This window comes from Nymphaea colorata, chromosome 3, assembly GCF_008831285.2.
Source record: "Nymphaea colorata isolate Beijing-Zhang1983 chromosome 3, ASM883128v2, whole genome shotgun sequence".
Lineage (NCBI taxonomy): Eukaryota > Viridiplantae > Streptophyta > Magnoliopsida > Nymphaeales > Nymphaeaceae > Nymphaea > Nymphaea colorata.
Window position 1 is genome coordinate 22,610,399 of NC_045140.1, and position 70,228 is coordinate 22,680,626.

At 40.1% G+C, this 70,228-nt stretch overlaps 6 protein-coding genes and 1 pseudogene across 13 annotated transcripts; 4 read left to right on the forward strand and 3 right to left on the reverse strand.

Moving 5' to 3' along the window:
* The first annotated feature begins 4,145 nt into the window (after positions 1–4,145).
* LOC116250270 (protein DWD HYPERSENSITIVE TO UV-B 1) lies at positions 4,146–13,580 on the forward strand. Of its 2 annotated transcripts, XM_031623876.2 has the most exons (9): positions 4,146–4,551; positions 5,817–5,883; positions 7,108–7,364; positions 9,006–10,560; positions 10,771–11,217; positions 11,459–11,653; positions 12,388–12,444; positions 13,166–13,228; positions 13,307–13,580. In XM_031623876.2, exons 1-9 carry the CDS (start codon positions 4,517–4,519, stop codon positions 13,388–13,390), a joined length of 2,760 nt encoding a protein of 919 aa, XP_031479736.1. In that variant the 5' UTR covers positions 4,146–4,516; the 3' UTR covers positions 13,391–13,580. The 2 variants fall into 2 exon arrangements, with proteins under 2 accessions (XP_031479736.1, XP_031479738.1); XM_031623878.2 differs by lacking the exons at positions 4,146–4,551; positions 5,817–5,883 and having other exon boundaries at positions 7,225–7,364; positions 9,019–10,560.
* A 2,491-nt stretch (positions 13,581–16,071) lies between these two features.
* LOC116250271 (peamaclein-like) lies at positions 16,072–16,919 on the forward strand. The gene is made up of 2 exons (XM_031623879.2): positions 16,072–16,287; positions 16,442–16,919. Exons 1-2 carry the CDS (start codon positions 16,206–16,208, stop codon positions 16,624–16,626), a joined length of 267 nt encoding a protein of 88 aa, XP_031479739.1. The 5' UTR covers positions 16,072–16,205; the 3' UTR covers positions 16,627–16,919.
* A 1,202-nt stretch (positions 16,920–18,121) lies between these two features.
* On the forward strand, positions 18,122–21,901 carry LOC116251526 (thioredoxin domain-containing protein 9 homolog). Of its 3 annotated transcripts, none has more exons than XM_031625850.2 (6): positions 18,122–18,366; positions 19,025–19,086; positions 19,221–19,293; positions 19,393–19,668; positions 21,137–21,295; positions 21,478–21,901. In XM_031625850.2, the coding sequence occupies exons 3-6, from the start codon at positions 19,261–19,263 to the stop codon at positions 21,658–21,660; spliced, it is 651 nt and encodes a 216-aa protein (XP_031481710.1). In that variant the 5' UTR covers positions 18,122–18,366; positions 19,025–19,086; positions 19,221–19,260; the 3' UTR covers positions 21,661–21,901. The 3 variants fall into 3 exon arrangements, with proteins under 3 accessions (XP_031481710.1, XP_031481711.1, XP_031481708.1); XM_031625851.2 differs by having other exon boundaries at positions 19,030–19,086; XM_031625848.2 differs by lacking the exon at positions 18,122–18,366 and adding an exon at positions 18,375–18,669.
* Positions 21,902–24,633: 2,732 nt separating this feature from the next.
* LOC116249756 (putative pumilio homolog 8, chloroplastic) lies at positions 24,634–31,011 on the reverse strand. The gene is made up of 5 exons (XM_031623006.2): positions 29,847–31,011; positions 29,574–29,748; positions 25,789–25,952; positions 25,440–25,698; positions 24,634–25,197 (listed from the first exon to the last, which is right to left on the reverse strand). The coding sequence occupies exons 1-5, from the start codon at positions 30,851–30,853 to the stop codon at positions 25,045–25,047; spliced, it is 1,758 nt and encodes a 585-aa protein (XP_031478866.1). The 5' UTR covers positions 30,854–31,011; the 3' UTR covers positions 24,634–25,044.
* A 1,934-nt stretch (positions 31,012–32,945) lies between these two features.
* Positions 32,946–38,112, reverse strand: LOC116250851 (FRIGIDA-like protein 3). Of its 5 annotated transcripts, none has more exons than XM_031624802.2 (6): positions 37,961–38,078; positions 37,268–37,315; positions 36,453–36,526; positions 34,548–35,650; positions 34,130–34,302; positions 32,946–33,908 (listed from the first exon to the last, which is right to left on the reverse strand). In XM_031624802.2, the coding sequence occupies exons 4-6, from the start codon at positions 35,617–35,619 to the stop codon at positions 33,393–33,395; spliced, it is 1,761 nt and encodes a 586-aa protein (XP_031480662.1). In that variant the 5' UTR covers positions 35,620–35,650; positions 36,453–36,526; positions 37,268–37,315; positions 37,961–38,078; the 3' UTR covers positions 32,946–33,392. The 5 variants fall into 5 exon arrangements, with proteins under 5 accessions (XP_031480662.1, XP_031480665.1, XP_031480661.1 ...); XM_031624805.2 differs by having other exon boundaries at positions 34,548–35,658; XM_031624801.2 differs by lacking the exon at positions 37,268–37,315 and having other exon boundaries at positions 37,961–38,112.
* Positions 38,113–39,544: 1,432 nt separating this feature from the next.
* LOC116250865 (metal transporter Nramp2-like) lies at positions 39,545–44,450 on the reverse strand. Its single transcript, XM_031624837.2, has 4 exons — positions 43,739–44,450; positions 43,195–43,331; positions 42,410–43,062; positions 39,545–40,238 (listed from the first exon to the last, which is right to left on the reverse strand). The coding sequence occupies exons 1-4, from the start codon at positions 44,272–44,274 to the stop codon at positions 39,981–39,983; spliced, it is 1,584 nt and encodes a 527-aa protein (XP_031480697.1). The 5' UTR covers positions 44,275–44,450; the 3' UTR covers positions 39,545–39,980.
* A 13,181-nt stretch (positions 44,451–57,631) lies between these two features.
* LOC116249766 (probable indole-3-acetic acid-amido synthetase GH3.1) lies at positions 57,632–60,088 on the forward strand (annotated as a pseudogene).
* The last annotated feature ends 10,140 nt before the right edge of the window (positions 60,089–70,228 follow it).

A 70,228-nucleotide genomic window follows, 5' to 3' on the forward strand; every position in this document is an offset into this window, starting at 1 on the left:
GAAGTATATTTACTATTTCTCATTGTGAAAAGGTTGGATCTAAGATCATTGGTGCGGATTACCGTCTGGTTGAAAAGTTGAAGGTGAGCATACTTTTCAACGGAAATGGAGAATCTACAGCTCATTTTGACGTATACTTTTTCAAGAGCAACTTGGGTTTGGTTAGCTCAACGGCGATATCAGCTTTGGATTAAGTCCAGATCCAAGATTTTCAGGTGCTTTTATCAACTTCAACCAAATGAATTGTGGATCCGGTACATATCCGATCCAAAGCCGTGAAAGTTGGGATCTTTCGAATTACCGGAAGCCCACCACGGATAACTTTTGAAGCACCTTCTTCGGTCCTTAAAGTGATCACTCGCTATATCTATTCACAGGAGAATCTCTCTCTCTTTCTGCATGTGAGAGCGGGCTTGTTGACACATGAGGTTTCTCTTGAAGCATTTAAAAATGCATTCCATTTGCACGAAGCATTCATCTTGATTTGGGCTTAGAAATCGAAGTTTGAGTAAAGTGAAGCACACAAGTTAGCTGTATTTGTAGTTGAGGCTCTGATTAGCTCGAGTTGAACCTTACGTTGGTTTGATGTTTCTTGTAAGGTTTTGAATTTTGTTGGCCATCGTCATGAGTTTGTAAGGGCAAAAGCATGCCAATGTCTGTATTTTTTAGTAACATAAGGCAGTTGGTTTCATCATCTAACCTTATCTCAGGTTTACAATGGTCGTTTATTTTCTTTCAATGTATATTAAGAAGCCATGGTCTTTTGGAACAACCGGGTTTATCGCCAAGAGCTTGTTCGACTGTGGAAATGTTGGCGTTTTGGTTTACAATATTGTTCTTCAAGATGGTAGGATTCGCCCAACAAGAGAATCGAAGCCTCTACCCTTCCCTTTACCTCCTTAGGGTACCAAACGATGTCATTGAATTGTGCTTTATATATTTGCATATCGGTGCTCCTTCTTTTGTTGCATAGAAAGTTGATGCTCCTCGGAGCTTCGCCTGTGTACTCTCTCAAGCCAAGCGAAGGACATGAGAAATGCTTCTGTTTGGTTTTGGAAGAACATTTTCTTTGTGTCTCATGTGTTCAACGTTTTAACTACCGTGGAACACATGGAACAAAAAATTTCGTTTCAAAAAAGGGGCGTTCGATCTGTTCCAGCAATTATAAAATGCCATCCTAGAACTTGCTGATTAGCATTTCCAAAACTGAAGTCACAAAATTAACACGAGCCTGGTGTCACCAAGCGCACTCGAAGGCAGGTCTTGAAGCATCTGATTTTATCAGTTGCGTTCATGCGACCATGCACCTGGTATCTATTACACATAACATTAAGATGTTCGAGGTTATAGATCAAACATGAAAGGAAAGATTTTAAATTGGAAAAGAAAAGCATACTCTGGTAAAAATTTTTGTAATCTTGAAATATTTGCTTGTTATTGTCAATCGTCGGGCTTCTGAACGAAAGATATTGAAACAAGCTGAAGCTTGTTCAGAAATCATTCATTATTTGTTTATAAGTGTATTCTGATCGAGCTGATTTGTCAGCTAATGCCTAATCTAACATTGCGTATTTGACCACGATTAACAGACATTTTCATGAGGCAATCGAGAGATGCGAACCAGGAGCAGCCTAAACAAAGAACAAGAAGAAGAGAAAGAAACTTTGATATCACAGATCTCATCCGTCAAAGCTATTATGATCACAACTCAGATCCATTTTGGGACGACAACATAACTGCAATTTCCGTCCAGATCGGGTCTAAATCCAGGTTATGGATCCAAAACAACATTTCCGATCTAACAAAGACCCGACCCGCAAATGTCTCACATGATTATACTCCCATTCGAGTTCAATTTCCATAAAAAAGAAAAAAAAAAAAAGTGATCTGTGTTTGACCATGGATCTGAATGAGAATTACACGACATCTAAGTAAGTCAAATTCGAACAAATCTGAATCCGAACCGTCTACGTTTCAAAGACGGCCATAATAAAATAAGGATGTAATATCGGGAAGCCGTGCATACTGTGACGACCGCTTCGGCGTCTCAGCTGTTCCAACCCTTTGAACAAGCCGTTCAATTTCATCACACACAAATGAGACATATTTTAAAAGATTTCATTGAGGTGAACTTAAAATGTATCCGCTTCAGTTTTATAGCCTCATACATTGCTGTAGGATGTGCTTGATGATATATAAATGGAGAAATTAAATCCCCTTTCCCACCAATATAGCAAAAGTTCTTAATTTGATTTAACGATTCAAACGCTTTGTCTTCTTCTCAGAAAAACCCAAAAAGAAAGATCACCATATCTGCTACTCAAAGAGGAACTGGACAAACCAGAATGCGGTTGTCCTATTTATCCAGACATTTTACGTTTAAAGATGTTAGAGATGTATACTTTACTACCCATGCTTTTTTTAATATCTATGTATTTGGATTTAGATTCATATTCGAATTCAGTGGAGAAAAATATATACTGTATCTGAATATAAAATCCAAAAACATAATTTAGATTCTCATCCAAATCCAAATCCATTTTTTAGACCCAATCCAGACCATATTATAGACACTGAGTTCAAGACGTTTATTTAAAATTACACTGCGAACTGAATCCGACCAATATTTACTAAAATCCAAATCGGAATCTGATCGGATATCATTTCTTATATCGGAATCACATCTGAGTTCTTAATCAGATATCGTTTTTCTTCCATGTCTATTTTTTCTTATGTGGTTCGGTCGAGTATAGGAACTAAATTAGATTTATTGACATCCCAAATTATGTTGTTGGCAGCTTACTTTTTATTTGAGTTATCATCAAGAAAAAAGAAAACTCTCGTATTACTTTTAAGAAATCAGCTAATAAAAAGATTTAAAAGCACCTTCGATTAGCATAAGCTGGCACATTTTGCTTGCTAATTTGCAATTGCTAAAATAACAAAAAAAAAAAAAACGATCTGTCACAACTGCAATAAGCAATTGATGGATTCTACAGGTCATCCACGGCAGCCCTCACCCTGGACGACTTGACCGGAACAAAAAAGTTCGGACCCTCCATGCCTGACTTTTTTCACTCATGGGTAGTGAATTACTTATCAAACACGCCCCAAAATGAGTTTATCTGTTCCAAGTCCCAAATGATTTTGAAAATGAAAGCTTGTAGCCCTTTCGAGTATAAAGCCATCAATTTTGACAACTTCATAAAAAAGGAAAACATGTTTTGCCGATACATGGAGATAATTTTCGTGTCCCTTGTAAATATAAGATCCACATACTCAAAAAACTTGAGAATTCTTCTATGCTTACATTTTCTAAACATGGAGATTCACAATCATGTGGTTCGTCAAAAAAAGAAAAAAAGAAAAAAAAAAGGAAGACCACATGAGATCATATTTTCGTAAGAGATATGTATTCTCCCAAAACCAAAACTACAATTCCTCTATCAGATGGCACACAAACACGCTGTTGCCCAACCATGAGGACTTTTATCTACCACCACGAATTTCAGTGAGATTTTAGAATCAATCGTTTCAGATACCGAAACAGGCCAAGGACCTGGGACACCTTATTGCAAAAGATATCATGCCTCCAGAGATTCTTTGCTGAGAAAAAGCGAAGAAAGAAAAGATAATTCATTTTGTTGTTGATGTTGATTGGGACAGCGGTGGTTCAAACTCCAACAATGTGCTGGAAAGCATGTGCCAATTATTATGATTGTTCTTTGCTCTCCTTCATGTTCTTAGATAATAATGTCGTCTCGGAAAATGTCGTTTCTCCTCAAGATTTTTCTTGCAGGAGCGTCGTCAATATCAGTCGATCGGTGTCATCAAGGTTTATTTGTTTATTTTTAGAATTTATTTTAAATCTATTTATAAATTATAAAAATAAAAATAACCTCATACGACTATATTTTTGACATTGACATAGAAAAAAGAATGTGTCTACATAATTTTTAAAGTTTTTGACCATAGAAATCACATTCACATGGTTTGTGGTTTTCTTTCTTCTCTAAAGAAGTTATCATGAACAAGCATTAATTGTAGTTGCTTCGCCTTTTCAAATCTAAAGTCTGACTGTAGTTTTGACCACTAAAACCACATAAAACAAAAACTATTTGCAATGTAGTTCAGAAGTCGGAGGCCACGAAGTGGCAGGCCGTCAGGTTATATGTTCGTCCTGGTATGTTCAGAACCGCCCCTTGGGGGTCACCGTATTGTGACAACTTGGTTCCGTGTTTTTATGGTGGGTTGGTAGCTTCGTTGGGGTGCGACTGTTGATTGGCTTGGAGAATTTTATCCGGGTGTGAACTCCCGGTAATTTCCGTACCACCCTGGTGTTGAAATGTGGCCTTATCCATGAGACAAGCCCAGAAATCACGTTCCAGGAACTCTTCTTTTCACCGACCATCTAATCTTATATAGAGGAGTCCTGATACCTTTTTCTGCTTCGACCTTGTAGTCTTCAATTGTTGGTATCTTGTAAGAAGGTGCTAAGGGCAAGAAGAGACAGAGAATGATGGCTATTGACATTTGTTGTCTGGAGTCGAGGTATGGCGTTTCCTTTCTTTGCCTACTCGTGGGATCTTGTTAGTGGTAAGAGTGTTCTTTAGGTGCCTGATTACTGGTTACTGATTTGGTCGTGACGCGAGATGTTATTCGATTTATCCGCTTGCATTAATGTTTCCCATTGGCTTTCTTGGGTGGCGGAAATTTGGGTTTGTCGGAACTCCGGTTCTATTGTTGACAAACTAACTTGGAGCAGTACCATTATACCGAATTTGTTCATGGATTCCTTGTTTTCGATTGATGGGTATTGTGGAAGTTGGTGTTAGTACGCTTGTTGCACGGAGCGGTTGACTCTCTCTTTGTTTTCGATTGATGGGAGTCTTGGAAGGTGGTGTTAGTACGCTTGTTGCACTGATCGGTTGCCTTTCTCTTCAATCTATGTAATACTGATGATATGTGCAGCTTTTGGTCTCTCCCTTCACGCAATTACATGATAACTTTAAGGTGACATCGATCATATATCCGGAAGAAAGGAAGAAATAAAGTGCATATCAGTAGGTGAATCGTACCGGTGGTACACTAGGCATGTGTACGGTGAACTATAATGTGTCTCTTTCTTCAGATGGGTTTCTTTCTTTGTGTGTTCCTCACGAGCGAGCTATTTGCTTTTTAAGGACATGGTAGACTTTGTATTTCGTCTTACTGTTTCTAGTTCATTCCCAATGATAATCCAAATTATGCACTAAATGGATGTTAAAAATACGTTCCAAGTATGTTTTAGAACGAAGGGGAGCATATTATGCTGCTAAAACAGCGGAAGTTCCCAGAAAGGTTGTGGTTAGCTGTTCTTGTCTCCTGTTTGAAGTAAAGCATGAGCGGCATATGCTAGCTTTTTGCATTACATTCAGCATTGATGACATCAATTATTCCGTCAAAAATAATATATACAGGGCATGAACCACATGCAGACCAAAATTTTAGTTAGTTTCACGTTGCATACTAGAAGCACTGTTTTGCACGACAGGCAGAGAGTCCACGTTGAATTTTAATTTTTCTTGAATAGGAGTATTTTGGTGATTGCGGTAGTTTTCCTTTTCCCTTCAAGAGGAAGGGTAATCAACATTGTTGACCCTTTCCAGATGGGAAAAAAAATGATAGAATGTTCTGTATCATAAAGAGTGCTCATCTAGAGGTGATATTTGTATTTTTGTCACTAAGTACTTAGTCTTATATTGCCATTTATATTGCTTACAAACTTGTGGCCTTTCTGAATTTTTCTTAAGACTTGATCTCCACTGGATTACCAGGTATCTTGCTTTATGCTGGAAAGAAGATACGCAACCCAATTCTTCCATTTTATTGGGATTTCATAAGGTTGGCCTTTTTTTATGGAAAGTTGGTTGACCATTTCTAAGCTGCATAATCATTAGCATTGTTCATATCTCTTTTGGAGCTAATATATGTCAACACATATGGTATTTGTGTTCTTGCATATTTTTTGTAGCGGTTGGATGTGATGATGATGCTGCATCTCTGAGAACTATATTATGACTCTTCTGTATTCTGAAACAATGAGATATTCGAAAGGAATTATGTAGTTAGTTTTACCAATTTGGTGGCACATCTACCTGTTACTTATGTTTTACATGTTTGATAGTCCATCTACATGTTATCCATACTTGAACCCCAACTAAGCTACCATAAAGGGGCAGAGCTAGAAATTTTTCGCCAAGGGGCACTTATTCAAAAAAAATCCTAGGCATAATAAAATGATTAAGGGGCACAAGGCAAATAATTAAGGGGCACACAATATATAAATAAATGAATTATTGGAAGCCACTGATATGAAAATAACTAAAATTTGTGGGACTGTGTGGGCAAATGCCCAGACATGCCCACTATGTGGCTCTGCCCCTGGCTACCATGTAGATGAAATTCAAGGCTCACACAAGTTGAGGGTGGCTTTCGTTATCATTGCTCAGGACACCCAAGTGGAATATCATTTTTCAGAAACTTTTTTTTTTTTCTTGTAACTCAGCTTTTTGAAGGCAAAATGATGGATGATGCATCCTCTTAAGAGCACTTTTTCTTCTTTAAGTATCTTCCCACTTTCTTATAGATCCACTAATGAACTTACCTGACTAATTTCGTTTTGCAATCAGTAATAGCATTATGTAGAGCCATCCATTCTGTAGCTTCGTAATACTAATTCAATTGTGCTTAGACGATAGAAATGGTTTATACTCTAGAGCTTCACCGCTTGGCTCACCAGTAACACAGCTAACTGTTAAGATGTTTCTATTGATTTAGTGGTTTTATGCACTTTTGACAAATATTTGGTCAAACTGAAACTATTGCATTTCCATTTGTTCTTTTCCTCCAATGATTGCCATTAGCATGCAAGCAAGAGTAAGATATTTCTGTTGCATTTAGTAGTATGACTGTTAGCAAATTTCTGTTCTCATGAAATATGTTTGTTTTTCTTTCTTTTTGCTTTTTCTACTTTCTCTTTCCTTTCCTGGATTATTTATCTTATCTTTGTGAATTACAGAGCAAGAGGTTGGAATTTTTGTTTAAATTATTTACCGTGTTTTTCAGGCCAAAGTCCTGAAATCTCTGAAGCAGGTATGCTGCTTCGAGGTATTTTTGGATCAGATAAAGGAATCTGATATTTCCTCTCTTATTGAAGTGTTTTCAATTATCAGTTTATCTGAGATCGAGGCAGTCGATTTCTTGCACAAGGCGCCTTATGCACTTTCCAATAAAAAGTTTGTTCTATCTCTTATTCGTTTGGTCGGCCAAAAGGCTCGGATAGTTGATCTGCGAGATGTTTCCTGTGGCAAAGACTTTAGGAGGTAGGTAGACATAATTGCTTCATTATACACTTGACATGTATATTACATTTGTTCCTTGTTCAGTGGCTCATTTAGAGGTAGTCAAAATGTTAACAGTTTGTCCCTTCCATGTCAAAATTTTCTTCTCTTCTTTAAAATGTTACATGGAAGGTAAGAATTAAACCATAAAACCTATGATTTGTACATTGGAGCTTCATGTATTCACGCATACACATCCTCGTGCGACACATGAATACTGGCAATTAATCTATTGAATTATATATTGAAGGTTATTTGTTTTCTAGTAGATAGCTTTCAGATATATTTGAAATTTTAGTAGAATTTTGATGTTGTAAAGTAGCATAGCTGGTCAGGTAGGCGGTCGTGTAGAAGGCGCGTCGTCAGTTTAATCCCCGTGGGTGTTACTCCTCTGGACAATAAACTGTCGGATCATGACATATTAGTTAACAGGTGTACCATACCTCACCCAGGTCCTGATGCAGCCCAAGACCCTAGAGGTAAGGGGAGTGGGGACGCCTTCAGACCTCTTTTCTAGGTGATGGGTTGTTAACCTCCTATTCACCTGGAAAGTTATCACTAGCTCTATGCTTCTAAATGAGACTAGTTCTGTTGGTTTCTGAAATTATGTTCCTTCCATCATTATTATCCTGATTGCTAGCATGCAGATAAATTTTCCTTCTTGCATCCCTGGTCTCCATTCAACTTGTTGGGCTGTAATATGACATGTTCATACTTTGTAGTGATGCTGATCTTTAGATCCTCATTTCAGTGGTCTCAGTAATGCCAATAATGGTGGAAATAAGCAAAACCCTTTTTTAAGTAGAACTGAAATAGCTGAGGTGTCATTGACATCGAAAGCAAAGAAAAAGGGATTACAAATTTCCCAATGCAGCTAGTGGCAGATCTTCTGTCAGAAAGAGATAGCCTAAACTTACAATCGCACAATGTAATTCATATACGAACTCCTAGATCACCTGTTGCTGCAAGTTTATGCACATAATGGAAGAATCTGGATTGGATAAAAAGGACTTATGTTTCACTTGCCACAGAAAAATAAATTTTCATATGCTAAATTTCATTTGTTGAAAGCAGTGTCTATGGCCCAACGTAAGTATGTGCCACATAGTACCCATTGATGTATGTGTAAACATACTCATTGGTCTCCATTTTGCTGCACTTAAAAGTGTATGTATGCTTTTGCATCTAAGAAGGTAAAAAAAAAAAAAAAATTGACGATTTGACTTGAAATCAAATGCTTTTCCCTTTATCAGTTTCTTGCTTATTGATCATGAAGGTAAACCTGCTATTAAGTGAAAACGTGTGAGAGCTTGAATTTCTTGAACTACAATATATTTTCTTTCTCTAAAGTCCTTCTTGTGTGTTTAGGCACTTCATTTGTTTAGATAAATTACCCTGGAGAATGGGCAAATATCAGTTAGTGAACCAGCACCTCTTTATCTTCCTGGAGTGATCCTAGATAAATTTATCATGTGCTACTGATGCTGCAAAATTATCATGGAATTCACTACACTCAACTTATCATCCTGTGGGTTACTTATGCTTCATAAAGCTATACTGAGTTTTAAAGCTTATTTCAATTTATTTATCATTCCTGTTTCTTTGCTCAATGTGCTCTAACAGGGATCTCTTCCAGGGAGGTTTGTCATGCCAAGTTTTGCATTTAGGTTCCTGGCGCACAAGAAAGCTGAATATCACTGGAAAATTTATGCAGCTTCATACGCTAAACTTAGATTTCAGTATTTCTCTTACCGGCTTCACCAAGGAGTGTTTTAATTGTATGCCAAATTTGGCACGGCTTTCTCTGTGCGAGACCAGAATTACTAATCTCTGGACAACAAGTGCTGCCTTGTCGAAGCTCCCAAGTTTAAAAGAGCTCCGCTTCCAGAATTGCTTATGTTGCAGTGATACAAGACAATGCCCTACCTCAACTGGTGGAAAAGCGATTTCATTTGCCTTCAATGGATACAATTCTGATATGCTACAGTCTCACTTATCCATTTGTTCTCCATCTAAGGGAAGAAATGATTTCATATATCAAAGGATAGACTCTCCCACAAGAGATGATATGTTTTATGATGCGTTTTCTGATGATGATTCATATGTAGGTCATCATCTCATTGAGAGTACGAGTGATGAATCATCAGATGAAAGTGAAGTGAATTTTCCAATGCATTGTGAGGGACCTGTAGAGTGGGAAGCTAGGCTAGCGAATGCACTTGCTGAATTGACAGGATTTGGCCAAAAACATGGTCCCATAATGAAAACGAGTCTCAGTAGCTTTTCAGATAAATCTGCCTTTCGATCTATGGCAGGTGAAAACCATTCTTTGTGGAATGGTGAATTCATATCAGAAAGTGTGGATGTTATTAGTGGAATGGACGAGAAAGGAGCCATGCACAGAATCCATGAAAATGATACTTTCGAGGAAATTAATGTTTTAGATGGTAACAGCAGGGAGCACTTAAATGGTTGCTATTGCATAACAAGGGTGCCAAACTCTGGGTCCAATAATTGCAGTACCATAGAAGTTGATGATCAACAACTGGAGGAAGGGCCCAATTTTGAGACCAACATATCAACTCATGAAGTTGCAAACAAGAAGTATAAATCACACCATCCTTCGCCTATTTGTTTTGAGAAACACTACAGGGAATATATTATTACTTCAATACCTAATCTAAAAGTTCTGGATAACTTGTGCATCACAGATTCAGAAAGGGAAAAGGCTAAGCAAGTATTTTCTCGACATTTTGAATATTTGCCCTATAACAGAAGATGCAAGGAAAATGTTATCAATATATTGCAGAGGCGAGAAAGTGGAGGAAGTGCTGGGGGGAAGCGATCACTCAAACTGAACCAACCTGATCCTGCAATTGGCCGGAATACTGTTTCCTTCACGAGGTCTTTATCTGCTGCAAAAGTTGGTTCTGCAGTATGGCCATCCTCACGTTCAATGTCCAAGTTCAAATGTACTGACTCTGAGGAAATCAAGACATTTCGTCCACGTCAGTTTGAGTACCATCCATCCGATCCGAGCCTTATGGTTTTTGGGACCTTGGATGGGGAACTAGTAATTATCAACCTTGAAAGTAGTAAAGTTGTTGCTTATGTACCATCGGTCGGAGCATTAAATAGTGTTCTGGGACTCTGTTGGCTCAGAAAATACCCATCAAAGGTAGGAAAGATTTGGTAGCTTCCATATTTGCCACATTCTGTTCAATTGAGATGATTGTATCATATGCCGACTGGCCTATGTTTAAAGCATTTTAACATTAGGGAGAAAGTTTTATATATTGTTGCAGCAAGTTTGAGTTTGTCTTTTGCCCTAATGCCCTCTTTGTAACTTTGTTTCCCATATGCATCTAATTTCCTTCTCTTTTTCCAGCTCATTGCTGGTTCTGACAATGGTGTTCTGCAATTATATGATGTCAATCGGATGGGTTCAACAATTTCAGATAGAGCTCACCAGACTGATCCTGCTACATATACTTTTGAAGAATTTGAACAGTTGACATCTGTACATGTTAATTCCACAGATGAATATTTTCTCACGAGTGGAAATACGAAACACGTGGCACTTTATGACATTGTTAGTGGAAAACGGCTGCAGACATATGAAGACTTGCATGAAGGACACATAAACGTTGTTAAGTTTGCCCATTACTCTCCTTTCATTTTTGCTACCTCATCTTTTGACCATGAAATAAAGATGTGGGATTTGAGACAAAGGCCCTTGCATTCTTGTTATACAACTTCCAGCACTAGAGGAAATGTCATGGTTTGCTTTTCTCCTGATGACCGTTATTTACTATCATCAGCCGTCGACAATGAGGTAATTTTCAGATTCACTGGAGCACATGTTTTGAATCAATTCCAGAAATCTGGATACAAGGAATTTTGGCAGGGGGAAATCACGTGAAAAGTTAGTTGTAAAAATATATTTAAGTGTTAGAGATTACTAAAAAGAGAGATTTTGAAAGCAAGTGTATTTTGAAGATATCACAATAGTTTCGGAATAGGTAATACTTGTTACTGCCATGCAAATGATAAGCAGAACTTTATTTGTGAGACAGGTTAGGCAACATCTGGCTGTTGATGGAAGGCTACATTTGAAACTTGACATTGCTACTTTGGGGAGCGTACATAATTATACAAGGTCATATTATATGAGTGGTGGTGACTATATTATTAGTGGGAGTTGTGAAGAAAGTGTAGTCCGTGTATGCTGTGCTCAGACAGGCAGGAGACTGCGGGATATTCCCTTGGAGGTCAGTTCATGTTGTCACTTTCTACCACTACTGAACTGATAATGTTCTCTCAAAATGTATTCTCGTGTAAAATTTGTGCAGTATCATAATCATGGCCCCGGCCTGTCATGTGTACCTGAAGTCAATTATGGATGTGATGGTATCTCATAAACCGCTTGAAAATTGACCCCTGGTCCTGGAAGCTTGATGTTGTCTCTTCCTGTAGATTTAGCCACTCCACAAGAAGGTCGTGTTTGGTCCAACAGACACACTAATGTGCACGTGTGTGCCGGTACATGTGTGTATGTGTGTGTGTGTGTGTGTCAGAGATAGAGAGAGAAAGAGATTAATTTTCCCCTAAGAAAAGCTATAGAGAAGGGAAGATAATGCTCTGATCTTCCTGTACCAATCTAATCACTTTCCTACCAGGATTTGGGTCTTGCTAGTAGTTCATTCAAAATCTGGAGAACAAGTTCCTTTTTCTGTTTATTTAAAGTGTGTAAAAAAAGGGAAAGTGCAATACTTGTGGGTTTTTCCTTTGCCAGCCTAATCACCTTCAAGCCCAGATAAGGGCTCGCAACAGTATGATTTTGCCTGCTTCAAGACTTTCCTGTCAAGGCTGTAAGACCTTGTTCTTATTCACGAAAAATTATTTCACCTAGTGAAAGAACAATGTACAAGTGCAATTTAGGAAAGATATCAATGATCAATCATGTAACTAAATTTACTCATCTTGCTTTCATGTTCTGTTACAGGCGGCTGGCTCCAGAAACTCCCGTTTTGTTCAATCTCTTCGTGGTGATCCATTTCGGGTAAGTTTTTATCTTACCGCCAAGTGATGATCTCCAGAACTTCTTCAACTCGTGTGCCTTTGCATTTCAAATTTCATGGCTGTGTTTGTTGAGTCTGAGAGATAAACGATGTCTAGTTTCCTTCTCAATTTTCAGGTGAAGAAAACTGTATTGCAGTAACGGAAAGGCCGTCCAAGGCTCGTACTGCTTCTGAAAAAAAAAGGCAGAAAATCTTGTGAATATTTTTCTTTTCAAAATTATGCCAATTAGAGGTTTTCCCAACATCTTCCATTCCCATTTCACAAAACATTGATCAGCTTTATTCGCCGTGCAATTCCAGAGATTAAGAAACGTGAAATTCCTCTAGTCCACAGTTTATTTGGGCAGTTAAGCAAAACGAGGTTGAACATTAGTAGTTCCTTCTCCTTATGTATGCCCAAAGAATGGACAAAGGGGTTCTTTGAAATCCCTGATTTAACATGTTCCTCCATGAGAGATTTCTAATTGAGCAGTATTGTTTTTCTTGGCACATGTTATTTTGATGAAATGGCTGGACCACTGGTTACTCTTCACATGCAAAGTATCACCAGTGAGTCAGTGACATGGTTTAGATATTTTGAGCAGAGAATGAATTCTGTGATTCCTGGAAGTGTACTAGTTTTAGGATCCTAGGTAATTGCTTGCATTTCTTATTTAATTTCATTCTCAAGCTTTATTTGGTACTGTATTTTGGCCAATCCAGGCTTTCCATATGAGCATTCTTGCAGCATATGTGCGGCCAAGCACTAGTTCTGAAATAATACAGGTACTTCTCTGGAATTTTGCTACTTTCAACTTCTATTCATATTTTCATCTTAAGTTTTGGTTAATGCCTTTTTTGTAGATAAACTTACTTACGTCAGAGGCCAGTAGTGAGGAAAAGGGTCGTGATCAGCTTCTTTCTCATTCCAGAGGGTTGGGTGGTTGATCTCTTTCTGGCTGAGCTTGTGAATTTTTGTCTATGTGAAATCTTCATTGACGAACGTTAGTTACGTTTTGCCTGTATATTCCTATCCCCAGTTCCTATTTCTTTGTAAAAAGTGACTCTTTTCTTGTGTATTATCATGTCCTCTGTTGTTTGTCTTTGTTTCAAAAATGAGTAATGGTGCTTTTGCAAACCATGCTGTGGCTGCCTTTTCTTTCTGGAACGGATTTGGTATCTTGTCGTTTGGTTAAAAGTTATACGTGATGTTTTTCCAAAAATAAAATCATGAAGTTCTTGATACAGTGATAGCTATTGGTGTAGTATGCCTTTGAGTTTCCTTGATAAGTAATAAAAGATTATGTTAGACCACATTGATTTTTTAGACTCTTTTTTTTTTATTTAGACAGACTATGTTAGTTCACATTCATCAAATTGTATGGATGGTTATGGTTTTGAGAGGGACACACACACACATTTGAAAATGCATCGAATCAGTCCCTTTAATGGTCTTTTTGATAAAAACAATCACATAGATGTGATTGGCACCTTTCACAATAGACAAATAGGCACAAATATCATGTTATTCGAACATATGAGATGGACTTTAGAAAGTAAAAGATTCAGGTATTTTAATTTTAAGGTCTCCTAAAATTTTCTTTGCACATATGGAAAATGTGAATGTTCTTGTAGGTTCACAATGTTTTGGATACGAATGACATTCATAAGATAAATTACAAAAAAAAAAAGTGAAAATTGTTAAAATTGAAGGAACTGGTGAAAACACAAAATGAAATCAGTAAACACTATATACATATATAGTTTTTTAACGGTGTCATTTATGCTAACCCGCTTTAAGCCATTTCTCTAGTTTGCTTTCGTAGAACTTTTAATACTGCAACACATTCTCAACATCGATGTTGTCGAAAATTAAGAAGAATTTCCTTGAGTTTCAATTTAATGTAATCGATCTGCTAAAAGATGGCGATATATGGGAAAGGATTCCCAGTACTTGACCTTGTAGAAATTAGGTTCAAAGTCGCTGTTGAAGACCTTTCTCATCGTCCTTACCTCTACCATATGGGGACAAGAAACTTTGATTTATATTACGAAGAAGGCAGCTGCTCTGTGCCCTTTATTGTCGGGGCCAAGCTGCATTAGATTCTTCTTTGGTCGGTCAATTTTTGTTTTGAATCTTAAATGTGTCAACTCTGTGTGCTGTAAAAGAAGAAGAAGTCATTGATGCACATCCTAATCAAGCCTTGTATCTTGTGGGGTTCTCTTCTGACAATAATATAATATATTTTACGGCAAATAAGATGATAACCCAAAAGGAACTGTCAGAAACCTTCATCCAACACAGTGATTTGTCAAAACCAAAAATATTCATATCCAATGGCCACTTGAAACAGGACTCTGAACTTACTCTCTGCATATTTTGAAATTTTGTTGGTGCTTTACACACACTGATTTGGCGAGCAATTTCCAGAACTGATTAGCGTTTGGGCAAACGGGATCAAAATCCGTTGGGCATGTCGACATTCCGCGTGCGTGAATCAAAAGTAAGTAAGGATGCGCGTATGTATATCGCTTTCGCACTTTTCCGTCAAAAGAAGGTCGGTTCCAGCCCTCTCCACGAACCCAACCCAGTCCTCAGACTGAGCTGCACCCCTCAAGTCGTTGTGGATCTTGGAGCCTGTCGGTGCACCTGGGCACGAGCCCACGATAGCCTGGTATATTGAATAGACTGGACCTCGATCATTAGCGGTGAGTCAGGTTCTGGGTCAGTCGGTACAGTAGGGTCGACCCGTACTGGACCGGTCAGGTGGTCGCAGGGGCGAAAGGAAAGGGGGGGCCGCCTAGGCCAATGTAAAAATTAATTTTTTTTTTCTTTCATGTATTTTTTGAATTGTAGTTCAGTTTGACCCTACCCAAATTCAACCCCGGAGCCCCCATTTGGCCGGCTCCTCTTCTTTGACGTGACATTGACACCTCAAAAAAAAATTATCAAAAAGATGCTCTACTTTAATGTAATCTAATCTGAAAAATACTCAAAGACAACCGAGAGTTCCATTTCTTAACGCACATAAAACAAGCTAATAAGTTCGAGACATGGCCCCAGTTTAAGATCAATGGCAATTACCGATCTTCTTGAAATAATTATTGGTAAAAATCGCTTTTCTAGGCTTCAGGTGGGTGATGAACCAAGTGGGTGTTTATCATTCAACTCTTAAATTGCTTTAAACTCGCATTTTGTTGGGCTTTCTTTTCTTACATGTAATGCATGATCTCGTATCATCAAAATTGAGAAAGGAAAAAGGCGACTTAAACATATTAATAAGAGAAGCCACATTTGGTAATTGATACTCATACAAAAAAAACTGTTATGGGCATTTGATACAGTCAAATTTTCGATCTACCAGTGAAAATCTTTTAGAATATTAGAGCTGCTTTAAAAGCATATTGCTGCAAGTCAGTTGAAGCCGCTTGAAAATTAAAGCAATCTCTCCCTCTTTTCATTCCTCTTAGTTGCTGCTCTCTCTTACTCTCCAGGATGTCTCTCTCCCACCAACCAGACATTTAATAATGAAGGGCTTGGCGCGCTGCCAGAATGACGGTGGCCAGCTCATTGCCAATTGAGCTTGAACCTCCCTCTCTCTCTCTTTCTCCCTCCTTATAAATAGGTTACGTGCGTCTGCTCTGTTCTGCACCCACCACACTGCCGAAGGTTCAGTGTCATAAGAACGGATCTCCGTCATCTCCTTTTATTCTCCACGGTTCACCTCCTTGTCAGTTGTCACCCTTCAGGAGAAGAACAATCATGAAGCCTTCAACTCTGGCCGCCTTCCTACTGGTTCTGCTATGCCTGTCTTACTTCCCTCAAGGATCAATGGCTGCTCCTGGTAAGTGCTTTCTGATTCGGTTTTTAACTTGTTTGTTGCTACATTCATATGAATTCTTTCTTCATGGCGTTGGTGGGATCGAGCTTTTGGTTTTCCTGGCTTCTTTCCGTTGCTGAACTTTTCTTCTTGTCTGCTGGTGGGTGTTGGGGTTCAGGAATGTGCGGGCTGAAGTGCGGGATGAGGTGCGCGAAGGCGGCGGTGAAGGATCGCTGCCTAAAGTACTGCGGCATCTGCTGTGCGGAGTGTAAGTGCGTGCCCTCCGGCACCTACGGCCACAAGGACGAGTGCCCTTGCTACAGGGACAAGAAGAGCGGCAAAGGGACGCCCAAGTGCCCTTGAACGGATGCACAGTCAGAGGCAGAGAGATCAGAGAGAGACGATGTTTAGGTGGTGTTTGATGGTGTCTTTAGACCATATATGAATAAAAACATGGCTGTCGTCTTTTGGTAGCTTGAGTGTGATCTTAAGCAGTTCGTGGCTTTTGGTTCCTGCATGTTCTCTCATTTTCTTTAGAACTTTTCTGTTGCTTTGTTCTTTTCCATTCTACCATCTGTCAGGTTCCTTTGTATAAAGTATTTAGATCAGTGGTGTGAAACAGAGCTCTCTGGCTTTGCTACTGAATTTTTTATTTACACTGAAACCGGATCTCTCTCTCTCTCTGTCGCTGTGCATGTCTCTGTTCTTGAAGACGGTCGGTCGATTTACTGAATGATAGGAAGACGAGTGTCTGTGGCCTGTGGCCTCCGAATCTTCGGTCTCAGGATTTCACGTGAAGCGGAGCTTTTTCCTTTTAATTTCTGAATTTTGCAGCTCAGGCCTGGAATTCTGTTAACAAAGAAACTCGGTTATTGACGCCCGGAATTCGATTTTTGGAACTTGAAATCGTGAAAAAATGCGAACATTTAATATTACCACCACACTTCCTGCGTGATTTTATGAAAGCCTCGCTTTTTGCCGTGGCACTAGCGGCGGGAAAACGCGCCAGATCGTGAGCGGCCCACTTCAGAGGTAAGTGTTGAGATCTAGAAGCTAGTGAGATCTTTGAGTTGATCGAGATCTAACTTTTTAATTTTATGTGGACGTATGGAGAATCCTCCGAAATTCAGGGTTCTTTCCTCTTATCTCTGGGATTCACCTCCTCTTTGTCTCTGGGATGAGGGATTTGAGTAAGAAGTAGGACATTCTATTCTTAATTGGAATGTAGTATATCTACTGTAAAATTCACAGTTCAGGATAAATAATATCTATGAGAATTGAATAGTTCGGGTAAATAATATCTATGAGAAATGAATTGACAGTTCAGATGAATAGCAGAATGGAAATGGACGATCAAACTGTAAAATTTACTGTTCATGTAAAATTTACTGTTCAATACACAACATCTATGAGAATTGAATTAAATTGACGAGGACTTGGTCTCTCTTCCCAGCTGGACCAGTACAACTGAAAACAATAAATAAGGGTAAATCTTATACAGAATGAGCAGGAAAACGGTGAATCATGTCCGAGCTATGAAAGGAGAAGAAAATGGTTTGCCGGACATGCGATAGAATCCGACGGAGTTGGTACATGAATTTTAACAAGTGCCGGCGATCTGGAGAAAAAAACCGCTCGATAAGATGGGAGTTAAAAAAAAAAAAAGTCGTTTATGAAAACTCTACTTATATAGATTTTTATTTAACTCAAGCAGCTAAATGCAAAATATTTCAAAAAATATGTATAATTGTAATTTGTCTCTTTAAAGAATGAGAATTAGTTTTATACACAATACATTCGTATTTATTCATTGTGTGCGCGTGTGTCCATGTATATATAATTAAAACAACACATTTACGATCGAACTTCAGGATTTCGGGCTTCATTGTGGAAGGAAGGAGCACGCTTCTTTGAATTGTTTTCTCGACCAATTAGTTGAAAAAGTTGCAGTGGCGCGCCATTTTTGTGTCTAAAATACCAAATCCCTCTTTTTCTTGTTTTGAACTGAAAAACTTTTCTGTTTTCTCCCATTCTCTTGCTCTCCGCCTGTTCTCTCCATCTCTGATTTCCCGGCGACTATCTTCGGCCGACCCTTTCTTTCGGGTAAGCATCTCTCTCTCGTCGGTCATCCACCGCCAGGCCGTCGCACTGGTTTTCCTTTTTTACCTCTCTCTCTCGTCGGCCAGCCACCCCCAGACCGACGCAGACAGGGACCGCGCCTACTTCATTTTCTTCGTCTCTCCCTCTCTTGCTCTCCTTCGTGGGCTCTGTGTCTATGGCGTCATACAGCGGGGGGTCGTCATGAGCGGCGGAGACGTCATTGCCCGGGCTCAATTCGTCGCCGGCAAGACCTTCATGTTCGCCCTCGCCGTCTGCCATATGGTTGAGATTGGCACCCGACATTATGTGCAGCCCTGTTTATATACTTCCCTTTTTCTTCTTTACATTTTTTGCTTTGTTCTTCTCCTTCGATATCGTGGCTTGATTGGCACGGGAAGAGTTGCTCTGTATTTCCTTCCGTTTGCTCTTCTTGTATAATTGGGCTTTCTCAGATCAGGCAAGTTGTTGGTGCTACCAACACAGAACCTGTTTGTTTGTTTTCTTTTGGTCTACAAAACATGCTGACAAACAGATTTTGGGATCCCTACAACCGACGGTTTCTAGTTTTGCCTATTTCTGCAATATGGTCAGCAATTCCACTGTCACGATCTCCATTGATTAAATTTTAGTCTGAACTTTTCTTTGTTATTGTTCTCCCAAGGAAAGCCGGATATCACCAGTCACTACAAGCTGCAACCGTTGCAATTTGTTATTTCATCAAAGGTTAGACGGTAATTTGTAATTCTGTCTGTTATTTGACAAAGAATTGAGCACCGTTTTATAAAATGCTCAAATTCAAATGTCGAGATGTCCCTCTTCGCTTTCCGCATCTCACGTACTTCGACTTCTGGACGCAGAGAGGAGGGGCGGACAGGAGAGGGGAATTACGAATCCAAAATGTCATCCATGGACGAAGCAGCAATTCAACAGGTGAAATCTTGTTCCCCCTCCCAAGAAGAAATGGGGATATGGATTCTTTCTTCTTCTTTCTCTTCTTTTAGAAGATTTAGGGATTTTGTGGGTTTGCAGATCATGGAGAAGCAGATCCTGACGGTGGCGAAGGCGGTTGAGGACAAGTTGGACGACGAGATCACTGCGCTTGACCGGCTAGACCTCGACGATCTGGAGGCGCTGAGGGAAAGGAGGTTGCTGCAGCTCAAGAAGATGGCCGAGAAGAGGAGCCGGTGGCTCTCGCTAGGCCACGGAGAGTACCAGGAGCTGCAGTCCGAGAAGGATTTCTTCCCGGCCGTCAAGGCCAGTGATCGCGTCGTCTGCCATTTCTATCGAGAGAACTGGCCTTGCAAGGTTCCAGACAGATTGGTCCTTTGATCTTCTTAATTTTTGCTTTATATGCTCTAGATTGTGGTTCATCCCTGTCTTCTGGGTTCTGAAACCCTAGCTAACAGCACTCGTTAAACGTGAAATTCTGTGGAAATAATGGATTCTTTGGGTAATGTTCCTTCCCGTAAGAAATTAAACAATGTATATCCAGATTCTCCGGAGCATTTGGATTGGGAAGGAGAAAGGTCGTCTGGTAGGCTTTCCATAATTTGTATGGAATTGGAAGAAGTCCAATTCTATGATATCATGGAAATTATTTCGGCCAGTGCAAGGTAGGAACAAACTGGAAGCGCGAATTGTTGCTGGTGAACAAGCGCTACATGTCCCTTAATGATATGTTCAAATTTTACAAGAAAACTAGGACAAGACAGCCAATGAGGAGGCTATTGCAGTCCATCTCAGGGGCACGGACCAACATTCTAGAACAGAGATTGAGGGAGAAATGAAATGAAAAGAAGTTCAAGCATGCTGCCTGAAAAACAGAGTCCATATTCATAGCTGTGAGATTATGTTCTCAGTCTGCGCTTCAGTATTTTCAGCATGGTTGTGTTAGAATGTTGTTCGGGATTAGGTTGTTTTTTCTATATGAAACCCATTTTTTTCGAAGGATTTGGTGCATATGGCCTGACTTTTGTTGCTTTTCTAACCCTCCTTACTTCAAAAAGCAAAAGAGAAAATAAAGGAACCTGCTCGTTCAATGCCAGCATAAAATTTAGGACGTGTTTTTACTGACTATATCATGTGAAATTGTCTGTTGGCCTTGATGGAGAAAAATTATTCAAGAAAACATTGGAAGGCAGGTAATCTCTACGTCTTCATGCATTCTAATTCCCGGGGAACTGATTTTATAATAGAATTCTTAGTCCAGAGGCCAATTTATTTTTCAGGAAGTTCTTTCAAAACTGTGTTCAAGATTTTGGTTGTAAGGTTAAACCTAACCTCTTTGTTCAGATGATCTTCCCGTGTTGATAGATATGGATAGAGTGCCAACACATACTCCCTTCTTGGTAAACGACCTCAATTACTGTGTAATGCATGACCTGGAAGGAAAAAATATTTAGTTTCAAAGCTCTGGTGTAGTTATCTGATTGGTGCCTTTAGCATAATTGAAGCCAATTGAACATGACAAATGGATCGTTTCATCATCAAGTGATATTAATTTTGGCTTGGTTTCTCTATTGTTGCATGCACATCTCAACTGGGTTTTACTCTATTTCTCTGAGCCTATGTGGTTGTTCTTGGTTTTTGGGTTGGTTTGGATATTGTTGCGTCATTTTGAATTCCAGGATTGTGGTTTTCACAAACTGTCTTTCCCTTCCAAGATATTATATGAAAAATTCAATCACAAACAGTGTTAAGAAAGTGTATTGAAGACAGCTTCAAGATTCATATTACATATTCTAATGCTTTATTTACTTTGAAATCTTTGTAGGTGGTGGACAAACATCTGAGTATTCTAGCAAAGCAGCACATAGAAACTCGCTTTTTAAAGATTCATGCGGAGAAGAGCCCCTTCCTGGCTGAAAGGCTCAAAATAGTTGTTTTGCCAACGTTGGCCCTAATAAAAAATGCCAAAGTTGAAGATTATGTGGTATGAGGATGTTTTCTTCTGTCATTATCACAATCCTCTTATTACTTTTGGTGGCTTTCATTTGTTATGTCATCGGAGAATGGGAGGATTCATCCTCAATGTATATTGGTTCGTCCTCTCAATGCATTTGATGTTGGCAGGTTCTTATTACGTTTGGGCTCATTGTAGCTTTTCATGTTCAGGTTGGCTTTGATGAGCTTGGTGGAACTGATGATTTCAGCACGGAAGAGCTGGAGGAGAGGCTGGCAAAATCGCAAGTAATCTCATTTGAAGGTGAATCGTCTGCAAGCCGTTCTACTGCCAAGGCTGCAAACAAAAGAAGCGTTCGACAAGCCGACAAACAGGGTTCTTCAGACTCCGAATAATTGACTCGCAACCTCTGCTCTTTTCCCTTCCTTTTTGGTGAATATTATAAAATACCAGGTTTTCTGCATCTGTCCTCTGATCCTGTGAGGAAAGATGGTCGAATCGTGAACTTTGCTGCTTCTATCATTTTTGTAAAATGGCAAGAATTTGAGCAGGCTCTGTCTGAAGTAAACTATCCCATTAGTCCGGTGCTATTTTTGTTGGTAAATCTTTTCTTTGGAGTGAAGAAAAATTTGATCCTGCCTTGTGTGTAGGGTTTTGGGTTTAGGGAAATGTTTATATTTTCTTTGATGGAAACGGTATATCCTGTCAATTAGAGTGTGGTATATTTCATTAATTAGAGTGTTGCATACCTCACCGTTTACATTTCAGGAAGCAGCCCCTGAGGTTTCCCTGCAGAACCATACTGACAATAAGACTTTCACTAGCTTGTCAGCTTGATCAGTTATGCTACTAGCTCGCTAGTCCAACCAGTTCTGCTACTCCCTTTAAAACCGAACATGTGAGGGAAAACGACGCTTAACAACTTCGAGCTGGATCGATTCAAGTAGGCACCTCATGTAACTGGACCCAGCATATTATGGAAAATAGGTTGGTCTTTGTGAACAACTGCCACCAATCCAGATGTTCACACCTACCACCACCGCTACTTTGCCCATCGTCTTTGAAAAATGTAGCCAAGTCCAGTTTCCTTTATCCGAAGACGGAGATGCGAACATGTCAGTGGTGAAGGATTAATATGTGTAGACATGCAAATCAAATGCACGAAGTGGAGCACTATTGGGGCTCCACCCTCCACTATCGGAATTCACTCCTGCTCCAGATCAGTTGTCGAAGGGAAACTTCGGACACTGTGTTTCACAAATTTACTTGATTCAGGAAAATGCAACTTTCAGAGTCCTTGGTTTGGGTCACTTTATTTTACCGATTTACTTGATTAAGGAAATATGTTGGTTTCAGGCGATTCTCAGATCCATGTGCGAACCCTAATCAGATTCAACTGCTTATCTAAATGGTTTCTGGACAAAGCGTGCTGAATCCGTCCGCTAATCCGGGTAAGTATTCATGTATGCTGACTCGTTGACGTCATGGACAGAGGTGCTCGTCTGGAGGGGATATCGCGCGTTTCATTTTTCATGCCACAATTGGACGTGGATCGAAAGTCTCGACAGCCGGTTGGTTTAGCAGGACAATTAATTATCTCGGACCTGATCGGATCTCAAGATCTTCAGATTTTGAAATGCATGGTGGACTTCAGATCAAACCCACCACTCTTGATATTAAATCAAACCATTCGACAATACAAATGGACTTCAGATCAGACCCACCTCCTAGGCTCCTCCGATCTTAGATCACACCTCTTGACTACATAAATTTAACATTTTGGTTTCGCCTAAGACCTTTAGTTTGATAAAGTATAAACCATTAATTCCAATGTGCACTTTTTGAGCTACATTAATCCCATGCATTTAAAAACCCTGGCTTTCAAGACACAACCAATCGCCGATCGTCTTTGATGGACATGTTGGTTCATAATTTTTTTAAGGGTCCATAGTAATAGTTCTAACCGTCTCTCTTTGTGGTTTGCGCTCCCGCTAAAGCTTTTCACTTGAAGAGAAGAAGAGAAAATTATCAGCGAGAAGGGAACACAGAGAGAAGAGGTCTCAATACCCATCCATGATTCAAATATAGCTCAAATATAAGTTCCCATTAGTCTTCAGACTTCGATTTGAAGTTATTCAATATGTACACAGGCATCCGTATCCGATTACATAAAACGCTAAAACAGTTTCTCTTTGAGTTTGAGCCAGATTTCGACATGGTAATAACCATGCCTGATCAGAATGTGATCCATTGGCATTTCTACTGACAAATTGGTAAATAATCTTCCAACAACACCCGGAGTCTGACGACAGACAGTTCAATTACGTGGGACTTTAAAGATCTCCAAAAAGTTGACATTGAACCTGGATGATCTTGCAACCCACCTTTCAACACGGATGTCCATCGTGCATGTCATCTTTTGCAGTTTAGGAAGCACAGTCTGGGGTTTGAACTAGAGTTGCGCTGCTTATGCACCACCAGCCCATTCCAGTTGTGGTACGCCCTTTGAGGCAACCAGTAATGTCCTTCCCTCTTCCCCAATACCTTCATTTTTTAAGTTGACATAGTGTAGTAGGAAACTTTGACGAAAGGCTATATATCATTAGACTATGCTAATAGAAGGTCGGACGCCCAGCTCCCAACCAGCTGGTCTCGGAAGAGCCTATCCTTTCAGCTATAATTTCAATAATTTCAAGTACACACCCCACAAGGCTACAAGCTTCACATTCCTATTCTTTTATTATAGGCCTTAATCTTGTAAAGGATTGCCCCTCAAAAGAATCCTCAACATGACACCATTTAAAATCACAACATGTTGGGAAGATACGAAAATCTATGCGTGTCAACGTTCTCATAGTGTTACCATTGTCGCATAAGAACTACAGTTGAGACAGAGCTTGAAACTTCCATCCTCTGAATTGATATTCTAACTGAAATTATTGACATACTGAATATAAGAGGTCATCGGTTGGTAAGTTAAAGTGTATCTGAGGTATAAAAGTCAGGCCTGAAAATGGAAGATTGGGAGATAAAGGAAAGGCATGAACTTTAATTCCCTGCTAGGCAGTAGGATAAAATACTCCTGCGCACTCACTAGAAGTTTCAAAAGTTTCAAAAGGAAAGACAAGGAGACTACGTAAGACTTGCCAGTAAAATTGAAAGACTATCTTTAGACAATTAAAAAAATAATAAACGTGTGGCGTAGATAACGATCAAAACGTGGTCCCTTGTGCAAAAGTTTCCGTATCACGTACGCACAGCTCCAGCCAAAAGGGTCTGCAGTGGTTCCCAAGTTCAAACCTTCGCAGAGTAAATGGAGAAAACAGAAAAAAGTAGACAACAACCAACAAGCAGTTCTTCTTCACGTAAGAAACTATCAACAAACCAATCTTAATTGCACTATTAAAACATTACTGTATAACAAAAATAAAAGAACAACATGTGCTACAAATTAAATGGAACCTCACAAAGGAGAAAACGGAAAAACTACCTATGTACCAACACTGACCATAGCTTAAAATCAGAGCGGGTTGTATGCAACACCACTCCAACTCTAAGTTCGTGGTAGATGCCCCTTCCTTTCCTGTAACTCTACATCTATGGACGTCCAAAATCTTCATAAAGGCTGCCACTATACATCAAAACTGTTTATATGTTCCAAGTATAAAAAAATAGCGACCTGCAGCAGCAAAAGCATTATTTTGCGCAGTTTTTGCAGATTAAACATGGATCCTAGAACAAAGACTCAACGTGCTTGGTTAGTTAAACTTAATACTGGATCATCTCCACCGATTGGAATCCGATCTTGGTACCACAGTATCATGAAGAGCCATTGAATTTGCACGGCTTAAAACCTTTTTCCCATATGGGCAGCGTAGAAAAGAAGCGTTTGCTTGTACCGACTTGACCAGATCACTCTGAATAGCATATCCCTGGATCGAAGGAAACAGAAAAAATATTTAGTTTCCACGAATTTGTACCATTTTAATCTGATAGGAAAGAAAGAGTGATATTGTTAGTTCGCGAAATTAAGGGCCCTGGAGCTGCCAACTTTGGGTCTTTGACTGTTCCGGTAAAAACCGGAGAAACTACTAGAACAACATGAACCTCCAGAAACTACTACGCAAAATGTGAACACAAAAATATTCAGGTTTCAGATGGTGGAGGACCATACCTCTGATACACTCAGTGCGGACTGGGCAACGTAGTTGCCATACTCGCCTTTTAGAAGCATCACAAAATCTGGAGAGTCGAGGAGCTCTCTGATAATTTGGGTTAGTTCCTTTTCTGCACTTACTCTCAGGCATTCTTCCACCACGTTACTGCTGTATTTTTGCAAGGACAGGGACAAGAAATGACCTTTAAGCTTGTCCAAAACCTTGGGTCGTATCCATGGTATTCCTAGGCCAAATATATGCTGCACGATGTAGTTGCTGCAACAGAAAACAAAGTAGACATGAAGCAAAAAACAGGAAAAAGCTCTAAAAATAATGCAATAAAAACAAAATTACAGGAATACTAACCCAAAAGGATCCTGGGAAAGATGCAGTGAATTTTCGATAATTTCATTAATCAATAGACGTTTCAGCCTTCCCTTAGAATGTTGCAAACATTTTTGCATCATAATACATCCACTAGGATGAGTTGCAATTTGGACGCAATGACGTGCAGCAGCATTAATGATAAACTGCCAAGAAACAGTCAATAGAAAGGAATAAATTTTTTGAACAAGCTTCATGAGTACTTGTCCAGTTATATACAACGAACAACACATTTCAAGCGCAAATACAAAGAAAGTAAAATGCACAAAAGAAAATTTAACTATGGCAGAAAATAATTTGAAGTTACAAAGTAACTTGAAATTTGGCAATGATGAGTTATACATTGAGACACGTTATTTTCATGAATCTCAGGAAGTCCTCTAGGTTACGTTTCTCATATTGAAGGCATCTGTCAGGTGCAACTGATATATCACACCTCAAATATAATATTTAGTGCCCATAAAGCACAGATTGACATTCAGGTCGCAGCAAAAACTGGGACGTTTGCACAGCTTATTCCATCATAGAGAAATTTTGACATGCAATTAGCAGCCTAAAGAAGTCATTCAACATTGCACAACTCGAAATCATAAGAGTGTGCATTCCCTTAAAGCCACTATTTCCTTTATGAGTTCGTTCAATTTAGATGCAATCTATTTTACCAAAGGTCGAATGTGATTACTGTCCCCGTCCCCACTATTCACAAATTCACACCAAATGGAGGCTTTTGTACAAATATACTTTTCACTAACATTAGTTTGTTCCATTGTTATTCTTGCATGGGAGCTTATTCATTCTTTTCAACCTAAGATATTCTCGTACCATAAAATTAATATCGGCTCAACACTTCAACTAAACAAGTCCGGTCATGTTCCCAAGAAATTAGCAAATTCAGGTTGTAGTCCATTGACCCTATTCATCAGTTATAATAGCTATTACATAATATAAATGCTGAATGACGTTACAACTGGAGATGGCTTCGGTGAGGCAGCAGTCAAGAAGTCTACATTTGAGTGTTCTATCTTTTAACTCCACGTAGACTCATATTGGTTAATCAGCTCATGATCCTACCTGGTCATGTTCCAAGGTCCTAGGTACAGGTAATATAAAGGCTCAAATTTTAACTGGCAATGTCTTCGTTGAGACGATAATCAAGAAGTCTACATTTTCAGTTATTCCACTTCATCTATCTACGTTTTTCCTTTTTATTTCATTAATTTCCATGTATTGCATCATAACCTACAGTTATTCTGAACTTGTCGACTGATTGGGCACTTCTCCTTAGGTCATCTATGCTACTGGAACCTCTGGCCACTACACTTGGGTGGGCAAACTTTGTAGTTTCATGTCACTCCAGCTACTGTTGTAATATCAAAAAGTTGGCAGCTTATAAAAAGAAGGCTTAACAAGCATTTAGAAAGTCAAGCATTGAGCTTTAGAACACTAAAGCGAGTGAAATGAGAAATTTACTCAAATAAAAACAAAATCTATCGACCAACTCAACATGATGGTATGAATCATGGGAAAGTCAGCCACTTGCACTAGAGTAAAGAAAGGCTACTAAGTTATTTCATTATGTTTGCATGCACGTTATTCATCTAAGAAAGACCCTGGCATAATTCAACTGCTAATATTTTGGAAGTCATTGGAAGCAGATAAAGGAGATATTGGAAACATACTCATTGGTCCCATGCGGAACTAGTTGACAAAAAAATTTTGCATAACCTCAGCATCTAAAAAGCAAGTGAAAACAGGGTAGCCTGGACTCTGGACAAAACAAGAAATGCAAAAATACCAAACAAAAAGCCCCCTAATACAACAATGCCTACGATATCCAAGTATTGCATTAGCAAAAGTTCCAGTGCCATCAAATCACAGATCCTATCCCTTATTCTAGAAAGCATAAAAAACTACAAACCGCCAATTATGTCAAGCATCATCTTTTCAATCTTCTAAAAGATATTGGATATCCTTGTTATTATAAAAGGAAGTTCAAAGGAATGTGAACCTATTCTGGATTGGTTTTTGCACTTAATAAAGCATACAATATGCACTTGCAAAAATTTGCTATTTATTACCAGATCCATGTGCTACAGCAATAGCAAGAGAGTTGCTAACTGTTCAGACTTCAGTCTGCTCTAGAAGTAGTTTTCAGTAAGTACTTGGAAGTTGAACTCAAAATTTCAAGACCTTTCACGTTAATTTGTTCAATTCATTGCACAATCTTCTAATTATCAGATCTTGGGGATGACAACTATTATGAGAAATTTGAACAAGATATATCTTTGCATTTTAGGTCATCCGGCAAACAATCGCCCTAAATGAGAAGATCAGATGTATTAGATTGCCTACTCAGTCACTAATGGTTAGTTATTTGAGGCCTTTTTCTACACTACCTTCTGATATACTCATGCTGTGCTTTATGAATAGATAAACATAAATCACAGTCATACTATCAAACTATTCTTAAGTGCATTAGACAAATTCCCCATAAATTCCTATTCCTGAAGTTATTGATACCAATTTCAGTGGACAGCAAGACCCAGAATATGCTGCCAACAGCAACCTGAAACCCCCAGCTTTTTGTTAACATATCCCTTAGGACCGTTGCAAAACATTATTTCTTCAACTCATAGATTAATGTCTGACATTAAAATCATGTGATGCTTGTCATATTTTCCAAAGTTATAAGTTGAACCGGTCATAAACTTTCATACGCCAGACAGGCATCCGTATAGCTAAATCGTTTTCAGCATTTTGCTGGAGAAGGCTCAGCACTGAGTAATGACGTATCCTGCATCTAGAGGACGAATTAGACAAAAACACCACCAAAGATTCCCGGCCATGTCAGATGGCTACCAGAAGTAAAAAATCCATCGTACATATAATATTCTCAGAACAAATGTTTCTACAAGAATTCTTGCATTGGCGAGAAACTCCATGTGATCCCCATAAATTTGCCTAACCATAGAGCAACTGTGCTTGAATTCAAGAGACAAATAACATCAAACAAATATTCCTTCAACAGCCAAATTAGCGTTCTACGATATTAACTCAGCATAAAAACTCAGATGAAAGAATATGCAGTGTTCAACGCCACAAAGCAACAGTACAGCTACTGGGCCAGGCCGTCCATGTACGCATGATATAAGCAAAAACTTTAATGACAACAAAATAAACTGACGATATACCGATAAATAATCTCTTATGGTAATTAAGCAAGATGTCAACTCAAGCAGCGAATAATTTTCAGATAAATTGAAAAAGACTTCAAATAATAAGTGACTTGAGAATGAGCGCGTAAAACTTCAGTCATGACAGTGTTTTCCTCCATTTTAATTAACAGAAAGTTCCATAGAACTGCCCTTCCATATCAGAAGAGTCGTCTTCGTCAATCGTATCGACTCGGCATCGTGGATACTGCCCAACTTTACTCAGCTATATGCAAATTCACCAAAATATAGAATAGAATAATGTGTGCCCAGGGAGACAGGGCGGTTCATACCATAATGCAGATTATTTTCGTACTTGCTTTCATTGGCAAAAACATCGAAGAATGTTGACACCGCGGTTAGACCGACGGTGCTGGCTTTAGGCGCCTTATGAGAATTACTCTCAAAAGTTAGGTACCTAATTGTCAACCCTCGAAAGTTGGGTGGTGATTAGACGTTCTCCCAAAAACCAAGGGGCTTTATGTAATTTACTAAAGAAAAAACAAACAAAAGAAAAAGCTATGGGGTATGCTAAAAGAGGAGGAAAGCGATTACCTCAATGTCTCCAGTTTCTTCTCCATCGCTGAATAATGTCAGCCAAAGATTCAGAACATGATTACCGTTCGAATCTGTCATCAACTTCACCAGCCCGGGTTGTAAGGCTGAGCGAATCAGAGATTTCTCCTCCTTTGACTTGATAGTTTCCAACAGTTTCTGCACGACCCGTGTCCTATAAAACCATGAAAAACGATTGAACTGAAGAGTCTTCCAAGTACCAAATACAAATACTAGTTTGGCGTAATCTGTCAGCAAGAAGAAACTACTTACCCATTAATGTGAATAGACATTTCAATAAACAGATGGTTTGTCCGAGTGACAGTGAAAATTATTTCTATCCTCTGCCTTCCATCGCAGGCTTCCAAGAGAGCCTGAACGAGATAATTCCCGTAACCATCACACATCAACTCGAACACATGATCTTTAATCTCCATAAAGATCATCTGTAATTCCTCTGGCGAACCATATTTGCATTTGCTCTGCAAGAACCGGCCACCACGCTGCTCCTTCGCAAGTACCACCATCTTGCCCTTGACCTCCTCGAGCGACGTATACTTGCAGTCTTGCTGCTCCTGAATAAACGTAGACAACTCTTTCCCCGCTTGCTCCCCTCGCTCGTCCTTCACCCTGCTCCAGTTCGGCAGCACATCCAGCCCGTAGTGGACTGGACTTTTCTGTTTACCTCGTGCCCTGGAAGCGCGCTCCCTGTTCGCCCCCCGCCTTAACCCAAGCGTCTCGGAGACGGGGTCCGAGATGCTCAACTTTTCCAAGTTTAGATCGCAAAGGCTGCACGAACATGAAGGAAAGCTGGGTACAGGCCCTCCACAGTACATATTCGCGTTGAAAGGTTCGCCACGGTTCATCATACGAAGAAGGACGTGCTGCCTAACGAGCTCCAGCACCATCTGCTGCCGCAGAGAAAGAGCCGGTTCGGCTACCAAGTTCGCATGCACCGCCGAGCCAGGCAGGTTGAACCCCGTTCCGCAGTTGGCAGAACGGTTCCCGGATGCGCAGCAAGGGGGAGGTAACCCAGCCAAGTTATAAAAAGAACCCGCGTCATTGTTGTTGTACAACGGCTTCCGATCGCCGGAGGCTCGGACTCCGGCCACTTGACGCGAAGGGTCCTTGATTTGGGTGTCGTAGACCGAGGAGGCACCGAGGGGGAGGCAGCCGGCGGAGGGGTAGGGCGGCAGAAACGTCCAGTCCGTCAGGTCGGGTTTGGGAGTGCCTTCACCGTACAAAAAAAGGTCGTCTAAGAACGAAGCGTCGTCCGCCATAGCCACGCGTTTTCTTCTCCTGCAAGAAACAAACAAAGGAAGGGAAGGAAGAGGGATTGCTAGGGTTTCAGAGAGAGAAAGAGGGCGGGAGTGGGGGAGGTAGGGAGCGCGTCGTATACTCTCACAAAGGAAAGGATGGAAAGCTGCATGGAGAGGAAGACTGCAGTATTTATGGAGAGAGGAGGAGAGAGAAAAGGGAGAGAGGGAAAAGAATTTGTATTGATCTGAGATTTGGGAAAAAAACGGTTTGGATTGAATTCCAACATGGGTTTTGGTGGACGCCAACCTAATTGGATTTTCCTTAGTTACATTTGGTTTATCTAAACTTTGAGGATATCTACAAAGTTTTATTTACAATCTCATTTAAGAAACAATTCCTCAAAAAATCGCCCTCAACTCAAATGTGCTTACCATAGTCAAACTTGGATCAAATACTATGAAATGACTTAATTTTCCATAAAATGTGTATCTTTTTAAATATGTAAAGTTTAATCGTGCCCCTGATTCTTTTTTCAGCGTGGAAAGTTTTCAAAAATGAGAAGCTTATATATGCGTTTGAAACAATTACACCATATGAATTAAATCCAAGCTAACCGCTTTGTTAGAACCTATGCCACAATCTAATTTCATAAATAAACTATGGAAATGAAATCTTCACCTAAGCATTTGCATTTACATGTGAAAACTTGTCATACCCAAGACCAAATTATGCGACGTGAATTTATTTATGTAGATGTTCACAACTTATTTTCAATGGTGCCTTCACAGTTACAAGCAAAATTCGAAAACACACATATGTTTAATGCACTTACAGAGACAACTTTTAGGGGCCATTAAGATCTTTCATATTTTCTAAACATAGATTCGGTAAACAAAACTAAGGGGAGGCCTGCTTTTGAAAGCTTATTTCTCAACCAAGGCTTAAAATATAAATTCTAAAAGCATAGACACGTTTTTGCAAAACGTCAATACTTGGGTGGGTGGGTATTTGTGCATTTTTCATTTTCTTTCCAAAACGAACTCGAGGTCCCAGTATAAGATCCACACTTGGTTTCTTAAATTTCAAAACAAACTCGAGTTCATGGTAGCGTAGGTTTAGGCATTCGGATGTACCATTATTCCCTTATCTCGAATCTTGAGCTTGATCTCAAATCCAGTTGCAAACCGTATACTGGATCTGAATTCGATAAACATTTGGGTCACTTTTTTTTTATAATCAGATTAGGGACAATATTTTCCCCTCGAGTATTTCCCCTTGGGAAAGAACATTTGATAATTGAAAAGTTTAAAAGCTTTTAAATTTGCAGGATCCTATATATGACAGCCTCAACCCTTCGGACCATAGATAGCAGATCCAGTTTATAACCAGTAACGAAAAAATATATTCGAATGATAATCGACTCGGATTTATAGGAGCCATCGTTAGAATTCCGGACTGGCTTAATGAATTAGAACAATTATATGGTAACTAATTATGAGATAACTATAAACATCGACGACCTGTGCGGGTTCATCTCTTTGACAGTCTGTTCAGCAATTGCATTCAAGTTCATCCACATATGGACAATTCTACAGAAAAAGAAAAGGCACTCGACTTCTGGATAGATTTAAAGTTTCTATCCAACCAGTTATTTTTGTCTAATTCAAGTGGCTAAACTTAAACGCGGGAATTTTGTTCTTGTTCCTTCAAAAGCAAAGCATGCTGTTTGTAAAGTGCTTTTTCAGTAACATTTATAGCAAGTTTCCTTTTTCTTTCACACGGAGACTCTTTAAGTCAAACGCTGCTTTAATTCCATGACGTTTGAGTAGTCATGGTAGTTTCATTGTGGTTGTTACCATGTTCAACTTAAGAGCGGAGCTACTTATAAAATTCATTTTCAAGACTTTTGAAGTTTGAAATTACAGTTAAGATTCGAACTCGCTAGAGTAAGATTAGTTTCGTGCTCGGTTCGATTTTGCCCACCAAATTCAGATTAGTTTTCAGGTTTTTATTGCCGTTATGTCTCACTCTCGCTTTTATTGTTGTAATTTGCTTTCTCTACAAGCACAAACCAAAGCGTGAAAAGAGATGCATAAGCACTCCGGAAAAAAATACAGTCACCAAAATCCTTCTGCTGATTTAATCCAAGGACTAAACCCCGTGCCCTTAACCGAGTTCAAATTTGAACAACGATGGCACTGGACAGACCGACAGAGTTCAAGGAACGTGCCATTACCATCGCGGAACATAAAACAAGAGGAAAATTTTTTCCTTTCTCTCTTTCGTGGAGGGGAAGGGAGAGATACAAGGTTAAAAAATTAAAATACTTATCACAGGAAAAACAAAGCTCTTTATCTCCACTCAAACCTATAACATCAGCATCATGATCAGGATTAAGATGACGAGGTAGCTAGTTACTAGACAACACAGTGACGAGAAATAAAATCAGAGCCAGCTTTTACAACAGACCAAAGCCATAGAGCAGCAGCCAGCTCTGAAGCGATCAGTTCCACAATTACAAAGCGTTCTTCCTCATCATGTAGACATCCTCCATTCTCCTCAAAGATATGTAGGGGGAACGTGGGAAGACTGCAATCCACTACCCATATAAACTCCACCATAACCGGTTGTAGTTGCACTGTAAGGAGCAGCAGGAGATGCCACCAAACTTTCCGGATAAAGATAAGGCCTTCCATGGCTTCTTTGCTGGTCGTAACGACCTTGGTTTATGGCATTGTAACCAGCCTGTACCTGGTAGTTGTACCCAGTCGCCGATGGATATATGTACCTATTATCTGGCCCATGATTGTTGTATGCACCTCTTTCCGCCACATCTGCCACTCTAGTAGAGCCAGTCATGCCCATCCAATGTCCATGGCTGCCAGGATTGGCACGAGACCGTTTCGGTTGGGGTTTCGCGGTTTCACCCATCCTTTTCTTGTCTGCCTTTGCTTTGTCCAACTGTGCCACCCGTTTTTGAAGGGGGTCAAGCGGGTACTCTGTCTCCAGTTTGTGTTCTTCAATACACTTCATTATGGCTCTCAGAGCAGCCAACTCTTTTGCATTGCCATAATTCTGCATCAGGGAAAAAAGAAAATTAAAGCACTTGCAAGAAAATGTGTAAAATAATTACTATATTAAATTTACTAAATTATTGCACCTGACCAAAACTACTTGCCATCATTATCCCAGATCACAAAGCAATGAGATAAAAGATAATAAGAACTACAAAAAAAGGGCAACCATGGGAAATGAATTGAACAAATCGAATTTATATTCCAATTCAGTGAATTCACCTGAGCAGCACCAGGACCAGCATTTCCACCCTTCCCTTGTGAAGCTCTCCTCACATCCTTCAAATATGTCTTTAGAAGAGGTACAGGTGGGAAGCTCTCAGTAAGCTTGAAGGCGTATATAAAGTTGACAGCATCAATTTGCCTCCCACTGTTTGTAAGTGATTCAATGACACCTGCATAGACCAATCAGGCGTCAACATCCAGCAAAAGAGTTGGTAAACAGAAACTCTTTATTGGATATGATTCTGGATATGTTCAAGCGCAATAAGCTACTGAGGATCTCATCTGATCCATTCTGTGGTGGGAGGTTGACAAAATGCTGCAAATATTTAAAAAAAAAAAAGATGTCCTATAAAAAACAAGGTGTACAGAGGGATCTGTGTTGAGAGCCCTCAAGTCATTTTGACAGAATACCAACCTGGCATTTTGTGTGCAAGTCCAAGAGCATGGCAGAGCTCAGGTGTTTGCTTGCGACGGGAGACTGCAAGTACAAGCTTGCATAGTTCATCTTCATCAAAATCTGACGAAATGTTAAAAGTAGCCAGTAGCTGCAGGAATGCCTGAACTTCCAATGAATTGCCATTGGCAGCATCAGCATCCACATCAGCCAATGTAGGCTTCCACTCATCAGCAATTGCCTTCGCTTGCTGTTTAATTCCAGGGGTGATCACAGGGTGATCCGCATCTGGTGTAGTTCCTGTTGAAAGGGGAGCCAGTGACTCCAACAACAGAATACAAGACCTTCTCAAACCCAAAAGGGCACCATCCCTCTTATCCCCAGGAGAGGTTGTTTGACCAGGAGGGTAAAACCCCTCCAGCGAATCCAGCACCAACTGTGCTGGATTGGTCGCACTTTTCAGGGCAACTGGAACCTCCTCACGTATTGCAGAAAGAACTTTCCGGTTCTCCGAAATGAAATTCAGAAGCCCTATTGCATCCATTTCTTCACATAATTGCTTCAACTGCGGACGGGGCTTAACTTCAGCCGCTTCAGCAGGTGCAGACCTGCTTGGGCTATCAGGCAAATTCTCCTCCATACCAGATAATGGTGCATTGGGTTCACCATTAGAATAGCTACTTACCTTGCATTCAGAATTGGCAGAAGTATCTGCTGTTTTTGGGGATGGTGCTTTTTTGTACTTGCTGCATGCCTCCTCAATCTCAGCAACAGCAGAACCTTTCAGCACCTGCAAACGATCCAATGATGCCTGTTCTTTGGCAGCAACAGCTACTTCTCTCTGCTTGAGAGATTCATGGGTTTCAGCTGCCTTGGCTTCAAATTCCTTCTCCTTCTTCTCTAATTCATCAAATCTCTTTTTCAATGAACTTTCAATGGTAGAAAAGTGTTCCTGTAGCTCCTCCCACTGCAGTTTGCAGCTTAAGGAAGCACCTCTGTGAGTCTCCAGATCACCAAACGCCTTGTGAAGTTGCTCAATCAGTGAACTTGTGGATTCAATACGCGAGAAGAGTACTGGTTCAGAATCGGCCATCGTGCAGTTAATTTAGTAGACACCTGAGAATCTGAGATACTGTATATGGTAAGAACCAGTAAGAAAAAAAGCAGATAGAAGGAGAAGGAAGCAGGTTGTAGAATGATATGTTAGAAATTTCTCAAGTTACCAACTTATCAGCTTTTTTCTACAAAAATGTAAGGAAAACAAAAGCTAAAGATCTCAAAGATGATAATCATCCCAAGAAAAAATACACTAAAAATACTGCAGTAAACTCAGTTACCAATCTCGACACCAACAAGCACACATGAAAGGACCAAAATGGTTATGTTGGATTAGAAAGAATCAAAAGAATTAGTCAGACTCATTGAAATTAAATGTTTCACATGCACATGTAGGATGATGATTGTGTTTTGTTGTGTGTGTGTGTGTGCATGCATGTGTGTGGGGGTGGGGGTAAGTGATCCTGGAGTATACAAGTTACTCGACACAAAGGTACAATCGATCTAAGTCTACTTTTCAGTTTCATCCAAAGCCCAAACCTCTAGGAAAAGCAAGAAATTGAGTCAACTCGCCACCACCATGTCACGAGACAGAAGAAACACCATATATGATATTTGATTCAAGAACAAGTGCAGCTACATGATTTGATATTAACATATAAATGGTGCAGCAAAAATGTGACATAGACTAAGATTACTCAGTTACAAAGGTGAAAAGGGAAGGATGTTGAGTTTAGGAGCTTGGACTCTCACTGCACATAAGCCTGCATAGAGCTACATGATGACGTATGGTTCTGTACTTGGAAAGGCAAGTTGCCCCAATATAACTGATTTCTGTCGGATAAAAATTATCTTAACAGATTCAATTACCTCAAATTTGTGGTTGGTCCCAACTGGTCTCCATTACCAACACGTTTGCATCCAGAAGCTCTAGTAATTGAATTCTGAAACAAGAAAACGGATGAGAAACCAATTCCCCCGGACCAGACCAGTTCAACACTTTAAATATAAAATAGGAAGTAACTTTTCAGTTTTTTTTTATGCTTTCAATTTGGAGGAAAATTCAGATGCAAAACCATAAGTAAAATTTTGTAAGGAAATATGGGAGTTTGATAATAAGTTATAAGCCACAATTTTGTGTTCATTGCTTCGATTTCTTAGTGAAAATGTTTCAAATATTATGCAAGTTTATATAATAAAATCCTCCGTTAATTTTCCAATTCCCACTGGAAAAAGCTTGGTTCTATAAATCCTTATAAAATAAGCATCCAGTACAGGGAACGGAACAGGTGGGACTATTATGAGTAGACGAATCCCACAATTTGCAGATAGGAATGTGATAACCATTCAAAATCAAGACCCAAAAAAATAAATTTCCTTTTTTTTTTCTTTATGGCCATGTATTTCTTCTAACTCAAACTAACAAGGCAAAAGTCCATTGGTAGAAAATCCATGCGACACAGCCCCCACAGTTATGCATAAATTTCTTTATGTTGTTTCTTTGTCTTTGATTCAGCAGCTTCTTCTGCACCTGTCCTTTATCTGCTTTGAGCTCATCTACTACGACTATGTAGTTTAACAGAAGTGCATGGGATGGTTTTCAAAATGGCTCCGTTCGTATTTTCCTGATTTCCGGCGCTTAAACCCAGAGATATGCACGTGCATGTATGTTTGTGTATCCTTACCGTGCGTTCCTGACAGCATCGACATCCCACGCATGGCTGTGTGGCTTACTGCATGTTGGAAGTCAGCTTCATCAGTATTCCTTTGATCCACAACTCGTATGGGTTTTACTCGTTTTTCATCCATCTCAATTGATTAACACAATATCCGACGAGTGTCTCCACTCTGTAGGAATGATCAGCTTCATTTGTACTCAGCTAGACTCTAACTTCCTACCATGGACAGAAGCACGCGCTATTCTGCCTAAATAACCACAAATTGGAACAGTAACCATGATATTTGGATCTCATAGCCATTTAATTATTTTCTTCCGAAAAGGAACCACCTATTCCCTTCATCCTTAAATTCCACCTTCCCACCAAATTGACAATCAAAATTTTTCCCATTCCAGGAAGGAGAAATCAAAATTGTCTAGCCATCGCAAAAAGAAGAACCATCCAATAACCCAAAAAGATTCAGAGAAAAAGAATATCAATTCTAAAATTTACAACAAGCATCACATGCTATTCAAGAAAAACAAGCACGTAGTTAAACGAAAAGGCGACAGAATCTCATTCCGAAACTTCCCAAGATCTAACAAGAAATAAAGGAGAGAAGAAAAAGGCACAAATGGTTGAAGAAACGACGGAAGAGAGCCAAACGTAATCTGAAGCCGAACGACACGAAGATGAAGATAAATTGGAGGGCATCCTTACCAGTTACCTCCAAGGATCGAAACAACCAGTCCGGACGACGAAAACCTCGGCACAAATTTCTTTGGCGTCACAGATGCTGGGACGCTCTCCCGAGACGACGCTCGAACCGCAAACCCTAAGCCTCGCTTTTCTACGAACCGGTGGATTTAGCAAGGATACATTGTCTAACATGCCCTCATAAATTCAGTCAAGGACGGAAAGGGTCTCGCCGACTATGAGCTTGTCCCAACTCCCAAACTCAAAACTGCCATTGTGGAGCTCCTACGTGGACACACCTGCGCCAAGCACAAGCCATGACACGGAGGCTAATTTCGTCATCAGGTGAAGTAAAAACCGAAGTTCGATGGTCCAACGCATTGTTTGATTGCATAATGCTTTACACACCAGTATTTGATTCACATAGACAATGAACTTTGGACTAGCTGTTCTGTGTTTGATTGGCGGAAAATTTACGCACTTACCTTGCTAACAATGTGAATGTATTGATTATGGTGAGAAAGAATTTGAAAAATAACTTTTTTTTTTGGTCCGTCGTTATGATCTATAAATAGGATTTCATCAAAACAGAAAAATTAACTGCTGGCAATGTTATCTTTTCCTGCATCATAAGATCTGACTTTACATTTAAAAAAAAAAAAAACTATGAGCCTTTTGAGTCATAACCAGTTATTTCATCCTTCATATGATTGAACACAAAATAATGAGATGGAATCATTAAGGCCTAGTAGAACAATTTATTCTGTTGCTTCACTGTTCCAACGTTTGATGCTTGATTCCATTCAATGCGCTTCAATTTAGAATGGCAAACTAAAGCCTTCTCATTACCACATCAGTTGGTCTCAAGTGAACATGACTACTCTCACCTCATTGATGTTCGAACGAGAGTCGAAGTCTTCTCTCATCCCCTTCTATATCTCTCTCTCTTCTTTACCCTTAGGGTCCAAGCTATGTTGGTACCAGCATAGTCTCCCATAGGTTAAACCCAAAGTGTGACACATAACACTTCCCAGTCGCCCGCTTGAGTGGCTATGCCTCTTTAGGCAGCAATTAGTTATTAGTTAGTTTCTAAATTGAATTTTTGAGGAGATTTTAAATTGTTATGTCTCTCGTGTCTCATGTGAACCACAAACGATTCAATGGTTCTTGAATCATTATCAGTTTTGTGAATTTATGGCATCGTTGGTTCTTTTCCCGTTCATCATTTCATGAGTTTCAATCGGGTCAGACTGAAAATGAAGAAATGTCGTGCAATAAGCTCTTCAAATTGAGAAGCATCCACGCTCTAGTTTGATAGCACCTGGTACGGGCTGAATAACATTCATCAACCCGAAGCCAACCTAAAAAAAAAAAAGAAGAAGTTTCAGAACATCGCCCAAAGGTGAAAAAGGAAGAAGCTAGGATGGAGTTCGGAGACATGCATTTAAATAGTCATCCAGATCGGGCTAATCAGGTTACTTGATCTTGCATCGAGCAGCACCAATAAGTATTACAGATGTCGCCAACCAGGTTTAAAACTTTTGTGAAGCTTTGAAGTTCAGAAGTCAGACCTCCTAAATTCGGAGAGACAGAGGGAAAGAGAGAAAATGAGAGAAAGCCGGGGAACGATCAGCTTTGATTTAATTTACTGCTATTAGGTAACATGTAGTGGTGATGCGTGAAACGCATTGTACATCATAACGTGTTTTGTGACTTTTGTCATCCGAATTCTGCAATGTCTCCAAAAGAATTATCCCGCAGAACATGAAATATGGGTAAAGTGACAAGATGAGCATCTCATGTCCCTGGTGTCGACCATCCTCTGGCTGATCAAGCCTTTTGACAATCCTCTGGCTGATCAATCCTTAAATCAACACGACAATGGCGACATCACCTATCACAGAAATCGCGGATCAGCCAACCGCCAAGGATCCAGGGCATTGATGCATCTTGCAACATCATGGTACAAAACTCCTGAAGGCTAGAAAGCCTCAAGTGCATAGCTGTGGAATGCTGCAACCTTCATATAATTCCTCAGATCCGTTCAAACATGAAGTGTGATCAAACTTGCAAACCGGTGTTCATCTCTCCTAAGCATGGGCAAGGATTTCAGCAAAGAGACATCGGACCAGCTTGCACGAGCTCCAAATGAGATGAGATAGGCTACGAAGCCCAGATATATGGCTACACCAGTGCAAAATAGAGCACCAATCCATGGACCACTGACTTCATTAGAAAAGAAATCCAAAACAAGATAGCCATTGATCACCATCACCAGTGAGGCCACAAACCATGCGATGACCTAAGAAAGCCACATAACCAGAATCAGCGAGGTCTTTCCAGCAAGTGGACAGGAGAGATCCAGTGAATTAAATACAAAAGTCATGGTCTAAAACCGCAAAGAATCCAATATAAAGCCAATTAAGCAATAAAAGAAAGATAACACAGTAGTTATATCAGTATCAGATGCTAGGATCAATCTTCTTATTTCTTTTTTTTTCTACAAGCAATGCTGGGACAGACTTTACTGATTCACAATTTCAGACAATGATGCACATCTTACATACAGCAAACACGAACGCCCACTCCCTTGGTCAAAAGGTTGTAGAAGACGTATTCAAGGGCATACCAGCTTTTTAGTTGACTAAGTGCTAACTTTTCTTTGCACATAAAACTATATTCCAGTTCTTCAGTTTGTGTGGTATATGTGCCTCACTTTGTAATTGTGTCTGGGAGTTTCAAAATTTCAATGCATATGATTCTTGCAATTTGCCTATGGAGTTTCAGTTCTGTGCTTGGCTCCTTACTAGCCATTAATACAGTCCATACTGCATACGTGAGAACACTTCATATCTAGGCAGTAGAGTTCCACTTACCATGGCAAGATTTTGCATCTTGAAGCCATACTTGCTTGCTACTGCTTCTACATAAACTGGTACATGCAGTAATTCCATTGTGCCTCCAAGATGCACGCTCTTTACCATGCTGCATAATTTCATTTCCATCTGAACAACCTTTCTGCCGGACATGTGGATCAAAAAAGTAACATTGTGTTTGACTCTTTGTAGGAGTCCAGATTAGAGCATCAAAATTGCAACTGGATATGTCAACATTGCCTTATGCACCCACATTGACCACTCATAGAAGACAATGTATCTTCAGCTATACCACTACACTAGCTACACAAAGCTGGCCCTCTTTCGTTAGAACCATCTAGAGAATCCTTCTCGAGTCTAAATCTCAGAATGGAGAACCGGTGCATTGTCCACATCCAAGCCATCTTCTTGCTTTACCATGCTAAAATGTAAACCTACTCATATTCTCTGAGCACAAGAAAAATCATCTAATACCAACAGACTGAAGATCAGAATGTAGCATTGAATCGAACGAATTTGGTGATTAGAATGAGAAAAAGACACAAAACATTATTATTTAACCAGTAGAAGCTCGTCCTGTTTGATAAAGTTAGTTCCATCATTATGAAAATTTGTTCGCCTTGCAGTCAAACTGCTATATGGACTGCTTCCAAACCCCATCAACAATGGGACTGCTGACCAACCTTGAGATTCTTTTAGGACGTTAGATATTCTATAAACTGAAAAATGCTCTATCCCCCTGTCTGCACTAACCATTAAGAAAAAAGTAAAGTGGATTGCCCAAACAGTGGAAGCCAACCTCCCTACAGGCATGCGGATATAGCTTTGGTGATCAACATTATCCAACGAGTCAGTTCAGATTTCAAGATGTTGCAAGAGCATCTATTAACCTATGAAAATTCACCCAAAATTGATTATTCTATCTAACAGGAACTTTCTCATCACTACAACATAGCCAGTACATTACTTGAGCAGACTGTATCTTAATTATATCATCAGAGTTTCTATCCCACCTCTGAGCCAAATACTGCATTAGTATTGTACTTTTGATTTTCATGAACTGCCAGAGGACACTTCCAACTTCCAAAAATTCCAACTTCCAAAAATTGAGGATTAAGCCTGTGGAGGAACCCTAGCATCTATCACCATAGCATCATCAGAAATAAGCTTGCCCAAAAGAGAATAAGGATATGATGCCAGAAGACAAAAAAGGAAAGATCTTCCCACTTTGTGAAACTAGATAGCACAAAGTACCAAGGGAAAAAAAATTAAAGACAAACCTGAATTGAGCTCCTCCTAAGGAGCTTTCCAGTAGCCTACTTGCAAGTCAAGCTTTCAGGCAGACCAGCCCAAGCAAGAAAACACACACGCATACACACACTTATATATATATATATATATATATATATACAACCTTGAAATAAGTCTTTAAAGAACTAAAAATGCAAAATCGGAGTCACTTCGCTAACCAATCATATGTAAGCTAAATATTGCATACAAAACCAGGTGAGATGGTGGAATTAGCTAATTTTAAATGTCAGTGAATTGTAAGCCTGCAAAGAAAGACTTGAAAGAGATAAGGAACAAAGCCACTTACTTTCGTGACAGATCCTATCTTAAAAACGCCCATGATTTGCTCCTTTGACACCAAAAAAAGTAGAGGAATAAGAGCAAATGGTATCTGCAGTGATTGAAGGACATTAAGCCATTCGTTCAATACATCAAGAGCAGATTCAGATGTGTTGAACACCAACGCAACAACTATCGTGGGCACAATGGCAAAACTTCTTGTAATTACAGCTCTCATCCATTTCTTCATGCGGAGATTGAGGAAACCACCCATGATAAACTGTCCAGCATATGTTCCTGTAATTGTGCTACTTTGTCCAGCTGCTAATAATCCAATTCCCCAAATGTAAAGTATCGGCAACACTCCCCCTCCATACTTTTCTTGAAGGTACTGTCCAGCATTTGCAAGACCAATATTTTCGGCTTCCTTTGTCCCATAGAAACCCTTTGCAAAAACAGTCGTGACCAGCAGATTTATTATAAACGAGACAAACAGTGCCAATGACGATTCGATTGAGTAATACTTGAGAGCTTCCTGAACTCGACACTTATTTTTTATATCAATATTTCTTGATTGGACGAGAGCAGAATGCAGGAATACATTATGTGGCATAATTATGCAACCTACAACCCCGACAGCTTGCCTTATAGTTTTGGAGCTGAGCCTTGGGACCAGCACACCTGCAGATAACCCAAAAAAAAAAAACATATCTATTTTCACACAAATAAAAAAAGAAAATAGAAATTACTGGATACTTTTAGAACACGTATAAGTAGGAAGGGAATACAGATTCCCTCGTGTATATGTCATACCCAATAGTAATTGCCTTCCATCTGGATGGGTGTCTGCAAACATCCAAGCAAAAGAAAGAGCCATGGTCGCAATCAATACTCCAAATACAGCTTCCAATTTCCTCACCCCATAGTTCTCCAAAAATAAAAATATAAAGCTGCGAAGAATTCATTGCCACATAAAAAACTTTGACACTGAAGTAATTTAATGACTGCCAAAGAAAATCGTACACAAAAATGCAAGCACGGACCAAATGAATCAAGAAAACTCTAATGCCGGAATCAAACACCATTTTTGGAAAAAAAAAAACGAAATTTCTAGTTGAATCAGCCAAAAACAAAACCGGCTCCGGAGAACCAATTTCAAATACGAAAAAAGCCCAGATTATACGCAGTGTACTAATTAATCTAGGACAAAGCGTGTGTGAATACGAGGAGACATGCGAAATTGATTCTGTAAAAGGGCTAAAACCTAATTTCCGACTGCAGAAGCCCTAATTAAGAACAGGAAACTCTATAAACACCATGCCATCATCCCAGATCCAGCAAGATAACAGAACCTCACCTATCGACGGCGGTAATGAGCACGCCAGCCCAAAGAGGGAAGAAGCCATTGCTGAGGATCTTGATAGCGATGGCGCTGCCGATGACCTCCTGGATATCTGCCCCGATGAGAGCGAGTTCCGCCATCAGCCATAATGAGACCCTCGCCGCTGCCGGATACTCATCCCTGCACAGCTCGGCGAGGTGCCGGCCGGTGGCGACGCCGAGACGGGCGGAAAGCAGCTGGATCATGAGGCCCATGACGGTGGCCCAGAGCAACAGCCAGAGCAACGAGTCCCCGGCAATCGCCCCCGCCTGGAGATCGCCCTCGAGGTTCCCCGGGTCGAGGAAGGCGATGCTCATGAGGAACCCCGGGCCGGTGAACAGCCAGAGCTTCCGCCAGGAGAACGCCGGGGAGGCATCCGTGTCGCCGTCTTCTTGCGGGATGCCGATGACCACCTTCTCTCGCACCTCGAACGCCTTCTCCTCCTCCTCGTCGTCGTCGGCAGAGGCGAGGAGGGCGTTCTCTTCCATCTCCTCCTCTGCAACCGGACTCATCCCCTCACCAGCTTCTTCCCTCGCGTCCTCTTCGCTCTCTCTCTTCACACGCACAGATCTCAGAGAGCGGGCGGGACTTCCCGGGGTGGGGGAATTTGTAGGCTTCTGGGCACGCGTGAAGCGCGTGGCCGCCACGTTCCCCGTCGGCGGGGGTTCTGGGTTGCTTGCGCCCCCTACTGGCCAGGCTTGAGTGGGGAGGGCGGGAATATGAATATATTATGTGATTTGGAGCCATGGATTTGCCCTGGGCGTCGCAGTACGCGCCGGCTATTGGTTTTAGGTTCTACAGGAATGTAAACAATTAAGACCTCAAAACAAAAGCTTTTAATTATAAAAATGGTACACCAAAAAGGAAGTCTATATATTTGAGAATTTGGGTCTTCAGTATCTCTTAAAAATAACTGCAACTTAATATTATAAGTTCACCCATATTTAAATCTTGAGAGGTACTCCTATCCTATCTCAAGAAGAAATGCTCAACATGGCGGCATGTGCTTGAGAGTTGGAAGTTTCTAACCTAATGCATTACATTTGTTTGGTAAATAAACTACTTGGATACATCAAAATGGTTATACTTGAATACATAATCCAAAATGGCGAATGCTCAAATTGGCTAGGTAGGTGTCCTTTTTGTCGGTCGCAGAAATTCCATTTAAACGATGCCTTTACTTGTAATTCCATTTAAGTGGTTGCTCCTTTTTCTTTACCGATGTGAAAAGCGAAAAGATGGATTTCACAAGCAAAAAGTAAGGCCTACGCGGAAAGATCAAAAAGTTCGATCGATCGGCCGCATTTGGAATTAACGTCCAAAGACAGTCGCCTATGTGAATATTTCTCAAAATAAAATTTGCTCTCCCGTTCTCCGCATGTTATGTTGGGCTTACTCGCGAGGCGATATTTTATTCGCTGTTTGCTGGCCCAAAGGAGTTGAAATCGACGACAACGACGGGTCGTCGACTTTTTTATGCGGAACATTGTCAACTTTGTCCTTGGGGCAAATCCTTAATTGGTGGACCAATGCGCAGCGGGCCGGGCCCGGTTCGCCCACCCTGTTCATGAGCCCAGAACAGCCCGGACGTGTTCATGGACTTGGCACACTTTTGTCTGGTACGCACCTGGTTCACCCTGCTTTAAATCGACCGGCCCTGATCATAACTGAATATGCTGGTTCATGTTGAATGACCCTCATTTCTGGAGGAGATTTACTGCTCTCCAAAGAGCCGAAACCCATATCCATCTCCTTGTTTTTTTTAGGGTATATGACATGCTTTTAGTGTCTTGAAATGTTGTTTTGGTTGTGCTTTAGCTTATATATCGGTGCTCTGATTATTAATGAAAAGGTTTTTCCAGCCCGTTTTCATCGAAACTTGTATATTAGTGACTTCTTTTTACAGTGCAATAAGTTGATGTCCCCGACATTCGACTAGCTGCCTACCAACTTCCATCACAAGCTATTGCAGCAACCCCCTTAAAGATAAATGATTTGGAAGTGTTGATTTAATCTTAGATGCCATATATGACTTCATTCATTTCACATTTTTACAAAAAAAAAGGGGGTCATAAATGCAGCATGCACCCGTAAATGGATTCGAAACTTGAACACGCATTCGAAGAATGAGTTGTTCCTGAGGAACAAATACAATGTGTCATTGGAACATAGATTTCAATAAGATGTGTTTGAAGGACATGATATTCTTGTTTCTGAAAACACGGTATGGATATATCTAACATTTCGTCACTGGATCCAAACAGCCTCTGTAGTTATGGTGTGTTTCAATGAGAACACAATGTTTTTCTTATTAGAGACTCCTAAAAAGTAATACTTTGAAACACTAATAATAAAACCTAAATTGCTTTATCTTGTCTTCACCGGTGCAGCAGCACACAGCAAAAATGAAAGGAACATGCTGGTTTCTTGCAAAGCATGTTTCAAACAATGTGCAGTCGTTTGGCAATGAAAACAGTAGCACATTGTTTTACATAACTGCCTTAATTAAAGATTGAAGCAAATACATAGGATAAAATGCAACCCAAATGTGCACTTTTAAAAAGGAAACACTCTCAAGGATTGAACAAGAGAGTTCATGGTTGGGTGGAGGCGCTTCCTGTGATTCATCTTATTTACCTTGATCATGGAGCAGAGAATACAAAAAAACCAAATCAATATTTATAAAAAACACTCTCAACTTTTAAATGGGTATTTCATACATAAATCGTGTTTAAACAATTTGCATTTATCTATGTCAAATCAAGATATGCGACACTAAAAATATAAGCTGACAAATGAGAGTTTCTAACAATCTCAAACTTAATTAACATGAACTTTTCAATAATGCATTGACAATTAAAAATTAATACACGTTGAAAAGTTATTGAAGGAAAAAAAAAAACTACTTGTTTGTCCAAACCGGTTTCAGCATAAGGCCGATAAAGGCAAGGCCAAAAAAAGGATAGGGCAAAACCAATGGTTCAAACTCGTGCCTTGTGGACTCCAACAACAAAAGCAATGGCTACAAAGGCACCTCATCTTTCACGCGATCCCCGAATATATATAATCATTTTCAAGCCAGTAATCCAGATGCCTTAAACAAGGGGCAGAATATAATAAGTTTTTTTTTTTTTTTTTTTTTCCCGAGGCCATCGACGCTCAAGCTTAGTACATATACTAAACCTTTTGCCAATTCTATGGACGCAACCATCCGTTCTTCTTTAATAAATAAATAAACAAATATATATATATATATATATATATTCCTTGGTGCTATCAAGTGTTTCGCTCTCTTCATTAGGTGGGTCGTTCAAATTTGATTAGTTGATTGTGAACCTTTTCATTGAATACATGGTATTTCAGATGATTCAAAAACGGATTTTGCGCATATTCAAGTTAAAATGGAGTCAATATTTCAAGTTCGACGCAAGCAGACCCGGATGTGAAATCTTAACGTGGAAGTTGGGGCTTCTAGTTTGTGGAGCAGTGCTTGAACATATTGTTTGAGTTCGGGTTCGTCTCCCCCTGAGATTGATCCGATTGGTTCTAGATTTGGGTTCTGCGGATTCAGTTCTGATTCAGATCTATCGAGATCCAACCAACATTCCATCCTTGCTAATCCTGGATCCAACTGATGAAATTGGTCAGGTGTGGTTGCTGAATTTTCAATGTGTAAGACATGAACATTATCATATTACCGGTTATGGCCAAATTCTATGGAAAAAACTTTTTTTTTTGTTTGACTTTGAAACCGTACCGGTGCCTCGTAACCGGCTTGGATCTGGACCACAATGATAAACCCTATTCAAGCTACGGATCCGCAATTGATGAGGGAACGAAGTCCAAACATCCCGCAAAGTTAGTGAACGTCACTGCTGCCGCCAGGGGCAGAGCCAGGATTTTTCGCAAGGGCGGACTTCTTTTTTTTTTTTTTAATTTGGTTGGGGCATGCTACAGGCGAAGTAGGTATAGATCTAGAACAAAGAAAAAAATCAAATCCAAATTGCATTCAAACTTAAATCCAAGATTCCGAAAATATCTGCATTTGGCTTAAAAGAATTTCGTCTAGATCTGAACCCGATTGTGCGGATCATCACAGTTCCACCTTGGATCTAATAGCCCCTAAGTCCTTTTCACAGGCAGTGAAATACTAATATGAGTCAGTATCAGGTCATCTGTTGCTGCGCTTAACAATATAAAATGTCACTCTGACCAACGACCGTATATATAAATATATATAGAGAAAGGAAAACAACATTGTTCAAACAAAAAGTTGAACCTTGGAAAAAAAAGATTACATTTAAAAAATTAGCTTTTAATTCTTGTAAAAGGTCGAAAATATTACCATTTTTCCATAGGTTAAGAGAAATTAATCAGACATCACACCAAATGGAGGTTTTCATGCGCGAGACAGCCTCACTCCTATAAATATTATCGTTCCTGGAATTACAAATCACCCACAAAACGTAAACAGTCAAATTCTCCGACTAGTATGCCATTTTTTTTTTGTTTTTCCATGAATCAGGTCTAGAATTGTAGATATGTTTGTGGCAGGAGCATACACCGGTGAGCACATAAAGATCTAGAGAGAGAAAAGAGGTGAAATCTTTTCAGCCATTCCACCATCCGTTAATCACATGCACATGAAATGCATTGAGTGGTGCTCAATGCAATGTGTTAGACAGGCAGTGTGTTGTGAGAGACTGGAAGATTTTTCCATCCAAATCTAGATGGAGAAATCAGACGATCCTCTATGTATAGCTTCCAGAGCAGGTGAATCTATCGTGCAGTTCATAGAAAGTGTTAAGTGAGGAGCATCTAATGAAGAGAGATAGAATTTGCTTTTTGAAATCTTCTAGGAGTTGGAATAATCGTTTAAGTTTGCAAAGACATAAAAACATTGTCAACGACTGTCTGCAAAGGCAGTTGTGCAGTATTCAAGGAGCATGAAAATACAAAAGCGAGGATCTTTCAGCCCTCCAATCATGCAAGCGAGCTCTGGTTTCCAAGATTAATGGCTTCCGACAAGGAAAGAAACACTTGGTTCAATGATAGAGAGGCCTGCCCACTGATATGGGAGTAGAGCAGAGGCCTTACTGCTTGAACGAAGAAGAGTCGCCTTGCATTTGGGGAAGAGAAAGGACGATGCCCATGTGTGGACGTCGATCGATGCCTGGAGGGACGCCCATATTCCAGAACAGATCAGATAGAAAAATTCGGTGAGAAGACAACCCTTTCACCAGCTGAACTTCAGGAGAACATCTCGATATTCCTTTCATCCAGTAACTTACTCCACTTACCTCGTTTGGGAATGATCGCGAAAATGGTGAGGACAAATACTACAGTCCCTTAACTATTGGATAGAAAAATTCGGATTTTAGATTTGACAGTCCGATCTTACACTCAAATTTTTAGATTTGATAATTGAAAAATATGATCCACTTAATAATTGAATCCAAATTTCGTATTGCACAATTTTGCATTTGAATCTGTGACTGAGTCAGAAAGAAGTCAGAATCCAGTAGTGTTAAAGTGCAATAATGGGATTAACGGCCTCCAAGCTAGAGACCGCTCTTTATGTTGCAAATACATTAACGTATTAATAATCGAGGCACCGAAGTAGTCCTGGATCCTAGAAGGAACCAAAAGAGCTTTTGGTTCGAAAAGTGGGATCCGACTCACCCGAGTTGTCTTGCCTCTCTCTTTCTTTCCTCATAGTTTTTATTCTTGTCAATGTCAAACTCAAAACACTTCGACAGATCACAAGGTATTAACCAAAAAATGTATAAAACGTAATTTAAAATAATATTTTCAAATTATTTTAAAAAATAGTATAATGACAAGATGTAGCTTGAAATATTCCGTTCTCTTTATTTTTAAGTAAGAGTGCATACCACTATAATTAGTCACTTGACTGAGGTCTGCTTACACGTATCTCCGAATAAGCCTTATTTTATAATTATGGAGAAACTAAGGACAGGAAAGTTAAATATTAAAAAAAAACAATAAGAAGATATTATTGATCGCTGGTTTAATTTAAGAAGATTAAAAAGGAGATCAGAAGATTAGAAAACGAACCTCCGTTTCAACATTGAAAGCCAAAAACTGGTTCTTCTTCTCCTCTGGTTTTGCGACGTGGATTGCGTTAAACCTCTCTGATGATATCTTCAAAATGAAGAAGGATTCATGGAGATTTCATTTGAATTTGCCACTACCAACAAGTCAAACATTTATTCAATGCGTTCGATTCAAGCAAAGATGCTGCCGTATATATTTCTACACGCCAAAGACAAGTAGAAATAGATAAACAAATAAACAAATATATTATATTTAATCTATGCCTAATGTTGTTGAATGGTTAAATATTAAAAATTTATCACTAGATAATATCTATAAAATGTGATGATGGTCTATGGTGATTTGGTAGTTCTTTTGGCGATGAATTTCTAATCATCTGGCAACTATGAAGCACTTGGTAACATTGAACATATATATATATATATATATATATATAGCAAGTGGTGTATCCATGTGGATAACGTGGGATATCTTTGCCACGAAACATGCCAACGAGACGGAGCTACATATGGACTGGTTAATGTTTTTTTATTTTTTTATTAATATTTTTAAATATTTATTCTGTTATGTACATGGTGCCCTTAAAATCTGTTAACGAGTGTCCCTCGACAAACTTTTTCCGGCTCCACCACTGATGCCAAGCAGACATTTCGTCATCGCAAGAAGCGCACCACAACATGTTTCTTACTGAACAAATTAAACCTTTACAGAAGTTCTTTGTGGAAATGATTCCTTGCTTGCAGGAAGCTTAGGGCAGCTGAATGATCACTATCATGCATTAGTATTTGTTATCTCCAATTTCAGAAGCAGGTACTATTCAAGATCTCTTTGATGCTTACAGAAGAAAGATAACATCACAAATTCAGAGAATATATTATATGTTTGGGCAAAAGCTCGACCTTTTCATCTCGAATATGCCTGCTTAATGTTCTTTAATTTCATTAATGCTCTACCAAGTCAAATGGAACTCGTCCTTTTCGTGTTAGCTGCTTCTTCCTTCATATACGTACCAATCTGTGATTGTTTCACTAAGCATTTTTATCACGAAAGCCGTGTTTTATTTCTTCTCTGTTTCTGGATGATGAGGAACCATCAAAGAACGCAAAAGCTATTTACTTTTTCAAAAAGCCAAGGCATCGAAAAGATTGTTTCATCACATACAGAAACTATAAAATATTAATATTCGCACTCCGGGATAATGCAGGCATATGATATAGGGATTCTGCGTATGGCAAATTATGCCCGTCTATTGTTGATGGGCTCTACGTACACGCATGTGTTCTTGTTTTCTTTTGTACACTTTTACACCCTTTCGGAATTCATACACGCGCAGAAGCTAATAATGTTAGGCGGGTTCATCTTTCCTGGAACTGAAGATGGTTCGTTTATGAAGACACCCATCAATTTCTACTTTGATGGCAAATCACATGAACAGGACTGATTCCAGTGATTTGAACACTAGCCTGAACTAAAAGGTCAAAAGCCAACCTTTTCATCTGAGTTTATTAAACAATGTCCAAATATGAACTTTCAGGCCACTGTAGATTTAGTCCATAAAGGCAGGGGACAAAAGAATCCGGATCCTGCATACTCCCCCCAGCATAAATCCCAACACAATATCTCAAGTTTGTGATACCCCACCTTATTTCCTGATCTTATCAGTTCCCTCTCCCCCAAGATCCTTTTCCATTTGGGCCCTACCCTCATCAAGCACCTTACTGTGGATCTGTTAGGGTGATATCAAGCACAAGAGGGAACCTGTTCCCCTTTCTTTTCCTGTACAAGCGCAGAAAAGTAAAGTGCCTTTTGAAAGCATGTTCTTGTTCAGCTTACCATCAACGATGCCATCTCTCAGGCACCACCAGCACTGCCCAAAACCTGGCGTCACCACCTGAATTGACATCCCCAGTTTATCTTCTTCGCCAAGTAGTCCTGATAAAGGTACACTAGAATGAAAACTGTGGTGAAGATCTCCCATGGTTGGAGGCCCTTCAAGGTCAAATGGGTGGTAACATGGACCTCAGTCTTTGCTTCCACAAAGAAGCACCAATGTTTACAATTTCAAGTGTAGAAAGAAAAGGATTCATGTGAAAAGCCTGACCTGACAAGACACCTCTGTGGACACCCTGTCATGAATTAAGTCTTGTCTGAACTCTTTTAGAAAAGAGACAAGAGTCCATTGATCTCGCTGTCATTGCTGCCCATGTCACAGATCCATTGTCCTAGCCTCTGCTAACTACCACGCAGAGTGACTATGCTTCATTCATATACAGGAAATCGACCGTACAGAAAGCATAGAAGTGAGAGACACTAAAAGGCAGAGATAATGCTTTCCTGGTTGGACAATGTTCCTTACTGTAACATATTCTGAAGTTCCTGTTCGTGCTTCCTGGCCTTAGTGGAGAGGTCAGGCAGACAAATTATTGGGTACAAGGCAATTGCGCAAAAAAGTGTATAACTACAGTTCAAACTTCTGACCACATCTGATCTTCACAGTCCCAATCTTGCAAACCTACTCCTAACGATCGATTTTCTATACAAATCCATCAGATTTGGAAAATTTCACATGATCGAATTTCCAGTCCTTATGAAATGCCTTTTTGTGTATCTAAATAACTCAACCTAACAGTGGATTTGTTGGTTTTAAACAATGGAGATTGAATCTATATTAGAAGAGCTTTGAAATGAAACTCAAAAGTTAGATTTCTAAAGTGTAGTTGCATTTCTCCAGGGGCATTTGTTAGTATAGACTGTTTAGATAATTGCGCATTATTTAGAAACGAAACAGCAAACTCGCGTTGGAGAATGTGTAAATTCATAGGAATAGTCTTTGAGATACAGTTTGGCTCCTGGATTTGTTTTGCCTCACTCTCCATCATCGACAGTCATTTTCCTGTTGGATGTGCAAGTCCAAATGGAGTTATGGTCAAAATTCTTTCATTATGCATTTTGTTGAGTCAAAATTGTATGCGATTAAGTAATGTGCTGAAAGTGATTGTGCACCGAACTGAAATGCACTGTCAGTGTTCGGGTAATTATGCAAGAATAGTGTAAAAGTTTTTTTCCTTTTCAAGAGTCAAGCAGGAATTAAAGTTAAAAGCCAAGTGATGCACCCCAACTATTGAAGTCTCAACTTAAAAGCCTTAGACAGACCCCAAAAAGGTCCTTCAGTTTTCTTCCATCTTCACATAAAGAAGATTAAACTGATAAGTCAATAATCATAAACCATTCGCTGATAATTCGTCCATGATATTAAGGCACAACAAGGACACCTCATAACATCATATACATTCATTATAATGTAAGACGAATCAAAACTAGCAGAAAAAAAACAGTAGCAAAAACAGAAAGAAGCTTTAAAAAATCTCATTCCGCTAGTATACTGTAAACTAGCAACCCCATGGCTTTCAACCATGTTACAGTAGGCCAGTTGAAGAAAATGTACTTCATGAGCATTGTCCTGGCTTTATTACATGACTTCAATGTTGGAAAGGACTTGATCGAATTTTGGTTCCCTTGCGTACAAGAGCTCTTTTTGTGAACTTGGTTTCCTCCTGTCTGACGTGAAAGCACATGCACCTTGACCTCCATTATTCGTTTCATCTCCAACCTCGGGGTTAGGCAGATTCCCTACCAAGCTACAAGAAGAGGTGCGTAAAGCGTGTCCTCCGGGGATCGAACTCTTGACCTCCGTCAACTTGTAGAACTTTGTACTAAACATGAAATGCAGATGTTGCCTCATGCTTCACAAGACACAGGGGAAGTTTGGTAATTATGCATCATGCTTCATAGCCAGTTGTATCTGTAGTCGGGATCGGTTGCAGAAGGGAGACAGCATCTGTATCCAACTCCTGAAGGAAAAGCAGGTGAATGTTAAGGGATGGCCCTCGTACAGGAGCTCCAACACAAAAAGGAGATAGAGTGAGAGAATCCTTCTGTGGTCCAGAGCAGAGTTGAAGAAGAACAAAAGAAAGTGAACGAAGCACTAAGAGTGTGTACACTTTAGGCAAGGCAAGTGCAGAAGTGAATTCTTTGAACCGGCAACGACTTGGGGATGACTTAGACTTATGTCGCTTGCCCAACTCGCCACTCACAGGCGACTGCAACCGATTACATGATTACTTTTCCTGTAATCACAAGGAATCTGTGAGACCAGTTAAATGAAATGTTTCTTAAGGGGGCAGTTCGAAACTCTGATGGCAAGAAAACATTTTAGTGAAAAGTTGTTACCGTGTATGGCAAGAAAAATTTTCAGGTCGCTGTCATTTCTTGGCTTTACGGCCCGAACACAAATCTCGGCTTTAAAAACTGTCTAATCAGCTTAAGCCGCGAGCAAGATGGTTCACTGATGAGGAGATGCACCAATGATAAGAATGTTGAGAGAGTGATTAGGCCGTGTCTCTGTTGGGGAATTAACTCGGATAGTGAACATGCAAGATCTGCATGATTGGGCAGCACTCTGATTTGTGGGGGCAACTGTGTTCAACCAGGTGAATCTCACATATCACATGCCTTATTTGGACCAACCGGGCCGATAAGAAAACCAATTTTCGCCAACTGTGATCTAATGGCCTCAATCACTATCGCTTTTCTTTTGCAGTCATGAGGGTTCAACATCGCATTCCACAGGATAACATGACAGTGGCAAATTGATCAAGAAAGCATCTCTCTCTCTCTCTCTGTGTGTGTGTTGTGTGTGTGTGTGTGTGTGTGTGAAAGAGAGAGAAAGGAGAAGTGAATGCTCTCAGATGTTGGATTGTTGCGGGGCGGCTTAAATTTGAGCCGACTTTTGGATGACACTCCAAAATTAAGATTTTAGAGTGTTTGGATGCCATCACATTAACCTGGGTGTTATAAAAACTTATTTTTGACAAAACCTGGTTATTCATATGACTCGTTATTAATAAAATACGACTCAAACAAGTCAACCAACTTGACCTTCAGAAATCATTAGAAAACTTGACTCTTATAAAGTCAAGCTTTCACAGAACTAGGTTAGATGATGTTGTCTTCCAATTGCCCCATAAAATTTGTCGCTTAAAGGAGCGCAAATCATCATAAAAACCATCATAAAGCATTGTCGCATCATAAACTGTTGTTAATGACAATGTAGTCACTGTTTTTTAGTGATAGACGGCATTTGGAATTGGACCTGATTGAATCTTTTATAGTGGGGGCAAGTTCTGGTGAAAAATGAAAGAGGAGGTAGGATTTCCCAGGTCCTTGAAAGGAATGCTTCATTCAGACAAATTGGAAAGGACAGGGAGAAATATATCCGAGAGTGAAATGAATGTGTTTGAGAGCTGGAATGACGATCTTTGTCGAGTTCATGTCCCTCGATATGCACGGGAGGCAGTCCTTTTATCTTTGTCAGTGAGTACGATCTGATCTCTCTCTCTCTCTCTCATGGTTTCATTCGTTTGCCACAGAGAGCAAGGTCAGTAATTGCAGGAAACGCTGCTGAAACGCAGAGTGGCACATTCACGTCAGTGTTACGGAAGATGGACGAATTGCAGACTCGATAACAAGTAGACTACAAGGGAGAATATTGAGAGTCTTGTTTTTCAGGGAAACTTAAATCTTCGAAAGGATAAACCTAATTTTTATTTCGCTCCTCGCTCTCGCCCGTTAATTGTCAATCCATGCAAACAGTGCCGAGCGATCGACCTCTAAGTATTGATTGAACCCTTCTGGTGGAGTAACTTCCATTGGCAGTCTGCATGGGTAGCTTTCCGAGTTGGAAACATTCAAGAATCTGAAAAAATGAAACATAAGAAAATTAACATTTGAAACGAACAAGAAGAATGGCACAGTAGTATCTCGACAATATCATGATAAAGATATGATATTCTGAAATGCTGGCAATATTCTTTGAGATGTTTGACTTTCTTTTCTATTCTTTTGCTTTTGAAAATTACAAAAACACACACACACACTTATCGTGAAAAAATGCATGAGAATTTCCAAAAGATATATCGCCGCCTGCGCAGCCTGCACGGGTTCAGGCTGAGCGGTGCCATGATGAATGCAGCCCTTTTTTCGTGGGGCCATCAGTCAAAAAAGCATATCTATCAGGTGCCTCTTCCTGCTACCTGCACTATAGTTTTTGCTCGCTCGGGCAGTTTCGCCTTTTATGACAAGACACACTGGCTAAATTCACAGCAACTTTTCTGACGAATTTCATCTTTTAGCCAACTAATCTTTAGAACCAAGCCATGCCCCACTGCAAGATTCTCAACCAGAGGCGCTAAGCAGAGTGGGCTCAGGCCCGGCTGAAAACTTAGTGGTACTGATCCATGAATATCAGGTCAAGTTGGCACGGTTTCCACGATGGTTGGCCAGGGGTTCCACTTCCATTCTGGTCTGCCGCATGAGCACCTTGTTTTGAGCTCAGGTATCAGCACGGCACCTTCTCAAAATTTGCTTGAACTAAAGTGGTTGAACGGTAGCAGCAAAAGATTCCGGCTACCAAGATTTTGGACTAGCAGACAAATTAAGGGTAGGCCCATTAAGTGGTCCGTCGACCCTCGGAAGGCCTTTTTTTTCCTTCAAAAATTAACTAATGTAGAATAAGATACGACATAATCTCTCAGGCGGATTACAATATGTTTGCGCAAAAAATTCAACTAACAAAACCGATGGGACTCTTAACAACTCTGCTCCCTCTCTCAGCATCTGTATACGTTCTTTATTTCCGGAAGAAAGTAAGCGTCTCGAACAACCAATGCCGTCATCCGGTTGGTTCATAATAAAATAGTGGAGGATGGACGATCGGGGTTAACAGACTCCTCCCCTTTCAGACAAGCTCGATCGGTTCTTGGGGAAAAGAGGAGGAAAAGGAGAAAAGGAAAACTCCATAGTCCATATCCTTCCTTGCCGTTTCCGCCTCACAGACGGCGGCACCAAGTAACAAACGCAACACCAGCAGGACAGTTACGTATCTGAAACAGAGACGGATCCCTTCACTTGTTATCTACATACATGCGTATACAATCAGTAGATATAAATAAATAACGGGGAGAGAGAGAAAGAGAGAGAGAAGCTGAGAAGCAAGGAGGGGAATACGAAGATGGTACGCTACAACCAGCAGCCTACACAGGATCGTTTATTCCTGATGCCCAACTCCCCACATTCCCACGTAATCGAATGTCAAGGGCTCATGCCTTTTGCCTTTCGCAAGAGGCCTGCCAAGTCAAAAGACACAATCTCGACCTGAGGAGAAGGCGATAAATGAGGTTGGGAGCGTCGGAGGACCGGCGGCGACGTCGCCGGCCGGAGGGGGCGTCAGTCAGTCGATTGTCGTCCCCCCGAGGGTGACTCGCGCGTGCGTAGCGGCGGGACCCCCTTCCTTTCCACTTCGACTTTTAGCGCCTGGGTCTGACGCCCTTGGCCGGCTCCTGACTATCACGTGAGCCACGTGACGCCCTTTTGCCCCTCTCACGACGCCGCCCCGATTCTCCACCGCGGGTGGCGCCAAGCAGCTAGCCGACCCGGTAGGGCAGCGGTGGGCCCACCCTTGTCCCTGCGAACCCCCGCCTGCTGACGTGGATCTGGGACCACTACCTGCCGGGCGGCATGCACGGGTCCCACCTCCAGGCGCAAAATATAATCGCTGCTGTGAGTGAGGATGCACGGTGCCCACCTGTAGGTGGTCCCCCACCTGCGGTTTTCGAGCCCTCTCCTCCCGTCCTCCTTATAAGTACTCTTCCCCGCCACCCCTTCCTCTGCACCACCCTCTCTCTCTTTTCTTACTTGTCCATATCGGATTTACTTGCTGTGCTTGTCCTCTGTGATCGGTGTGGGGGCAAATGAGTGCGGGCGGGAGGGACGTTGAGCTTCTGGAGTTCATAGAGGAGGCGACGAAGAATCCGGACGATGTGCAGAAGAAGGTGCTGGCGGAGATACTGAGCCAAAACGCCCACACTGAGTACCTGCAGCAGCGATGCGGCCTCGGAGGGAGAACCGATCGCCAGACCTTCAAGGCCAAGGTCCCCATGGTCACCTACGACGACCTCAAGCCTGACATCCTGCGCATCGCCAACGGCGACCGCTCCCCTATCCTATCTGCTCACCCCATCTCCGAGTTCCTCACCAGGCATGCCTACCCTTTCACTTCTCCTTTTCTCTTGGTTCTTAGCTCTGAGCTCCTGTTTCCTGTCTTGGAAACCCGGAAAAAGCCTTACAAGCGTCTTTCGCTTTTGGCCTTGGTTTTCGTTTTCACAGTTCCGGTACGTCGGCTGGTGAACGGAAGCTCATGCCTACAATTCAGCAAGAGCTTGATCGTCGTCAGTTCCTTTACGATCTTCTCATTCCTGTCATGAACAAGTTAGCTCTCTCACTCTCTGTCGTTCTTCTCTCGCATGTATGCGTTTGCCTTTGCATTCATGAACGTTTTGTATACCCTTATAAAAGTCCACTTTGCATGGGATGATATTAATAAAAAATTAATAAACAGAAGATGTTTTTTGGGATCCGCCTACTTAATTACCTTCATAACTGGTTATGACGTATCTGAGCCAGTGTACATGCAGAGGCGGGCACGCGACGCACACACATTTTATATATACATATATATATATAGGAAGGAAAGAGAGAGAAAGATGAAATGTTAGAGGAAGATGAAAGTTTGTTCCACCCGTTTCAAGCAGAGATGGAGAGAGAGTAAAGTGCATGAATTTCAAATGATGATGTTCAGAGAACATGCAGGTTTGTTCCAGGACTAGACAAAGGAAAAGGGCTGTACTTCCTCTTTGTCAAGACCGACACAAAGACACCAGGAGGCCTACCGGCCCGCCCCGTCCTCACCAGCTATTACAAGAGCGAGCTCTTCAAGTGCAGGAAGTTCAACCCTTACCTGGTCTACACCAGTCCAACGGAGGCCATCCTCTGCTCCGACTCCTTCCAGAGCATGTACTCGCAGATGCTCTGCGGCCTCCTGCAGCACCAAGATGTCCTCCGCGTCGGTGCCGTCTTCGCCTCAGGCCTCCTCCGTGCCATCCGCTTCCTCCAGGTTCACTGGCAAGACCTCGCCCTCGACATCGAGAGGGGCACGCTCAGTTTGAAGATCACGGACCCATCAATCCGAGCCGCTGTAGCCAAGCTAATCAAGCCGGACCCGACACGGCTAGGTTCGTCCGGGACAACTGCTCGACCCAAACTGGGAAGGTATCATCACCAAGATCTGGCCTCGAACAAAGTACCTCGACGTGATTGTGACTGGTGCCATGGTTCAGTACATCCCCACACTCAACTACTACGGGGGTGGCCTACCACTGGTCTGCACCATGTATGCCTCCTCAGAGTGCTACTTTGGCCTCAACCTGAACCCACTTTCCCACCCATCTGAGGTCTCCTACACCATCATGCCCAACATGGGCTACTTTGAGTTCCTTCCCCATGACCCGGACCAGCCTCATGAGCCGAGCCACACCGAGCTCCTCGACCTTGCCGACCTTCAACTCGGCAAGGAGTACGAGCTCGTCGTCACCACCTACGCCGGCCTCTACCGCTACCGCGTCGGCGACATCCTCCGAGTCAGCGGCTTCCACAACTCCGCCCCTCAGTTCCACTTCGTCCGGAGGAAGAACGTGGCTCTGAGCATCGACTCGGATAAGACCGACGAGGCGAGCTGCAGAAGGCAGTCGAAGCGGCGTCGAACCGGCTGATGAAGGACAACCAAACAAGGATTGTGGAGTACACCAGCTATGCCGACACAAAGCCATACCGGGTCACTACGTCGTATTCTTCGAGCTGGCATCGGACAAGGGGCTGGATCCGGTGCCGGTGCCGGACGGGGTGATGGAGGAGTGCTGCTCGCCATGGAGAAAGAACTCAACTCAGTGTATAGACAGGGAGGGTCTGCGACCAGTCAATTGGGCCGCTTGAAATAAGAGTGGTGCAGCGCGGCACGTTTGAGGAGCTAATGGAGTACGCCATCTCCAGAGGCGCCTCCATTAACCAGTACAAGGCCCCTAGGTGCGTCACTTTCGCTCCCATCTTGGAGCTGCTGGACTCAAGGGTCGTCTCCTCACACTTCAGTCCAGCCCCGCCTCATTGGTCCCCAACTCGACGCCATTAACAGATTCATAAGTTAATTAATTAATAGTGGCCTCCCATCTGCTGTCCTTCCTTCTTTCGCTCCCTCTCTAGTGCGTGCATCGTGATAATGCTGTGCTCAACGTTATATTATAATGTCATACAGTTTAATTTTTCTTGAATAAGAGAAGTGTATGGTTGGCTTGTTTCCCTCTCAAAGGTTCCAAACGATGTGCAGTATTTTATGTTCAGAAGGCGCAAATTTTCAGTCCAAATGTCGTTTTCGTGGCGAAACTACAGAAGCATTTCTTATTTTGTGCTTTTTTGAAAAAATTGACAACACCCTCGCCTGCATTTCTTTCTTGATGCCGAACTCTACAAGGAAACTATTAAAATGCTTGTACTTTAGGCAATCCCCATCGAGCAGAGACAGACAAGGACAGAAAGAGATGCTTCTTTCCTGCATAAGAAGACATTGCACCGGCATAAGTCGCAGCACGCATATTACATATTGGATGAGCATAATTTTAATTACTTGTAGCTAACAGAACCACTTGCTTTCTTTTGGGAGTATTTAATACCTGTTTTATTTACGGTGGCATCTGTTCTGTTCTCCTTGAGAAAAAGCTGAAGGTAAGACTAACGTGGGATGCATGAATTTCAGAGCCGCAGTTTGGCGTCCGCTTACATGTTGGCATCTGTAGGTCTACCAAAAGCTAAGAGAGAATAAGGCTCCAATGCGCATGTAACTATGTGACGTATGAGATCACAACACTACCGACCTTTGATGAGGACGCAAGCATCTTGTCTTGGAAACGAAAACATTTGTGAAGATTAATCTGTAAAGAAGAAACAAGTTGGCAAGTAAGCCCATATTCTGGCTCTTGGATCTGTAGATCCACTAACAAATAAAAAGAAAGAGAGTCTGCGCTTAATCTTCCTTCAAAGCATGTACTTGCGAATTATATTCTTTCAAATTCTGTAATACTGTGCTCGAGTTAATGGAAGAGAAGAGAAACGGATTTGGTCCCTATATATGCGTTTATGTAACCAAAGTTTACACGGTTCTCTCTCTTCTCTCTCTCTCTCTCTGTCTTTCTCTTTCTTCTTCTCTTTATATATATATATATATATATATATGTTTGCCAAATGTCAAAAGAAAATCGACTCAAGGGGTGGTCGAGTTTGGTCCAAACAAAGATGATTTGGTGAGCATAAAAAGAAAAAGGTCAGGCTAATAATAATGGACTTCCAGTCCCCACGAAAGGGACCAGTTTGGTGCACCAAAGTCCTAAGGACGTTCAGCATCCACTAGCTTTAGAGTTTAGACTGATGTCAAGATTTTGCTACTAATATATATATATATATATATATATAAAGAGGATGTTGGTCTGATATATGTCGCCAAGGCAACAGGCCAAAACTGTCAAGAGCTACGGCCTACTATCTTGTGTCGATGTGAGAAAGGGCATTAGGCGGTGGCAGATGTACTAATTGCTAAGCTGAGCACAAGACGGAGGCTACTTGCCAAAACTTGCACTGTCGCCCGAGCCAAGTCAGGTGTAATTTGGTCTTCTACATAATTTAAAGCCTATCGATTGCTAAAGCCTAATTTGAGGGACCAAACTATTATTGTTCGAAGTGCAACATGCGCTACAAGAGAAAGTATGTTGCTGTATATGCTGGTTCATTGAGTGTCTTACTTTGATAATAGAAACGTAAGTTAAACTTGAAAACTCCACGGTTTAACTCAGGCGTCTTGTCAACAAGTTAATCGGTTCAAAATTGGCAAGCTTCTCCATCTTGAGCTCAGCTTTGAAGATCAGGACTCATGGTTACTTTCAGCATCTTTAATAGCTTGTCCGGACACTACTTTTTCCGTGAAAGGAAGAGATAAAGGGGTTCAAAATTACTATACTAAAAGTATTTTTTTTCTTGAGGTTCTGCTGCCTGATCTTATATTCGAGACTCCATAAAAAAGTTTGTTTTAGAAGATCTTCAGTTTAAACAAATGCAGGATCTCAGTAACATGGATTTTAAATGGATTTAAGATCGGATTGGGAGATGGAATGATGTTTTGACCTTAAATCCAAGAAAGAATCTCATATTCCTAAACTGTTGGAGGATTTCAGCTCCTCTGCAAATGGGATCAATATGTTTAACTAACTAGTCTTATATGTCTCTCACTTAAACACTCCTAATCCAAAACATTACAATTTATTAGGAGCTCATTTTTTTCCTGGTAAAGTTAATCATGGAAATCAACTAATTTAGAAGACCTGATGAAGTAATCATGGATCAACGCGATCAATTATAGATATATTACACCTTTTCCTTTCCTACAAACTGTGGCGGAGCTAGGTTGTGGCTGAAGTAGCAATTGCTCATACCAGACCACTAAATTTACGTTATTTATATATAAAAACCTCATTAATTTTTAACTTTTTACATATGAGTGCCCTTTCAAGATTGAAATTTACACTTAGAGTGCCCCTTAACAAAAATTTTTAGCTTCGCCACTGCCTGCAAATGCATCGGCTAACTAACCAGAGGCAGATTTTGCTTCATAATTATGGGCCGGCCCCTTTACTAATATGACTAGTAATCGTACATGCAGCACACAGATTTGATAAGCCACACATGACTGTTGTTGAATTGGTATCGATTGGGACAAAGAAAAGAAAATGATGAACGATGATTCATAAAGACGGTCTTGCAAATAATTTAATGGTACATATTGAAGGATCACGCACTTTGTCCAGTCATGTTTCTTATACACGAAAGATGGAAACACATTGAGAATCGGACCTTGATTGTATTATGAACGCCCATATATAATGTTAAAACCCTCATCCGACATGGGCCGGAAGTCGCTTTTTTCCTTGCCGGTTTCTCGAAGAAGAAGAGAATTTTGAACGAGAAATTAAGGATGTGGGGACATCAGAAAACTAATATTTTCGCATTAATTTTCTGGGGCATGCTTTTTCTCTTGGTACAACTGCGCTTCTGGATATTATTAGTGACGCTTTCATGATTTCATTCACTTCTCCCCGGAACAAAGAGAAGAAAACATACAATTAAGGGTGTGTGGAGAGTGGACGGAAATTACAAGGCCAAGTTGGTGTCGGCGATCGGCGCCGGCATCATGGTCTTGGGTGCCCCGGAAGAAAAAGAAGAAAACATACGATTAAGGGTGCGTGGACGGAAATTACAAGGGCAAGTCGGCGGTCGGCGATCGGCTTCGGCCTCATGGTCTTGGGTGGGTATACAATCTCACGCTCCTTCCCGGAAACTTCGCACGGTCTTGGTTAATGGTGCACAATAATCCCTCATTCTCTGACATATATGAGCTAGTTAAATCAATTAGGTGGGGAGACGTTGGTCATAGATTACGTAACCGTAGTACTCTAAAATATCTATACGTTCCATATTTTCTCAATCTAAAATTATTGGTCAAAGGTATAAAATACTCTAACCTTCGTACACTCCATACGCTTTACCTATTTCCACATTTTTTCCATACGCATTATCAGGCTAATAAGAACATATGAGTATTTTATGTTGACAAGGGCATGCTCTCTCTCTCTCTCTCTCTCTCTCTCTCTCTCTATATATATATATATATATATATATATATATATATATATATATATATATATATATATATATATATAATGGTGACTTTATCATTTCAAAGTCACCCAACAATCTAACTAAGGTTATCGGATCCAACATGATGAATAGTTAAGAGGATTGGTATTTTCATTATTTAATATTACTTCACACATTTCTCTTCCTGTTTTTCTTCTAAGCATCTATTGCTTCAAATGGATGAATTTGGTGAGATGACTACGGAACTCTGGATAACTGGAGTCATCATACATACTATATGCATGTTTGTACCTTTTCAGCCATAATGTATAGAAAGTATGTCCAATCTTTCGGCCGCTATCATGGATGATTCAGTTTTAAGTTAATAAAAGAAGTATGAGTGTTTGGTTTCGCTTTTACATATAGTTTCAAACTCACTATAATATTGCACATTGCCTTTGACGATGTTGATATCCAGAAGAAACAACTTCCCAAAATGGAAACTTAATGGAAACAACTCGGTTTTAAGAAAATAGTCTGTGATCGCTTTCCCCGGCATCGGGCTCTTTTTTTTCCATGCAAATGACCTAGTCTATGTCGGCGTGCTCCATTGCGGTCAGGATCAAAAGTTAATCTTTAGAAATAAAATCAATTGAGTATTATGCACAAGAGACACAATTGGCGTTTGAATCATTCTTATAATCCATCTCAGTATTTGATTAATGATTAGATAGACAGGTCTCTAATGGGATGAAGGGATAAATGTATATTGCTGGTAGGTAGGTATGGAGAGTATTGCAGATCTGTTAAACAATAAAGACATCTATTCTTTAATCCTTTTTAGTGTTTGATTTGTCAAAGTAAACTTTCTCCCTCATCAGTAAGTTGGTCTCATGGATAAGACATCTTTCTTTGACAAGCAGAACCCTATTTTATAGCCACCGGTTCTATCTTTCCTCCACATTCACATTGTACTGCTTTTTTCAAGGAAGTTGCCCCATATTGTTACCTTAGCATTTCAATAATCAACTCAAAGAAGAATAAGAAATTATTGTCCCCTTTGGAGAGAGCCAACAACTGGAATATTATAACCTTGTAGAATAAATGTGGCGGGAATCTATTAGGGGAAGGTACTTATCAATTTGAATGTGAGAGTAGGGAGCAGGTAGGCCTCAATTAACATGTTTTTCAATCAGCATGTTAGGTTTAATTGGACCATCTGGTGAAAATATTAATAGACAAAAGGGAAGATTCTGACTTTTCAGTTGTGTGATTTTGTTGATTGGCACATAGGTTTAGCCAGTAGATGGTAGTCTACTATTTCACATCCAGTGCATCATGCAAATTATTACAAGTCCACAAAGACAGGATTTATATTCACATCCAACTTTTGCCCTGCCTCGAGAGCTTTCTAGCTCTCTAGAATTGTGAGATTATTTTTTACAAACAGAAACATACTGATTGATACAGATTATAAGCCTACAAGCATGGAAATTAGATGCATAAATTTGAATCGATCTTTTAAGGTTTTAAAAAAGATAATGATTTTAGCTTTGTTGATTCATAAGTCGACCCGATCTAAACATAACATTTTTTACATTTTTTTTATTAATATGCTTTCAGACATTATAAAAGGTTGGGTTTTTTAAGACAAACAATAAAGCATACCATGGAGGCATATCCACATATCGCTTATATATAAATGTAAATGAAAAGTACACATATAAAGTTCTTAGTTACTTGTGTCAATAATTGGTATCAACTAGCCATCTCTCAACTACCAAATAGAGTGAGAGTTTTGATTGGTCTGCTATCAAGGAGAAAAAAATACATTAGTATTAGGTATGTGTTCATAAAATTGAAGACAAATTAAAATATCCCAAGAGAAGCATGCTTTTTCTAATTTGTTAGTCACTAAATCCGTGTCATCCAATGGCTGATTATTAATTGATCTGGTTGACATGATAAAATAATGATGCCATTATATATATATATATATATATATATATATATATATATATATATATATATATATATAATATTTTATTTATTTATTTGAATGCATGTTTTAAGTTGGTTACTTGAATTTGTCTAACCACACACATAAATGCAGAATGTATGAAAATATAATAATAAAAATGATGATTTTTTTTATATTTGCATCAAATTTTAGATGTTGAGAAATCCAAAGTTTGCCAATGTTACAATAACATAAAAACTAATTTATGCATCTGGTTTTTATAATTTTCTATCGTTACAATTTTTTTTTAACAATTTTCATCCTTTTATATGGTTGAGTATGTGAAAACTGAACAGCACTCGATCCGGCCATTTAAGAGCTAAGAGGTATAAGAGAAAAGGCAAACGGGCAAAGCATCCTTGACTATGTGTTAAATGATGTACTTTCTGTTCTGTCCCTACAAGGCTTCATCTTAACTGTTTTAGAAAGCTGCTTTTTCCTCATCAGGGAATTAAGATAGCTATATATATATATAAAATAAAGTTGGGTGTAGGCAGACCCCCTACCAATGTACTCAACTACTCAAAAAAATATCATTCAAAAATGGCCTCCATTGAGGAGCTTGTCCCTCCGCTAATCAATGTTCTCAATAGGAACTAATTTAGCTGTGCTATGTGCCATTTTTTTTTCATATATACATAAAATTAGTTACAACTTAATCAAAAATGTACAAATTATTTCTCATATTGTTCTTTGGAACAAGAGCATTCTGTTCGGAGTTCATTCTAGAAGGCTTGAAATGAAGTTAGAAGACAGTTGTAGCACAGCTGTCTCCCGCTGTATTCCACCTGTTGTGTATTTGTTATATATACATACCCTTCCGTCATATGAGTATACTATATATATATCAGCCATAATGTAACACGAAGTGAGTAAATGAGAAGAACTCATTTTCCTGCTCCTACACAGAATTGTCTTTCTCTCTCTCACTCATCGTCACTTTACTTTTCCCTAAAGACTCTCTTCAACTTTGAGATGGTATTAGAGCCTCGACACTAGAGAGCAAATCAGTGCCGATTGCATCTTTTCTCTGCCTATTTTTCCAATGGTCTCAACACAAGAGCTTCGCTCTGCCTCGTTCTGGTGCTGCTCCTGCAACTTCCCAACAGTAATGGCAGAATCATAGAATCAGAACCCACTAGCGTCATTCCCCCAAATTCCTACAGTGAAAGCGGTCATGAAAGAGTCAGATCCTGCCCTTAAAATCACCACAACACCTCTTAACGGTGAAAGCTCTCTGTGTGGAAAGTAAAAAATTGGGTATATCAATGGGAAGATCAATAAACCAGAGAAAGATGATCACAGTTATGAAGATTGGCAATCCAATGGCAGAGTCGTAATGTCGTGGCTGCTAAACTCAATGGAGCGTGCCATTGGAGAGAGCTTTCTCTTTCTTGATTTGCCCAAAGAAATATGGGACTCTCTAGCAAAGATTTATGGTGAAGGCCAAAACATGGCCAGAGTCTATCTTTTACAACAAGGCATTGCAAGACTTACTAAGGGAGAGAAACAATTTCATGTGTACCTTAGCTCTCTTAAAGCGATGTGAGATGAACTATCCCAGCATCGTCCACCCATCGTTGATATGGAAGTGTTGAAACAGAGAGCCAACGAAGATAATGTGTTCAAGCTTCTTGCCGGTCTTGGAGCAAAGTTTGATTATCTGAAAAGTCAGATCCTCATGTCTTACCCTCTTTCGTCCTCCATCGTGCAACGAGAAGAAACCATGCGAAAAGTCATGAAGATTGATGACAAATTCAAGAAAAAAATCCACCTGTTGATAAACATGTGTTCGTTGTCAAAACAGAAACGCCTCAAACTACACTAAGAGATGGGAATTACTTCAAAGCAGACACTAGGTTCCATATTCTGTACTTATTGTAAAAAACAAGGACACACCAGGAAACGTTGTTGGAACCTAAACAGATGTCCAAGAAGATTAAGATGACAGGCCCGTAACTCTAGACTTAGACGTGAAGATGATATCACTGCACTCACTTGCCTGCTCAAACAGATTACCTACAGTAATTTAGCTATTACAACTAAGCAGGAAACAGAAAAAACATAAAAAGTTAAACTCCCTACCTTGTTCTTTCTTGGCTCGTTCCAATAGCTCAGAGTGGATAATGGATAGTGGAGCTATAGATCATATGACTGCATGTCTGGAATTGCTACAAGATGTCAAGCATGACAAACAAATATTAGTTAAACTAGCTAACGGATCTATTACATCTGCAGTAGGGTATAGCTCTGTTTACATAAATCATCATATTACATTGCATGACGTATTGTATGTACCTAAGTGTGAAACAAATTTGATATCTGTTAGCAAACTGCATAATAATTTGTATTGCTACGTACTTTTCGTTAGAAAAAATATGACACTAGTAGACAACAAGAATCAAACGAACATTGGTGAAGGCAAAGAAGCAAACGGTTTGTACTACCTAACTCAAGAGTAGAAACCCATAGTATACACTGCAATAAAGACTGCAAGGGATGCTCAGATATGGCACTACACAGGTGGTCATCCTTCAAATAAAGTTTTGTTGACTATATTTCTAGGTTTTAGATTTCTAGTAATGATTGTGAGGCATGTACCTTGGCAAAGATGACCTGGTTGCCTTTTACTAATTCAGAATATATTGTTGAATCATGCTTTGATTTGACACATACTGATGTATGGGGACCAGCCCCGATAACTGGAAAATTTGGAAATAAATACTTTCTTACTTTCATTGATGACAAATCTATAATTACCTGGATTTATTTTTTGAGAAGGAAAAGTGTTGTATTTCTTACGTTTAAGCAATTTTTCCAATACATAGTCACTCAGTACAATCAAAGAATTAAGTCGTTAAGATCAGACAATGGAGGAAAATACATTAATGTTGAATTTTAATACTTCACAGGCAAACAAGGGATTCTACATCAAACTACCTGTAAAGGAACACCCCAACAGAATAGGATGGGTGAAAGAAGAAACAGACAACCGTTAAACATTGCTAGGTCTCTAATGTTCTACATGAATGTCCCACCACAGTTCTGGTGTGAAGTTGTGGCATGTGCTTGCCATGTTATGAATAGAACCTCGAGCTACAAACTGGGTAATAAGAGCCCACTAGAAATTCTGAATGGCACACCCACCTCTTTACAACACTTAAGAATCTTTGGTTGTGTCTGTTATGTTCACTTACAAGAGAGTGCAAGAAACAAACTAGAAAAGAGAGTTGTTAAATGTTTTTTTCTAGGGTACTCATTTAACAAGAAAGGATATAAATGCTTTGACCCTATAAGAAACAAATGTAGATATCGAGGGACGGTAAATTCATGGAGAACACACTTTTCTATACTGAAATTGTACCTGATGCTTCTAACAACGGGGAGAATCTTATGCGTGTTATATCACTTTCTATGGTGAATGAAAATGATGATGCAAATGTTACTATTATGGAACCTACTATCATAACGTGTAGTTATAATCTGGTTGATGAAAAGGCAGAAAATGATGTGCATGAAAATGTTCAAAGCAGAAGTGGTCGAATAAGAAGAAAACATCCAAATATGATGCTATTGTACATATTATGTTCAGAAAAATGATAGAGTTAACACAGATACTTGTCATGATCAGAAAAATGATAAAGTTAATGCAGATACCTGTTTTGAAAGAGAGCCATATACATATGAACAAGCTAGCACTGAAAAGAAATGGAAGAAGGCAATGACTGAGGAGTTATCAGCCCTGAAGAAAAACCAGACCTGGGAGCTAGTTGATAGACATCCCAACAAAAAATTAGTGGGCTGCAAATGGACATATAAAATCAAATATAACAGTAGTAGACTGGTGGAGCGCTACAAAGCAAGACTTGTACATAAGGGTTTTACACAAGAACAAGGTGTAAATTATCATGAGACATTTTCCCCCGTTGCAAAGACGAGTTCACTATGAATATTGCTTTCAGTAGCTGCAGTGAAGAATTGGAGAATGTTCCAACTTGATGTGAAAAACGCTTTTCTTCACGGAGACCTAGATGAAGAGATCTATATGGAATTACTTCAAAGATTGCATACGCAACATGGTGCTGAACTACATGTATGCAAATTAAAGAAATCATTATACAGGCTCAAGTAGTCACCCAGAGCATGGTATGAAAAATTAAGTTCAAAACTGGTTGAAGGTTGATATAGAATGAGTAGTGTTGATCACTCTATATTCATAGCCACAACCAACAAAGTAACAGTTATTGCTGCAGTTTAAGTAGATGACGTAATATTAACTAGAGAATATCAAAGCTTTATTGAGAGAACCAAAACCATTTTGAGAAAATGCTTTGAGATTAAAGACCTAGGAATACTACATTACTTCCTTGGCATGGAAATAACACATAAACCGGAAATGTAATTTGTATGTCAAAAAAGATATGTTGCAGATTTGCTGCATGAAACAGGAATGATAGAATGTATAGAAGCTGATACTCCAACGGAAATAAATATGAGACTGCTGCATGAAGGAGAGCCAATACATGAAGCAATTGGCTATCAAAATTAGTAGGCAAATTGTTATATTTGATAGCTACTAGACCAAACATTACTTACTCGGTAAATCTGCTAAGTCAGTTTATGCACAACCCCAAGAAACCACATCTGGAAGCAGCTTATCGTGTACTCAGATATCCTAAGAAGACAAGTGACAAGGGTATTGTTCCAAAGAAACAATCATCTGCAGATACATAGATACGCAT

Coding starts and splice junctions, on each gene's coding strand:
- LOC116250270 (XM_031623876.2), top strand. CDS start 4,517: ATGATGGCTATTGACATTTGTTGTCTGGAGTCGAG. Junction 5,884..7,107: donor TTTTATTGGGATTTCATAAG/GTTGGCCTTTTT, acceptor CGTGTTTTTCAG/GCCAAAGTCCTGAAATCTCT. Junction 7,365..9,005: donor TGTGGCAAAGACTTTAGGAG/GTAGGTAGACAT, acceptor GTGCTCTAACAG/GGATCTCTTCCAGGGAGGTT.
- LOC116250271 (XM_031623879.2), top strand. CDS start 16,206: ATGAAGCCTTCAACTCTGGCCGCCTTCCTACTGGTTCTGCTATGCCTG. Junction 16,288..16,441: donor AGGATCAATGGCTGCTCCTG/GTAAGTGCTTTC, acceptor GTTGGGGTTCAG/GAATGTGCGGGCTGAAGTGC.
- LOC116251526 (XM_031625848.2), top strand. CDS start 18,565: ATGAGCGGCGGAGACGTCATTGCCCGGGCTCAATTCGTCGCCGGCAAG. Junction 19,669..21,136: donor GAGAGAACTGGCCTTGCAAG/GTTCCAGACAGA, acceptor AAATCTTTGTAG/GTGGTGGACAAACATCTGAG. Junction 21,296..21,477: donor CCAAAGTTGAAGATTATGTG/GTATGAGGATGT, acceptor TTTCATGTTCAG/GTTGGCTTTGATGAGCTTGG.
- LOC116249756 (XM_031623006.2), bottom strand. CDS start 30,853: ATGGCGGACGACGCTTCGTTCTTAGACGACCTTTTTTTGTACGGTGAA. Junction 29,749..29,846: donor ATGTCTATTCACATTAATGG/GTAAGTAGTTTC, acceptor ATGGTTTTATAG/GACACGGGTCGTGCAGAAAC. Junction 25,699..25,788: donor CTTTCCCAGGATCCTTTTGG/GTTAGTATTCCT, acceptor TTTCTGTTGCAG/CAACTACATCGTGCAGCATA.
- LOC116250851 (XM_031624801.2), bottom strand. CDS start 35,619: ATGGCCGATTCTGAACCAGTACTCTTCTCGCGTATTGAATCCACAAGT. Junction 34,303..34,547: donor ACTTGCACACAAAATGCCAG/GTTGGTATTCTG, acceptor TGGTCTATGCAG/GTGTCATTGAATCACTTACA. Junction 33,909..34,129: donor CTGGTCCTGGTGCTGCTCAG/GTGAATTCACTG, acceptor TCCCTGATGCAG/AATTATGGCAATGCAAAAGA.
- LOC116250865 (XM_031624837.2), bottom strand. CDS start 44,274: ATGAGTCCGGTTGCAGAGGAGGAGATGGAAGAGAACGCCCTCCTCGCC. Junction 43,332..43,738: donor CTCATTACCGCCGTCGATAG/GTGAGGTTCTGT, acceptor AATTCTTCGCAG/CTTTATATTTTTATTTTTGG. Junction 40,239..42,409: donor AGATAGGATCTGTCACGAAA/GTAAGTGGCTTT, acceptor TGGCTTTCTTAG/GTCATCGCATGGTTTGTGGC.